At 37.7% G+C, this 52,207-nt stretch overlaps 1 protein-coding gene across 2 annotated transcripts; it reads left to right on the top strand.

Moving 5' to 3' along the window:
* The first annotated feature begins 19,022 nt into the window (after window positions 1-19,022).
* PDCD6IP (programmed cell death 6 interacting protein) lies at window positions 19,023-49,653 on the top strand. 2 transcript variants are annotated; one of them, XM_079300204.1, is made up of 18 exons: window positions 19,023-19,473; window positions 25,033-25,087; window positions 26,609-26,678; window positions 29,776-29,903; window positions 30,440-30,593; window positions 34,409-34,509; window positions 36,197-36,313; window positions 37,120-37,342; window positions 38,093-38,216; window positions 38,857-39,034; window positions 39,446-39,557; window positions 40,664-40,833; window positions 41,579-41,827; window positions 43,101-43,235; window positions 44,123-44,217; window positions 45,523-45,655; window positions 46,022-46,227; window positions 47,095-49,653. In XM_079300204.1, exons 1-18 carry the CDS (start codon window positions 19,154-19,156, stop codon window positions 47,261-47,263), a joined length of 2,739 nt encoding a protein of 912 aa, XP_079156330.1. In that variant the 5' UTR covers window positions 19,023-19,153; the 3' UTR covers window positions 47,264-49,653. The 2 variants fall into 2 exon arrangements, with proteins under 2 accessions (XP_079156330.1, XP_079156329.1); XM_079300203.1 differs by having other exon boundaries at window positions 19,138-19,473; window positions 36,182-36,313.
* The last annotated feature ends 2,554 nt before the right edge of the window (window positions 49,654-52,207 follow it).

The raw sequence follows: 52,207 nt of genomic DNA, 5'->3' as shown, positions 1-52,207 counted from the left end.
ATGTGTCAGACTTTGTTATCCATGTTGTGTAGGTATTTATTTTGCATCTTTTCTGTCATTCATTGCAAAAGAATGATGTGCATACTTTCAAGCTGAATTTATCACTGTCGTTAACTTTAAAGTATAATTTGAATTCCTCCCTCTGAGATTAACAATGTCAGAATAATTGAGCAATAAATATCTTTTGATTATAAATAAATCATTCATGAAGGAATGTTCTGATGATGGTGTTGCAATGTATGTACCAAACTAGTTGACGACTTGCCCATTTTTCTCACAAGGTCTTAGAGATTAAATCAGATGTAACTGTATTAAAAATGTACTTGGTGAACTCAGCTCCATTTGTGCTTATGTCATGAATGTTCTTAAAATTACATATTTAATAGAGACTGCTTTCATATGCTTATTTATAAAACAGTCAGGAGCTGAAACTACTAGTCTGGTATTTTACCTGTACATACAAACTTAATTTGATCACAGAAATGAGGTATGAGAGGGGGATCAGTCTGATGCCTGATTACTGGATTACTTCATGGCATTAATTTGTTCCTTATTGTAAAATATGTTTTAACATGTAGACACTGCAATTAAATAATTCGCCCTGATAAATCTTTTATGAGTCATTTGCTAATTTTCTTGATTCATATGATATAGAGAAGGAAGAACAAATTAAAACTATAGGCAATTAAAAATAGTGTCAGAATTAACGTGTGACAACTTCTCTTTCATCATGTTAGTCTACCATGCCTTATATAATTACTCAAAGCACTGGTGCATAACTTAGCATCCTTTAAGCCCTTCTTGCACAGTGACAGAGATATTTGTCTCTAGTGACAGAAGTATTTGACTGTGGTTTGTCAAGCAAAGGTTTGTTTCTGTTTTGTGCAGCAGCTTACTTGCTAGACTTTTATCAATTATGATTTTCTATCTTTAAATCTCTACAGAGGAATATAGTGTGCCAGTGTTCTATGTAAAACCTTAATTGCTGTATAATGATTTCATGTCATGTTGGAAAAAATCTGGGATGCAATAGTCCATTGATATAAAATTTTCTGAATTTTTAAACTTAATAAATTAAACTTTTAGTTAAAATACCTGTGAGAACTATTTCAAATTAGATGCAATTACCTTTGTATTATAATGCTACTCATTGTAACAACAGCATCAAAGAACTAGAAAGGATCCAAACTACTTGTGTCATCTGACCTGAAAAATAAAAGCTGGTGAGCACACAGTGTACTGCAGAGCAGTATCAAGGGACGTGTAGCTGGGTGCATTTTGCCTTGAAATGGCAAAATCTCTGTTCTTGCAAAACAAATCACGGCATTTTCATTATCTGCAGGAAGACTGCAAGACACTGAAGGATGGAATCTTTCTCATTACATAGATACAACTTTCCAAACCAGGCAGAGCAGTGATACTCATCCTAGTAACACTAGTGCAGTGCCAGACTCTGCCCCCATTTACACAAAGCAACCCACTTCTCACTGCATAGCAATGAGCAGGGGAAGAGAAAAACATGTATGATCTGATTTGTTGGCCTCTGGTTGGGCTTGCTTTTGTTTCTGTAATGCGAGTCCTTCCATAAATAGGACAGACTAAGCAGTCCTTTTACTAGTCATGGAACTCCTACATCAGCAGCATTGACACAAGGAAGGTTTTCTCAGCTAAGAAATTGCAGAGTTCTTCCTCAAATGGGAAGAACATTTTCTAAACATACATGCGGTTTAACGCATACAAACGCATTTACATACGTATAGTTTAAAACTACTTTTTTCACAAAGAATTGTACACATTTATGTGTTGGGATTAAGCTGACTGAATTTTTTTGGCTGTTGCCTGATTCTGACGTGTTTCTCCGCTGTAGTTTGCTGAAGTTGTCTGGCTGCTTGAGAGCTCCCTCTGGTGGTGAACTCTAAGGAGATTCCCGATCGAAGGCATCAGGTTGGAACTTAACCTCCCGTATCTATTACTGATAATGGTGTGCAGCAAAACAAAGAAGCCAAGCTTGCAGTTATTGCAGTTTTTTTTTTCTTGGCTGTCTGCCCTTCTCACATAGAAACCTACCAGTTTATATGGATGCCAAAAAAAAAAAAAAAAAAAATCAATTGGTATTTTAGGGGGGAATTTCTGTAAATGAGTATATATATGGAAGAAATGTAAGTATTCAACTGTGTTCTAGGGGGGAAAATTGTCATGAATTTTTTTCCTTTTTTTTTTCCCTAAAAAGAGTAACTTACTGTCCTTCTCTAGAATAGTTAAGGTCTCTTGTATCTGGTGTGCTGCTGAACCTGCTGCTTAAAGCAGTCTGTAATTACTACGGCCATCAGCAGCTTTGACCAAACACCCACTGTTATGGGTCTGTGCTGTACAACGGTATATTTTTATTAAATTTATTTGCAGTTCAGAACTGTCACCCACTCTGTGCAGAAGTACTAAGAGTTTCAGAAAGAAAGGTTCAGGCATTCTCCTCTCTCCTTCCCTTCCTGCCCTACCCCAGGTCCGGACCTCCTGTGCCTCACCCGGGAAAAGTCGCGCACCTGCAGCATGAGGGGCTAAAGCAGCAGCCACAAACCCGGCAAACCTCTCGCACACCGTGGTGGGGCCGTCGCAGCTGGCTCTTTGTGTCTCCTGTGAGAGATGCTGAGTCACGGCTTTTGGCATCTGCACCGACCGACACGGCGATGGGAGAGCTGCTTCTGAGAATACAGAGAGTGCAATGGAGAATCGTTTTCCTACGGCTGAAGTGATAGCCTGTACAAATCCCCCAAAATAGGTGGGGTTATATGTTTTAGAACGAATATTTAAATGAGATAAATAGCCGTAAACGCAGCCCTGAAAATTATAGCTCTGAAAACAGTAAGTCGAGTAAAATAGTGGGGAAAGTAAAGCAGATTAAGGGGAAGACAGGAAGATTGCTTTCGTCTATGTGGGTTCTGAATTGGACTGTTTAAATTACAAGTAGTTGAATTCAGTAGTTGATCAAGAAACAGATCGCCCTGACAAGAAAATACAGCTTTTAGTCTCATCTAAAGGTATGTAACTGGAAAACAAAGCCACATGAATCCAAGCAGCTCAAAATCATGCAATTTTGAAAACTAAGACTGGATTCAGATCCTATGACTCTGACCAGTATCAGGGATTGGGCTTGTTACTTCGGCTTTTTTTATTTATTTGCAGAAAGAGGGTGAGGTAGTGATGGGATGTATATGTGATGTGATCTCTTAAAGAAAGCTTGTGGAAATAATACTTACTTAAAGCAATATAAAATTTTATGAAAATTAAGTGTAATTGTTAAAATGTAATGTAATTGTTAGAATTTAAAAGAGAAATTGTATATAAATATATATGCACAAATTTAATAAAAAACCCACCGTATTTCAAATAACTTTTCAGAATAGCCTCCAACTTTTCTTTGGTGTTTATTCAACCTATGTAGATTTTCAGTTACTTCCAAATAAATCCTATAGTCACTAATTTTAGTAGTAAACTTGACAGTGTTGGGTTAATGATTGGACTTACTGATCTTAAAATTCTTTTCCATCCTAAATGATGCCATGATTTTAAATTACTTACTGCTAGCAGATAGCTTTCTAAACTCCCATATAAGGAGTTTGATACTCATTTGCCCTAATTCATAAAGTTGCAGTTAGAACTTCCATAAGCCAATGCTTAGGTGCCATTTTATTGATATTTTATTTAAAAATTAAGTACTTTACCATTTCTACATTCTATAAGAGAAATGGTGAATGTACAGATTGGAAACACAGACACTTTGAAGAGACAAAATTTCTTGAAGTCAGATTATGAATAGGGATTTTGTTCTCCTTATAGAGGCTCTATTTTTCCACTGAGAGAACTCAGTTATCCACACTGCAGGTGTGGGGAACTATTTCACTAAAAACGAATCAAGAAAAGATATGTCACAATATAGGAAACACTGTAACTTTTTAAAAATACAAAATCCCAAGTAATATGCAAATTTGTGGCAGAAACAGCAGAATCTTCTTAATCTGCATTTGAGTGAGTAATGATGATGTCTGAGATGTCTCAATTATGAATTCCCTTTTTTTTTTCTATATTGCATGAGTCACAGCAGACACTCTTGTATTCATTGCCAGCATTTAAAGACAATAATCAGCCTATTTAGAAGTAAATTCCTATTGAAATCAAAATTTTAGCCTACGAGTGTTTCTGCACACAAATGTACCCTGTGCTATGGATTTTCCAGAACATACACCCCATGCTTAAGTGGGCAAGCATGTCAGTGCTCTGAGTGACAGCAAAGGGAAAGCCCTATCACTCCCAGCATGGTACACACCTATCTTGCAGTGGATGTCTGAACCATTCCCTGTGTTGACTCTAATAGTCAGTGACCAATTTAGCAACTTGTGTTTTTTTAATAAACAGTGTTCTTTATTCTTGACAACATAACTTTTATTTAAGGATCAGACAAATGGATGCTCTAGTAGGTTCATGTCGAATCCTGTGAATGGCAGTGGGATCACTGCAGCAAGACTGCAGCTGGAGCAGGCTGCTTTGTAAGGGAAGAAAAGCCACCAGCTGGGCAAGCTGGAGTAGGGATCCCATTGAGCCCTGTGCTGGAGCACGGTGAGCAGAGCTGTCTCCTGGCAGTGCCAGGGTCAGCCAGCAGCTAGGGGGCTGACACAGCAGCCACAAGATAGATTCCAGGTCAATATAGGTGTCTCACCTGGACACACCATGTACCTCTGCTGAGGGCAACAGACAGAGCTTAAGCACTGTTCCCAAGTAAAGCAAGGAGGCCTCCAAGGGGGCTTCTCACAGCTCTTTCTCATCCACCAACTTTTCACAAAACTTGTACAGCTATATCACATCAGTGCTGGCTTCCAGCACAGGCAGTCAGGCCTCTGCTGGGGAAATGCACTCAAGGATCCTCATACTGTGGATTTAATGGTATTTTTGTGGTCTCTGACTTATTGCTTGCAATTAAAATAAGCTAGTTTCTTACCTCTGTATATACTCTCTTGTTTTCTGAAGTGCAAAAATACATATTTCTTTATGTGTATGAAAATGCAAGTGTTCTTTCGTCTCAAATGCTTTGAACATTTGAATGTAGAACTCCTACCCCACTTCTGTCACAACGCTACATGGCAAAAGAGGAAGAGCGGTAGAACCAGTCCATCCAAACTACGGATTTGAGATGGACCTGAATGATAACATCTAGAATTTCAACACAGAATCTGATTTTCCACCCACAGTTCACTTTTATTAATCTCCGTGACTTTGCTGCAGGACCATTGGAAGTCTAAGGAATAGTTTCAAAACTTTAGCTGCCAACTTGCATTGAGATTCAGAAATCCAGAAAATCCTGTTATGATGAGGCTTAGTGTCAATTCTTACTTAAGCACAACTTCCTTTGAGTGCAGTGAGCTGCTGAAGTATGAACTTCTGAAGTATGCCCAAAAATAGGAATGAAGAACATCTTGGCAATGGCTACAATTCCTCATATTTAGGAAAGCAATCCTGGAGAATGTTGATATTTTCAAAGCTAGCATCCAGTTATATGTATATTTGGGGAAAAAAAGACGCATACTTTAACAGAAAATGCTTTATTATCCCAACCTTATTTTTCTGAAGCATGTATGGTGAAAGTGCTTTCAAATAATCCACCTTACTTCTTCAAGAAAACACTTTAATCAATCAGATTTTGCTAACCAAAAGACTTCTGGAAAACTTCGACATTTATCACATTTTGTAGCACTACTTTCTTTTCCCTCCAATCCTGGAAGTTCCACAATGACTGTGCTCTCTGGGTTTCACAGGGATAGACTAGACTAGCAACATGCTCCTTCCTTGATGCAATGTAATCGGTATCTTGGTGCTGATTCAAGAAGTGCTAACTTAAGCCTAGAGAATGAAGCAGATACGCTGACTATGTCTATACTCCATTTGAGGTTACTCTATCCATGTTCACACTGCTGACTGCAGCATGCTTCTAGAGATGTCCATATATAGGGATATGCTATAGTTACATCAGAAAGAGAAATCAGACCTTTTGTCTTCGAAAACATTTTTGAGTGCATATTTGTGCAACTTGATGTGTTTCAAGATCCATGTTCGTGCAGACCAAAAGCTGCGTTCAAGGCAGTGTTGCAGGAAGAACAGTATTTGTGTGGTTATGTGACCATCTCCTGGCCAGGCCAGGAGCTTTATTCAAGGAGTATTATTCAACACAAAATACTTTTCCTGTTCTCATTAGCATAAGTTGTAGCCAGAGCCTGTCACAGTCATCTCCAGAGAGTCTTGCTTGGCAGTGTTTGGTGTCCCAGGGTCTGATGTTCAGCTGGCCTTGCTGGAGAAAGGTCTGCAGCTGCAGATGAAAGCCAAGGTGAAAACAGGTATAGCTGCTGTGGTTGTGTTTGTCTACTACCACCTCTGCTTTGTGCTTGTCACTGTAAGTGCAGGGCAGACTCTGGCTCCAATAGTACCAAGCACTTGGCTCTTCTGGAGCTGGAGTGTGACCTCCTCTCCTGTGCCTTTTCATGGTGTAGTCAGCCTAGCAAACAGCTGATAGCCCACCTGTGCTGCAGGGATACCCAAAGAAGCATGTGCAGGTGAAGGTGGGTGCTGATGGTGCAGGCTGTGGTGTGGCCCTACTGCTGTCCTTGCAGCAGGGCCCAGACCTCCCTCTTGCACGCATTGATGGACATGTGAGGCGAATCATCTGCTGCTTTACTGAGGTTGCCCTCTCTGCCTCAGGCTGTGCATAAATAATTGATGGTGTACACTCAGAGGTTCTGGCTACAGGAGTGTACAGTCTAGAATGGAAATACAGCTGAGACCACAAAATCTTTATTAGAAATCCTTGTTTTAAATATACTCTATCTTCCTTGCTGAGACATGGACATTACATGAAGAGCCAAGAACACAATTATCACAAAAAGTTTTCCTGATCATAACTGTGTCCACTAGTCCATATGAAAGACTAATCCAAACAATATTTTTTCACACAAAGGAATGATAGTGCAAATTATCTTTCACAGAAGTGGCAATAGCTATGTAATTATTGCTTGAGTCCAATCTTTATCAGCTTTAAAATGTGTCTGTAATGTCTCCTTATGAGCATATAGATCTCAGCAGGTGTTTTGCCTGAAGGGTTGTACAGCAGCGGCCATCTGAGAGCAATCAAGCCAAAACACATCATATGGTTTCAGTATAAAACTGTTCCAGCTATTTTAATTATTTCCAGCTATAATTAACTAAGTTCAGCTACCATTACTCACTCCTATTTAATGTACCACCACTATAGTTTAATTGCAGATTTACTTTCTTTCCATAACCACTAACTAGCTGTTGGTTCTATGAACCCTGCTTTTCTCCCACTCCGATAAACTTCCATTATATGATAAAATCTGATTTAATTTTAAAAGTGTTCTGGTCACTGTTCTTTATTTAATGTGTCAGTAATCATAAAAAGAGAGCTAATCTTGCAACAAGGAGAAAATCCAATATTAAATTACATAGTAGCTTTGTAAAGTGTAATCTTTTCACTCTGAAAGATTAATTTTATCAGCATGGCATTTGCAGCTGGTAGTAGATTCAAGAGACACACTACTCCTCTCAGGAAATAAGTCAAAACCATGGCATGAATATTATTACTGTTAACTTTATCTTGTGGCTAGGAAAAAATGAGCTCCCTATCATCTTTATCAGTATCCTCTATTTATTTAGGCAAAGCTGAGGGTAATGGTGGAAATGTGATTAACATTAATTGTTTCTAAAATTTTTTCACGGTAATTATTTTTAAAACTTTTTTCATTCCTTTCTATAAGAGATTTTTTAAGTTAGGAGTAGAAAAGTGCATTTTCCCCCTTGATGGTGACAATGTTGTGTGTTGCACAGCACTGTTTCATGCAGTTGTGTTCTTCCTCTGCAGCACACTAATACTGAGAACACTACATAACAGATGCAGAGTCAGACAGCTTAGTTCCCTTCGGGTATAGTACAGAGCAGGAAGCAAATTGAAGGAATAGGTATTTACCTCCATTCCAAAGTCACCACAGGCCAGTTTGGTTCCTGGAAAAATTCCAGCTGCCCTGGAATTGCCCTAACTTGTGTCATAATTGTTCTGTTTTCCATAGGACTTTTGAGCTCTCTGCATGACAGGTACTGAAGAACATCCTGGACACACCCCAGACTGCTCTCATGCTGGCTCACACATGGAAAGATCCTTAGCAAATATTACCTGTCCAGCAACCATTTATTTTTTTTTTTTCTGGGAAGGTCTCTTCTGGTGCAGCTGGAATGTGAAAAAAGCAAAAGAGGAAAGTCAGGGACAGCTAATGTTCACAATATGTTAATAAGATCTACTGCAAGAGAAATCCCTGGTTCTCTTTCTGGGCCTAGCATGAGAGTTCTTCTGGCAGATAACTTCTGTGCTATGTTTATGATAGGTCTATTAATATATTAATATATATTATATTAATATAATTGCTTCAATTATTGTCTAACTTACCTAAGTGTTCCTAAATCTTTGCAAAGACCCTTGCATGCATCTATGGTTATTTATTAGATATTATGGCAAGTAAAACCATGCTCCTTATGTCCCTCATCAAATACCCAAGAACCCTAAAAATTTTACATTCACCTATTTAGGACACCCTAAGCTTGCTGCTTTTACACAAGTATTGTGTCATCACCTCAGCTTCCAATAATTTCCTACAGTCCTCCATTCTTTACACTATTCCCTTTTCCATTTTCTATAGAGTCACCATTCTTAATTCCTCCATTTCCCTGCACATAATCTGGTTAATATGCCATTCTCAAATATGTTTTATTATTTCATGTGTGCAAGGGAGAACACAGGAGAGGAAATGAGCTGCAGCAACCTTTTTGTATGTTGTGATGAGTGATGAGATATGGTGTCAGAAAACTGTCACAGTCCAAGAGTGGAGATGACCGGATGCAACTATTGCACTCCTGAAAAACAAATTCTGGTGAGCCTTAAGTTTTCACCTTTAATTTTTACCTTTGCTCTTAACAAATAATACATCTCAAGTAAAATTTCTAATCTCCTACTGAGCTGTTTTTCTGGAAATTACTTTGATGTGCATATATTTTGACCTTACATATCAGTTTTATACAGAAGGAGAGAGTTACCATTGAATCACTGCATACATTTCCGAACAATAAAACATAACATTTAAATAATTAGCATATAAACACTAGGTACATTGAATGAAAAGTCATATTGAATCATCTGCATAGTAGAGAAAAAATTCTTTAGCTGCTTCATCCCTGCAAACAGGCACTGATAAAGTATTACTATGCCAAGCAGGTAATACTGGTAACAGCAAAATGGAAAAAGTGACATGCATGAGGTGGAACAAAACACACCATGGGAAAATTAATTGACCTGCTATGATGACTCATATTTAGCTAACCAATCCAAAGTACATTCTTTGAAGCCTGTGAAAAGTGGAGGAAGCAGATGCTGTAAGTATATGTAGTCACAAGGGTACAGAAAGGATAAACAAGACCTGAAAGTAGACAGGCACATGTACATCTGGTATTATCAGAGTTAACAGAAGCATGAAGGATTTTACCAGTGGAGAAGTGGTAAGCCTTTGATTTTAACTTTGTGAAATTCACTTGCTATCCTAGAGTGATTCCAAGGGCAATTTAAGGTCACTTCTGCCTAGTCATAGTTAAATTCCTGGCTAAGTAGGTTGGAGGTAATGCCAGCTGATTGCTGATAAGCCTATCAATGCTTGCAAGAGAGTGCATAGTAATTAGGTATTAATTTAAACATAATATTGGAAGTAGGAGCAACCCATCTTGTATTCCTTGAATTATCTTGTTTATGTATGCCACCACCTCTGTATCTGAAAGGAGAGGAAACAGAGTTAAGTATTTATGTCTACCAACATACTAGTTTGAAAGGAATGCAACACTGTAGTTTATACATCAGCCTGAATGGAAATTGTATGTACAAGTCAGTGGAATGCTGGATTCTACAGAAGAAAAAACTACTTAAGGAATTCATTACAAAAATTTCAGTTTGTGCATATGACACCAAGAACTTTCTGGACATGCAGAGGGGATCCATGATGTATGTATTAGGGATAAACTCATGAGCTTGTAAAATATAATTTGCACAATAAATTCCTTACTGTAAGGTTTACATAGTAGCATTAGTCAAGCCCTGTCCAGCTACTTTATGCCAGGATGAATCATATATGACAAATGGTGCACTGAAATCTGCCCTAATTTATGTAACTTTTGCAAAGGTGTTGACTGAAGTGCGGTATCATACCACAAACTGGCTCATCCAGTGTCGCTCAAACTCTCCTCTTTAATGTCTGAGTCAGACAATGGGAGGTCCTGTGAATGTCCTACAATGAGAAACAATGTAAGCCACAGTTATCTCCTCTGATGGAAAAAAAATATAGAAAAAGGCAAACATTGTAAAAATGCTCTTCATCAAGTCATTCTCTCCTTCCATTTTTTGTTCAAAAGCACACTACTAATGCTGTATTTTGTTGGCTGCTTGTACCACATGCATTTTTATACAGCCAGGAGAACAGTGAAATAGAAGACTAAACATTTTTTGCATCTTATTTTTTTGCAGATTGCACTAGCACAAGTTTTTCTATAATTTCTCCTTTGAACACTGCCAAGCAAACATCTTTAGGAGAAATCCTCTGGCAGTGTAGTCAGGAAATCATGTTGCTATATCTTTATCCTCAGATTTTTGTGGTCAAATCAAACTTTTCAAATAACTGTATTGGCTGTATTGGTATTTGTTACATTATTTAACAGAGAAACCTTGTTCCTATTCATTATATTTGGAATGTGTAATATAAAAACCTCGTATTATGGGCAGGTTTAACAGCAGGACATGAGGACCTTCACAGCTTTCAGAAGTTATTAGAGGTAGCTCTTTGAAAACCCATCAGCATGTGAGTTAGGAAGGTGTTTTAGAAAGGAAACAGTCATAAACTCCTCCCTGTATGAACCATGGAACAATATTGAGCTCAGCATCTTCCATCTTTTGTTTATCTTCCCATTTTTTGTAAGATCTCAGAGTATTTTGCGCTGGAGTGTGTGTGAGAATAAGGACCACAGCTGTGCTTCCTGGACCATGCTCCTGGGGAATGATTAACTTAATTCTCACATTAGAATGAGGAACTTTGAATTGACAGCTTTTAAATCACATTCTAGCTTTCCTCCTTACATGCTTGCCATCCCTCTTGAACCTAAAATTAGGCCTTGACCCCTGTTGTCATCTCCTAGTATCTTCCAGCAGAGTGATTCTGCTCTGTTCAGAGCAAAATGGCAAATTCCTTCTCTTGAGTGCAAGGTGCTTCCACAGAATAGACCCCGTGTGTGCAGTGACAGTGGCAACATGCAGAGATGTGGATATACGGAGGATCTGCCCAGCCGATCATGCTCAAAACTATGTCTGGCTTTCCATTCATCTTGGTTCAAAACCAGTCACACCCTTTCGTGAGTGGGAAGAGCACATTCTGTATCTGGATTAATGAGTAGGTGGCAAATAACCTGCCAGCAAATGAAAAGCTGAGCTGCCTCTTTGGCAGCCATTACTACAGGCACAGGAGTAGAGGCACACGCCTCCAGCCAAAGGACAGATGCCTCCCACCCCACGGATGAGCAACACACCTGTCTCTGTTAGGGCACAAGCATGCAGTCCACAAGGGGGACAAAATTTATTGTGCTGTCTTCTCAAAAAACCGCTGTTTTGCACAGTAAAGGAGTTCTAGATAATTGAACAGAAACTTACAGGCTCTTTCCCATCTGAAATGTTGAAAATAAAAGCTTCACTTCCAATAGAGAGGTTTACTTAGTGGTGTGAACCTCTCACTTGCTATATAAAGCATCAGTTAAATGACAGAACTGAATTTCAGCAGTGTATTTTAGGGAAATTTACCAAGTGGAGGTACTTCTGTTTGGATCTTTTTTATTTTCCTGTTCATTCCATGTAGCAAGAAGTGATGTCTCTGTACTAGCAAGCATTACTCTTCAAAACGATTGACTACCTAATTCCCTACCTCCATCCAGATGTATTGCAAACTATGCAAAATTGTTTCCATTTGAATAATTTATATGTGATTTCAGAATAGATAATACAGTTGAAGTACCTGCCACATCAAAGATGACTTAGAAAGAATCTTCCTAAATTAAACCAAATTTAATTTCTTCCATATCTTCAATGTCATATACCTAGCAGTATTCAAATTTTACAAGCAGTTTTCACCCAAGCCTTGTAATGGTACTGTAATAAACAGAAAAAGTTGTTTTTCTTGCATTGAATATACAGACAAAATTAATAAAAATTAGATATTGTAAAGTATCAGCAAAAGACAAGTAATAAATTCTGTCTCTTTGAAGGCTATTCTGTCTTTTGGTTCAAATAGTATTTGGATTGAATTGATGACATAGTTGAACAAAATTCTTTATAAAATATGAAATAGAATGCTTCAAATAAAGCAAGCAATGTTTTAAAGTGAATAAACTGAAGCTGATGTTTTAGGTATATCCTGATATGCAATAATTAAAATATTCAAAGTTACCCAAGTATCTTTAATCTATTTAGTTATTTTCCACCATTGATGTTTGCATTATTTACTAATACAGAATGTAAGTGAAAACTTTGTGACTTTGAGTACTTAAGGGTCAGCCTAATCAAAGCTTGTAAGAGCAGTTTGTAAAAGAAAAAAATTCTCTTCCAGAAATCACATAAGAATCACATAGTTAGATTCAGTTATTTATTATTTTAAAATTATAAGAAATAAAACCACAGCATAGTTAGGGGAAGGCTATACTGCAGAAGTCTTCTGTTTTAAGGTCATGAGTCCTTTGTTCTTTAAACATTTAATTGAAGATTTGATAACATTAGAACACTACCCATCTCCTATTGGTACTTCTGAAGTCATATCGCACTTCAAATAAACGTTAATAGCAGGAGTAAGTGCAGAGTAAGGGGAAAATTTAGTCCATTATCGCAAAAAACAGATGTTTGATTTATTTCATCCAGTTTTAATGCAATATGCCGTGTCCTTTGTTTTGCATTCCTAAGAGTCAAAATTGTTTAAAACTCCATAATTTATATATGTAAAGTAGAATTAATGATTTAGTAAGCAGTATTTCATTCAACATTGAATGAAATTAGAGCAAACCTTTTCTTCATTTCAAAAAACTCAGAATTATAGAATCATAGAATGGTTTGGGTTGGAAGGGACCTTAAAGATCATCTTGTTCCAACCCTCCTGCCATGGGCAAGGACACCTTTCACTGGAACTGCTTGTTCAAAGCCCCATCCAACCTGGCAGGCTCTGAACCCTTTTTTTAACAGCACACCATAAACCTTGCAATTAAATCAGTTGATTACAGATCTTTCATGCCATCATCTAAGTCAAACACTCATGCATGACTTTGTATTTTTCAGAAACTTATATGCAACGTTTGGTTCAGCAAATAGCTGTAATCAGTATAATTTGCCCAGGATTAAATTACAGTTATATTCTGTATTACATCCTCTTCTTATGCATAGTTGCTCCATTACCAATAGAGGGGAAATAGGGTGTAAACTCATATCTTCACAAACACTCTAATTCAGAGCAGAAGCAGCCATTCAGGGGCTTTCCACTCACCTGACCTGTATCAGTTAATCTATAGCACTGCACATTTGCTTTCCTTCAGACCTCTGTAATCACTGTCTCTTGTGTATCTGGAGGTAGAACATGACTGCACCCTAACATACAGTGCTATGGTAATATAGCTAATTAAAAGCAGTTTCATGCAACATGTTGTGAAAAAAACATTTCGTATTTGTATTCACAGATCTTGAACTAATTCTGATCTTCAGCTTTTGGGAAACATGTTTTAACAGCGTCTCAGCTATTTCCTACTGAACTAGAAGCTGCTGCTGTCTTCCACAAGCTCTTCCACTTTATAAATGTTCTAGAACTACAGCAATATGAATACTCTAAGCAGTAAAAATAATAACATTTTTAATAGGATATATGAAAGCACTCTAGCAATGCCATGGTGCTTTATATAAAGATCCACTACTATAAACCATAATGTGAGACAGTGAAGAGCTACCTGTTCATGTTTCTGTGGTATATAATTAACAAGCAGAGGCTCTATCATTATGTGATCAGTAATATGGCATATTTCTGAAGCCTACTGAGAGCTGAGGAAAATTCTAGGCTGTGCTGTAATAGCTACTACTCTTGTAAGCATTTATGGAAAATATTGCACTAATGCTGGTTGGATTCCCTGTTTGCTTGGCTCTGGTTCATCTACAATCATCAGGGAATCGTAGAACAATTTGGGTTGGAAGGGACATTAAAACTGATCTAGTTCTAGAAAAAAGAGTATCTGTCTGATTTGATCTGAATAATCCACATAGTTCTACTATCCATTTAGAAGAAATTGCAAAATTCTTCTGACCTATGAATGAATTTTCTCCTTAGTATCCCATAATAAAAAGTACAAAGAAAAATTCCTACCATTTCTTTAAAATTTGACACTCCTTTACATTTTGTTTCATGGGCCAGGACACGTTTCACAAGTTCAGTCTGCTCAAAGCCCTGTTCAACCTGATCCTGAACACTGCCAGGGATGGGACATCTGCAGCTTCTCTGGGCAACCTGTTCTAGCGTCTCACCACCCATGGAGTAAAAAAATTTTTCCCTAATATTTCATCTAAACCTACTCTCTATCAGTTTAAAGCCATTACTCCTTGTACTGTCACTGTATGCCCTTTGTTGCATGCGTTTCTCCATCTCTGTTGTAGTCCCCTTTTGGTAAGGGAAGTGCTCTAAGTTCTTCGTGAAGCCATTTCTTCTCTAGGATGAATAAACCAACTCTCTCAGCCTGTCTTCATAGGAGAGTGCTCCAGCCCTCCCATTATCTTTGTGGCCTCCTCTGGACTTGCTCCAACAGATCCATGACTATCTCATTTTGGGAGTCCCAGAGTTGAATACAGCACTCCAGGTGGGGTCTCACCAGAGAAGAGTAGAGGGACAGAATCCCCTCCCTTGCCCTGCTGGCCTTAAGACTGGTTTTGATGCAGCCCAAGATAAGGTTGGCTTTTTGTGCTGCAAGTGCACATTGCTAGCTCATGCTGAGCAATGCAGCAGGTAAAATTATTTACCTAGGCCAACAGTTTCTAGGTCTGGCATAATATCTTTCTATAAACATCTACAATATTCTTTTCTGAGGCACTGAGCATGTGATGCTCTTCTCTTTCTAGACCATTTGGCCAGTAGCCTCTCCCTCAAGCAAAAATCAGACATAGTCACTATCTTTAGGTTCTGGCTGAAAGGCAACTTTGTAGTAATTGCCATTATACCCTAAGTGTACCAACAGTATTGATTTAGACATGTTTTCCCACTTCTCCAGCCTCTCTCTTCTTCATTCTGACCTGTAGCACATCTGGAATGTAGACTGAAGATGTACTCATGAAGATGTGTTTTTCTTATTTAGCATTGGAACAGGGGTAGGATGACATAGTGAGCATTCTTGTGATTGCAGACAAGCATGGCCCCTGCCCAGCTGAGCTTGCTATTGATGTATCTCTTGGTGTAGGTCCGTCCTCATGTAAGAGAAATATAAAACTTTCATAAATACAAATTAAAATTGAGAAAATTAGAATTAACAATGCCTCTAAATTTTGAAACAAAATGTAAAGGAGTGTCAAACTTGAAAGAAATGGTAGGAATTTTTCCTGTGCTTTTAATTATAGGGTGCTAAGAAGAAAATTCATTCATAGGTCAGAAGAATTTTACAATTTCTTCTAAATGGATGGTAGAACTATATGGGTTATTCAGACCAAATCAGATACCCTTTTTTCTGCATTTCCTCACTTTGGTAAGTGATGATAACCACTCCTGAAACTCACGGTCAAAAGATAATGGTGATAAAATTCTTAGTCCTTACTCTGTCTCATAAAAGAATAATGTTAGGATTATCAAAATGGGATTGGACATGAGTGATAAAAAATAAAACTTCAAGCAAGAGCACCATCAGATTTAACAAAATTAACAACTGGCTGTCTTATCACTTCATTTTCTGATTTTTGATTTGTTTGCTATAGCATCTCTTTGCCAGTTAGTGCAATTGCTACAGGGCAATTCTTACACTATGCATAAAGCAGAGTGATCAAACTCTACAGATTAAAAATGATTATTCAGGAAAAAGAGGAAAGCTGGGGACATCTAATGTCCACACTAAAATCAAATGACTCAGTGATCATAGTGAGGCTTAAATGTAGCTATAATATGTTTATGCAGCATGACTTTAAACATTTTAGGGGAACCTGTCTTAAAGTGATTCCCTTTAATACTATCATAAATTTGTTGAAGAAGGAAGTATGGTCTGTTGTTTAAAGCACAGGACTCTGAGTCAGAGGATGTATATTATGCCTCCTGTACTGATAACTACAGACTGTGGCTTCCTCATCTTTAAGTTGGGAAATAGTACTTAACTAGACATAGCTAACAAGGAGATGAGTCATTACTCCTTAGAACACTGTAATTGTAATAATCAGAATAAAGCCTTCAGGAGTACTGATTTATTAAGAGATCTGTGGGAAGCAAATCATTTGTTTGAAGTTCTGGAAACTTGCTCTAAGACAAAGTGAAAAATTTGTTTGCTGTGTTGATGGACGTCCAGGAATGCAAAGTATCAGTCATTGCTTTCATTAAGCAATAGCCATCTAAAGGTTACTGGGGCTCTAAAGTAGAACCGTGATCTCATAGCTGCAGCTTTTGCCCTTCCCTGATCACACCCTTTCTGTGTTTATGAGTGTTATACTGGAAGGTATTGATGGCTTCCATCTTCCATATATTGGCAGCCACGTATCTTGTAATGATGTGTAGGCTAACTATACTCCAGAAGGTCTTGACATTGGAAACTGCTCAGACTTTAGAGTATATCTTAAGATTGATCAGGATGCGAGCTTATAAGGGAGGAGATTTTCACTGGACAGGAAAGTGTGCCCAGTCCAAGGTCAACTCAAGCTAAGAGACCAAAAGTCTTGCAAGAGTATGTAGGCAATAACGCCTTGAGGGAAAGCAAGCACTGAGGAGCTCATGCTCCCAGATACACGTATGGCCTACTTTTTGTATTCATTGTAGGATAAAAATGCCTTTTTTAATGTAAAATTAAGTTGATTACAACTCGGTTTTGATTGAGCTGGGGGTTTACTTGGCGCAGGGTTGCAGGAAAACACCCAGGAACTGTGAACATACAGCTGTATGACTATATAACAATAGACTATATAACATATAGTCATATTTTGGGACTACAGCAAAGTTTGTAGCAGAAGCAGTCTGGCAGAGCTCCAAAGGATATCCACTTGGGCCCCACTAAAGGTGACTGGATGCAGCAGAATGAGGACAACTCCATCACCCCCTTTCCTATGTGTCTGGGAAGGCCTGGCTACTGTTGCCACAGCATCTTTGGATTGCATACAGGACCGTTTAACACTGGATAAGCTGCCCCTCCCAGTGGTTAAGACTGATTTCCCATGCTCTACCCTTTTCCTTTTATGCCACACCACTTTAGACACTTCTACCTCTACAAAGCGTAGAACACTTTCAGTACAGAGTGATCTCCTGCTTTACAGAAAAACTTGTGGTCTGCTACAACATGAGAAGAAATATGTAATTTCAAAAGCACTTTTACCATTCCTTTTATGGTGTCAACACCTGGCAGCTTATGAAAATATCAGGCTTGGAGATTTAGCTGTCTGGAATAAGGGGCAGAAGAAAGTGAGAGATGAGCACAAGAGCTGAATATTCACATTTGGTCACCAGACCAGCCAGCCTGGCAGGCTGAGGGCCTGTTTCACCTCTGTGAGCCATGCTGGGCTGAGTCAGCTCAAAGCAGGCATGATGTGAACAACTGATCCATGATTACACAACACGAGAATCTATTCCTTTTGCTGCCAAGAGACATTTCAACTTCTGCTACGGAGAAGCTACGTTTCACTTTAATTTAATGCAGCAGCAGGACCATGTGAGGCATTACATGCCTGACTGCTGCACCTCCTTTTGAAAAGCTACTGCTTTCACTGTCACATCACAGCTTGTGCTCCCAGTCAGTGAGGTTTTCTCTTGCCACAGCCAAGCTCTGCAGTCATATCTCCAATGCTCAAGGTCACTGTCCTCCTGGGGACCCACTGGTTGTGCTGACCCTCTGACAGCCAGGGGTTTATCTGGGGACCACTGTGCCCTTCTCTGATACTGAACCCTGCATCTCATAGTCTTAGAGAGGGGTTGACACTGAGCCCCTCAAGATTTGAATAGGGGATTGAATTAAATTCTGTACCTTTTTTGAAACTGTTAATCAGTAGCTGTAGCTGGACAGGTATGATTAAAGTAATTGCATTGTAAGCACTATATGGTGCCAAACTCTTATTGGTGGTGCCCAGCCACAGGGTGAGGAGCAACTGCCATAAACTACAACACAAGAAGTTTTACATCACAACAGGAAGAGGAACTCCACATTCAGGGTGACAAAGCACCGGACAGGCTTCCTGCCCAGGGCGCTCATGAAGTCTCTGCTCTGGAGACGTTTCAAACCCACCTGGACGTGTTCCTATGTCACCTACTCTAGCTGACCCTGCCTTGGCAGGAGTGTCGGTCTACATGATCTCCCAACTCCAACGATCCTGTCATTCTGTCTGCTTGCACGCTTGGCTAGCCTTTTGTTTTGAGAATAAGAGAAGATAATCCCAAAACGATCTGTCTGGACAAGAGCCACCACGAGCGAGGACGGCAGAACTGAGCAGTGCCCAGACTCAAACAGAGGGAAGAACTGCGCCTGCGGATTAATTAGCACCAGAAGAGACAGATATAACTAGGAAATAGGAATTTGGGTACTAATTAATAAGAAAGTTATTCAATTTAGAACCAGTAAACGCGGATGCCTTCGTTTGTTAATACGTGTAAACAGTGTAAAGTTTTGATGACTGGTAAACTCGCCTTTCGGGGGTCACTACCCGTCCCCTCGCTCCGCACAGATCACGGCTGGGCGCTCCCATCACCGGGTGCTCCCCTCAGCGGCCGCTCCCACAGCGTCTCGATCCCGGAGGCGGTGCCGGGGATCGGCGCGGGAGGCGGGACCGGGCGCGCGCATGCGCGGCGCTCCCGGAAGCGCGGCGGCGGTGGACCGGGAAGGGGAGCCCGGGGCGGCGGCGGGGAGTGGCGGCGGTTGCGGCTTTGCCCGCCCGGTGGCGGCGGCGTCGGCCATGACGAACTTCATCTCGGTGCAGCTGAAGAAGGCTTCGGAGGTGGATCTGGCCAAGCCACTGTGCAAGTTCATTCAGCAGAGCTACCCGGGCGCCGAGGCGCAGGCCGAGCACTGCCGCGCCGCCGAGGAGCTCAGCAGGCTCCGCAAGAGTGCGCTCGGCCGCCCGCTCGACAAGCATGAGAGCGCCCTGGAGACCCTCCTCAGGTAGGAGCCCCCCTACCCCCGTCATCTTCCATTTCCTCCCTCTCCCCGAGCCCTGATTCTCCGCGGGGCCCCGGCGGCAGCTCCGAGCCCTGGGCGTAGCGGAGCCGGAGCCAGGTGCGGGCGGGCCCAGGTGTGGGCGGCCTCTCCTGCTGGAGGAAGCGGCCGAGGCTGCCGGGCCGGCTCCGGCGGCCTGTGGTTACAGGCGCCCGGGTGTCCTGCAGCATCCCTCGGTCCCCGGCCCTCTCTGCGCCGCTCGGGTGTCGTGGGGATGGCACGTAATGGCAGCGCAGGGATGGGGAGGCCTTGTCCCTATCAACATCCCCTTCACAGTGTTTGTGTCGTGTCAGTAGCTCTTAGTTGTAGGTATAAATTGTAAAACCACAGAACGTTAAGGGTTTGGAAGAGAGTTTTAGCATCACCTAGTCCCAACTAAGGACTAGTCCCTATGTTACTGGCATGATTTCTTTTTGTTTCCTATGTTTAGCAGCTTCTTAATGTGTTTGCAAAGTCATATACTTTCTTTTTTTTTTCTGCTTAACACAGCTTGCTATCAGAAAGTCTCTGTGGTGCTGGAGTTACCATGGGTTAGATGAGCAAAAAATTCATCTGTGCCTTCTGCTTGGTGAAGTGCATAAAGCCTGCATTAGGACTAGTAGTTCTATTGTCCTGTCTCTCTAAAACACTTAGGATTTGCAGTATTGAGAAGAAAGAGAAGGAGCTACGGAGAGGGTCCAGAGGAGGGCTACAAAGATGATTAGGTGTCTGGAGTATTTCTATTTCGAGGAGCTGTGCCTGTTTAACCTGAAGGAGACTGGAAAAGGTTGTGTTAGTGCAGATAAATGTCTCAAAGGCATGTTTTAAGAAGACGGTGCTGGTCCCATCTCAATGGTGCCCCATGACAGGATGAGGAGAAATGGCCATTTAAAAAAACACAAGAAGTTGTACCTCAGCATGAGTAAGAAGTTGTTTATGTTGAAGGTGATGGAGCATGGGAACAGGTTGTCCGGGGAGAACATGGAGTCTCCATCTCTGGAGATGTTGAAAACCCACCTAACAAAGAAGGGAAGTTACTGATGATTATCAACTCGTCACTGGGTATTTTGGCTGTAAAAGCTCTGACTCTATTGATTGTGTTTTACAGTAGCTTTGTAGTTCCCTGTTCTAGTTGTGTTTATGACTGTGTATGCTTTTGAAGGTAATTGTGTTTATGCCTTTGAAGTTAGGGGAAATTGTGAGCATCTGTGAACTGAAAGAGGGACTTGGGTAGCCAAATGGAAAAGCATACTATTATGTTCCCTTGCACGCTGTATTTGAGCTTCCTTTTTTGAAGGTGCCAGTCAGATTTGTTGTTAATTTCTGTCTGAAATCCCTGTTTGGCCCAGCCACATCGTGTGACTTATCCCTAGGAGTTGCTCTGCAGCACCAAAAGAAGGCAGCCCACTTTTCAGTTCTTACACCTTTTCTGGAAGGCAGGATATATGCATGGTATTTTGAGCAACTTGAATGAGTTCAGTAAAGGGTCAGATGAACATCAGAGATGGTGGAAAAATAAATAAAAGTAGTGCTGTGGAAAGCCAAGAGGCTGAGCAGAACCTTTCTGTTTCAGAGCCAGCAGATTATTAAATTAATTTATCCACAGTATGCATCTTCATCTCAGGTTTTCCCTCTGAATAATCAAGGGAAACCACTTACAACTGCATAACTACCAGCTTTGAGTCAATTTCATATGCAGTGATCTGTTGTCTCTGCTGGTGATTGGCCCAGATGCTGTTGCAGTAGACTGGAGATCTTGAATGTGGCTCTGAACATGAAGTGATATCCCGCCCATGGAGAAGTTCCTATTTTAAAACATCTGCATTTTTAATTGCATTGCTTGAGAATACTTGTTCCTTTTATAGTACAAGTGAGATAAGATGAAGGTCTGAATTAATTGTAAGTTAGAGAATATAAAACAATCAGATGTATGTCTTCCCTTATTTCTGACAAGTTATGAATGTTTGATCCATGGCTGACCATTTATATTCATTACAGTTGCTGGAAAATAAGTTTGCTCTTACTCCGTAAGAATAGTCTGATGTATATTTTCTTAATTATTCTGTAAGGCACAGTTACTTGAAACTGTCTGCATATCCCGAAGTATGAAGTATCCAGCTGAGATACACAACTGCCTAAATGCCTTGTGTTTCCTCTGAAAATCTCCTTGCCTCTCCAACTTCCAGTGTTTTACTTTTGGTATTTAAGAACAATACTCAGTCTTAATGTTTAATTTCATTGAAGTTGGAGTTTAAAACTTTCTTGGTGAAGTAAGGTTAGAAGAATTAGAACATGGCTACTGCTTGCATAGTTTTACTTCCTTGTGGCTTTTTATAGACCATAATACCTACTAGAGCATTGTAGACCATTTAACTGTTAAGAAATGAGGGCTTAGTATTCTGCCAACTAATCTAGGATTTGCCCATGGTTTTGTAATTTCTAGAAGCCTTGTTTGCTGCGTAGTCACTACAGATTTTTTTTTTTTTTTTTTTTTTAATGGAAGAAATGAACTCCGTTGCAGCCACATTTCCTAGACAAGCATTGACCAATAAAGCTTGAAAGTGTGTGCTGTGCTGTTCAACTGCTGAATGCAAATGCTTCTCTTGGAGAAGCATTTGAGATTGACTGCGCCCCTTTTCACTGGGTGACTTTTTTTTGTTCTGTAAGAATCTGAGTGCTCTGAAGGTGATGTAGGTGAGTTGGTACAGATGTTTCTCCTTAAATTCTGTCATAGCAGATTTGATTTAGGATTGGTTTTTTTAGAATTTATTTCTGAATATAGTTTCAAGGGATTCCTTGCTTCTTCCAATATTAAAGATAGCCTGAACTTCATTTCCTTTTTCTGGAGACATGGAATATTGGTGCAAGTTTAATAGTTTTAATTTTGCTACCAATTCCTGCAGTTGTTTTAAAAAAATAAAATCGGGAAAAAGAAGGAGGGTGGGGAAGTGAGTGGTTTTATTTTGAACGCTTGAATTCTCCTAGGGCTGAAAGTTGCGGTTATGGTTTCCAGCTGTGAATTCAGGACTCTGGTTCTTATCTTGAATAGCAAAGACAGATCTTTGGTCTTTTTGATGTTCTTTTGAAGAAGATTTTTCTTTATGATTCTTTGGAGGAGGCACAGTATTTGAGTTTAATGCAATACATATATTTTAGTTAAATTCCAGTTTAAACCTTGACTTTCTACACATTTGATGGCTGCTTTTTTACTAGTGTTTAGGAGGGTATAATGCTGGTCTTGATGAGAGATTGCTGTATTTTGAGCACTAGATCTGTGTTGCTGACACGTGTCCCCCCCCTTTTCAGTGCTGCACTTGTAGTTCCTCACTGGTGCAACCAAACACAGCACTCCTCTGTGTTGTGCCTTGTGTTCTCTGTATCTTGATAGTTTAAATTACTAAAAATTTAGTTTTAAATCCCACCTTTGTATTTACTGTCATCTTTTGTGTGTAACTGACTTGTGCATCCTTTGTGGCTTTTCCTTCTGTATTACTGTCTGCTTTTCTACTTAGAGTTTTGTGTTGTTCTGTTAACATCTTCATTTACCATTTTTACATGTTTAGTTTTATGCCTACTGTTATATTTATATCATTTATATTTATAAAACTAAAAAATTAGATATGGTTGTGTTCTGGTTTTTTTGTCTGCAGAGTTTTAAAGAGCTCTTATATCTTGAGTAGAATTTCAAGTTCTCTAATAAGAAGAAATAGCACCATGTGCTTAAAATAGTAAAGAAGACAGTAAATAAATTCTGAACTTGTTTAAAACTAACCAAACAAAAAGCCCTATTTAGAGCAGTGTACACCTCTCTGGCTTATTTTGTCTGTAGTTATGTTGACACATAATCTGTTTGCAGGGAGACAAGGCTTGGGCACACCCAGCTTCACAAGGACATTTGACAAGCTTTGCTCCTTTGCTCCATCCTCTTGGCAGATGAGGACAGCATATTCGTGGAATGTGGGAAGACGGCTTAGCTTTAGAGGCGGCTTTTGGTTAACAAATTAAATCGAGTCAAGAGGAGACAGCATGCAAAGTCTCCTTTTCTTTGTGATACTATGTGAAAACAAGTGTGTTGAGACCAGAAGAAGGCAATGGAGGAAGTATATTTAAATATATAGGTTGCAGTGATCTTCAGGGCTAGTTATTATTTTTAACCTTACCTTTCACAAAGTTGGTATGTTGTTTAATCTTGATTAAATTCCCATCACAGTAAATATTTGCAGATTTCCGTTTTTAACCTTATAATCAATTTCTTTGAATTCAGTTACTGGTGGAAGTCCTGTTGCTGTTGCAGGTTATTGTAGTTTTTGATATGGCTTGGTATATTGAATCTTAAATTGCAGTGGCTCAGTTGAAGTCAGAAACCTGTAGTCTGCTATACATTGGCAGATAAAATTCACTGAAAAATACACTAACACTATATTTACTGTATATGGGTTTTGAAAATTCTTACTGAATTTTTAAATGAACATTTATTGTCCGTACGACACAGGTCTTGTACATGCATCTCATACCTGTATCTGTTGTGATAAGTATTTAATAGTGTAAGGAGCTGGAAACAATTTTTGCCCTGTTTCACAGACTGTGAAAGCCATTACTGCAAGGTGTTTTGTATATTGGGAATATAAATTATTTATAAAACAATTTGGCCTATATAATGTTGAGCATATACCTATGTGGCCAGTGTTCAGGAAGAGTATAGGAAACGTGCTACATATGTTACATGTTCTTAGCAGTGTAAAGGTTTCATGTTCTGCATCCAGCCTGTTGTGTTTAACAAATGATGCCAATGTAGGGCACCACACGGGAAAACTTTGAGTTCCTTACTCTTGACTGGATAGATTGTGAGAGGTCTTATGCTATACTCAGTATGTTATCTTTCTGGTATCCTTTCCTGAAGATCTTCCACTAGACAAAATATTGGCACAGAGAAATTGTGGGTTTAATTAATTGTGACTACTAGAGTATATTCCAATGAAAATTGAGTTTACAATTGAAGAATTTTATCAGTGATTAGTCTCTCCAGTAGATACTGTGCAAGGCAAATGGAATCTATTTCAAAGACATTGAAATTGGATTATAATGTTCAGATCAAGAAAGTATAGTGTAGCATGTTAATATAATGTTTAATGCTGTACTTAATTTACTTTTGCAGCATGACTTAATGTTCTCATTGTCTGCCTGTATGTATACAGGGACTCCTTTGCATGATACTCTTTTCTAATCTACCATCCATCAGGTAGTGATATCTGGATCAACTTTGTCTATGATACTGTTTTACTTCTGACTGAGACAGGGCTCCTATATTATCTGTGAAAAGCTGCCTCTGCTGAACTTATTCCTCTACTGAAAAAAATCTCTTTAGACAGAAATTGTCCATCCTGCAAATCCTCCTTTACTACAACTGAGCTGAACTTGTGTGTAGGGCTTTTGTACCCTACTACCTACCATATATGCCAGTTTGATAAATCAAAACTATTAATTTCATTTATCTAATAGCTGTGTGTTCCTTTTCTTTTTTTGTAGATATTATGATCAGCTGTGTTCAATTGAACCAAAGTTTCCATTCTCTGAAAATCAGGTAAGAAGACTGCCAAGCCAGTTACTGAATTGTGGCGCCTATGATGTGCGACTTCCAAGCCTGTACCTAATCTTCTAACGAGTACTGTTATTGAACAAGACATCTAATCTCTCTGAGCCTTATTTTCGTAATCTCTGTTTAGAAGAAGTCTATTTCATACTATGTTCTAAATGATTTTAAATTTGTAATTTCTATGGGAAAACCTGTAGAAATGGATGGAATATGATCTTTGTTTTTTGAATCAGGACAGATGTTTCCTTTACAACTGTTAACAGAATAATCCATTTAAGAGCTTATCACTTTATTCCTGCCTCTGCATGACATAGTTTTTATATAGATATAGTGTTCATTATGGTTTGGCATTTTTTCCCTATGTATTTCTTTAGTATCATGCCTTTAGAGAGAAATTCAGCTTAACTTCTCCCTATTGAAGGCTTCTTCAGGTGGAGGCTGCAATAGGACTGTGGGTTCCTGGTTTTTTTTGGAAAAAGGTGTGGGTTTTCTTTCAATGTGTTTACAAATAAGACAATTTATATTTCTTTATCAAATCAACAAATCATACTTAAGTGGTAATATTATGATTAAAAGGAAAAATTTCTTTCAGTCTTACAGGTTATAAGTGATTTGAATCTTTCTTCTACGTGAGTTTTACATGTAGCTGCATTGGTAATCTACAAACCCTGAGACAAGGAAAACTTAGACAGCAAGATCTGCATGTCTGTAAACTCTTCCACCTAAGGGGAGAAATAGTCAGTGGAAGCAGCAATGCAGCTGGGGCCTAGAACATCCTGCACTAGCACTGCTGCTAGATGAAAGTACACTATCAAACAGTGCTGTTGTTCTTCCTAAAGTAATTTTCCCAAGCAGTTTAAACTGAGGAAGTTTGCCATCTTTTCTGGTTTGATACCAGTTGCCTACAATTACTTGATCAGGTGAATAAGGAATCAAATTGTGGAACTTGAAAACAGATTCTACTAAGTATTTGCATTGCCTCTGAAGTATGTACCGGAAGTATAAATAAAACACACTGTTTCTGCCTGCATTCTCTTTCCTGAGGATGTCTCCTGATAATGCTGCTGTTGAATTCACTGATAATAACGAGTGGATTTTGGTATTGCACAACAGATCCAAATATGCAGGTAATTTGGCACACTGGAAACTACCTGGTTGGGTGGTTTCCTTAAACTGTGATTATACCAACCCATCAGACTTACTTGGAGAGGAGTATCTTGTTCAGAAACAAATTTATCTGTTCCTCAGAATATGAATAGAGCTGAAAAATAATTCTGAGAATTTCTGTCTTGTCTACTTGAAATGTTTTGAGCAAACTAACAGGGAGGAAGAAATGTAGCATATTTTTGTTTTGAGTACTTCTTGATGATTTCCTGAAACTTCCAGAACAATTACAATGCTCCAAGAAGTGAATGAAAGGTTTCATACCATTAGAATATAAGAGTTAAATGCATAAATTTGGGGTATTTTAAGATTATATTAAAGATCTTTTTTTTTCATAACTTTTAGGTCTGTGTAACATTTACATGGAAAGATGCTTTTGATAAAGGATCACTTTTTGGAGGATCTGCCAAATTGGGTATGTGAATGTACCAAAAAATCAAGTATTAATGATACCAAACTTAGAGAATATTTTTATGTAGTAGAATTAATAGTCTTTCTATCATTCTCAACATATCTTTCAAATGAATCCAATTATATTGGTAACAAATTAATCACTTCAGCATTGATAATGAACAAAGAAGCACCACGCAAAGAATTTTTACAAAATTTAGATTTTTATATTAGATTTCCAAAGGTACAAATAGATGTGCAGTCTGAGAGCAGCTGTACTGTCTGCTTCTCAGATGTTTTCTGGGAACAACTCTAATTGATACTAGTAAAAATTGTTCATGTTAACATTAAGGTTCAGTAGATTTTGGATAATGCAGCTCTTCCTGTTCTAAATGAGTAAGATCATTATGAAGTGTGCTTATGTGTGAATGAGTCTGTTCCAGAAGGAGAGTGATGGTAGCTGGCTTCAGTAATCTAGTCTTGATACCACATTTTGTTCAAGAGAATAAAATTATTTACCTGTGCTCCAAAATTACTCTTCTATCACTTCTTTCTGAAATACGTTATACAGATGTGAACACTTGGAAAGAAAACATGTATTTTTTTCCCCATAAACATAATGAGTTTGAGTCAGATTTGTTTTAATCATAGAGGGACAATTCTGCACTACATCTTCAGGGTCATGAAATGGATTTGGGACACTTGCCAATATAGAAGTAAGACTCCTTTTTAGTAAGTGAGGAACAGTTCAGTTGTGTCATCATTCTTTAGTATTTCTGTTTATACCTAAGTGTTCATCATGATTGACATTGCAAGATGACCATTTTGAAGTTTCTGACGAAGCCTTTGAACTTTACTCTGGTTTTATTTTTATTAAGGTTTTTACCTACTTTATGCAGCTCTCCATTAGCAACTACTGGAAGTCTTTGCAGTTTTCTATGTTCTGAATATATATGCTAACAGTTGTACACGTGTGAATTGTATCTGTAACAATACACCACATACCTATGCATACATACTCAGGTGATCCTTGCTTTCTGTTCCAACTATTCTAAGAAGTCCTGGATAATTGGAAACCTTCCTGAAGATGCTTTGTTTGGTTTTTTTTTCCTCAGAATTTGGTTTGTTCTTTCTCCTTTGGGCCTAACATTTAGTGAGGATTGAATCTGTCTCATTGTAAATTTCGGAATATTTAGCTATGATGTAAACATAGTCTGTGAATCACCAGATATCTGTCATAATTCTGAGAAGAAAAATCACTAGCCATAACAATGATGATTACTGTAAGAATTTGAATAAATGTGATATTATTGCAGCTTGAGGAAGCTTGCTTGTCTGTAGGTTAATTATATACTAGTCTAAATAATCTGTGAGGTGGATGGTCAGAGATTTATGCAGCAGTCTGTGTCAAATATCAAAGAAGTTTTTAACTTGGATGTGGGTAATGTTCAGTTAACAAGCAATGGGATAAGGGTCATTTTGAAACTTAAATGCACATCTTGGTGGAAAGAAATTAACAAAAGGAGATCAGAGTTGGTGTTAAGGTTTCTAAGTGTCACCAATGCTATCTAATCAAGGAAACAAAATTTCTCTTGACTTCTGAGAGGAGTTTCTAGATAGAAATTCAGTGTAAAACTCCTGAAAATTCTGTGGCAACAAGATGCAAGGATGTGACTTAAAGAGTTCTGGCTCTTGCTGTGGTGCTGAACTGTTTGCTTCCCACCTTCCCTGGATCCAAAGTCTGTGTTACAGTGGTAGCGGATAGATACTGTGACTGCTTGAAAAGAGGCCAAGTTGACAGCATGGCATGTAATCTGAATTACATTGACTAAGTTAATAGGTGGTGCTGTAAACAGGTGAGTCTGTGGAAAATCTGTATTGCTATAGTAAATCACACTTGAGGTGCAGTCCAGAGTACAAAGTAATTCTGCACTTCAGAAACTTTCAAGCCTTATTTTCTTTCCTGTCTTGTATTTTAGTCTTTTCAAAATCTAAACAACTTTTGTCTGAGTTCAAGACGTTATTCTTAAAAATATTCTGGAAAATAAATTTGCAGAAGGGAGATTATCTTGGTAAACTAGGCATAATGACTATGTAACTTTCTTGGAAACAAATGGGAAAAATAGCATGTCAGATTTAGGCTTGCTTGCTAAAAACTTAGTGCAGGTTAGTGAGCACTAACATAGAAGCTTCAGAGAGGTGTTAGATAAATGCGTGGCTGTTTAAGAAGGCTGGATATCAGTGAAATGAAACAAATGTACATTTTTAGTACCTTCATGTTTTAAGGATAACTGAATCTGGATTTGTGAAATTGAAAATTCATTAGTTGTCACATTTTGGAGGACTAAGAGAACTCTCTGGACACTTCTTGACACTAGTAGGAGACTAATATCTATAGTATTTGTTATTGTCAAGCACTTGTGTGGGGCGACTAACATTTTGAAAGCAATTAATAATCAAAATGGTTCCTGTTCAGGTATTTCTAGTTCTAGAAGTGTGGGCTCCATCCTCTGGACTTACCAAGTACTGCAGGAGTCACTTCTGGACAGTCTACACCACTGTTGAGTGTGATCAAGTTTTAATTAATTAAAGTAAATCCTTAACTGTTTCAGTACATGTATAAAGAAAGTATTTGTTAGCATTTTCAGCCTGAAACAGTAGCTTTAAAAGTGAAAATTTCCCTATATTTCAGTAGATAGAAAACAGAATATGTAAAAGTCTTTGTAATTGGTCAGTTATTGCAAAGTGACTAGTGTGTGCAAGTTCATATTTCCAGATGATTGCTTGGTAATGCTTCAAGAGCCAAAAAGCTGCACTCTAGTTAGAAAGACTTCAAAATTATTTTGTAAACATTTTCATGCTATTGCTTTTATGCTTTGTGTCACTTCCTGTGGTTGCTCACGTGGAAACATTTTGTGGTAGTACTAAATTAGACTTTGTAAAGCCTTCAGAATGAGGATGTCTTCAACTTAAAAGTTCAGTAAGATTGGGGTTTTGTTTGTTTTTACTTGAAACTGTTGATACCTTTACTGATAATAGTAGTGTTGGCCACATCTGTAGGATGCTAGATAACTGACTTTTATTTTCTTAAAAGTCTGGCTAACTGTCTGTCTTGCCTGCAGCTCTGGCAAGTTTGGGATATGAGAAGACCTGTGTTTTGTTCAACTGTGGCGCACTGGCAAGCCAGATTGCAGCAGAACAGAATCTGGATAATGATGAAGGACTAAAAGCTGCAGCTAAACACTATCAGGTACAGAGGATCCCTGCTTCTGTTTATAAATTCAGAATTCATATTCTTAAAACATCAAACAAGTATCTCTCAATTTTAAAACTATTTACACATATATTAAAATATATATGTACATATTTTCCTGCTCTTAATTGCAAAGATGGATTGACTGTGTACCTGGTCTTGTGAACATACTCCCTACCTCAAGCCAGTTGGTGACTAGACCTTTGCCTTAAAATTTAATAATTTTACCTAGTATAAATTTTAGTTTTATGAAGTATTACAGTAATAATCTTACATCTTTCTGGAATGCATTAAAATCTTAGGCTGTTAAGTGTGACCAATATATCATTATTTAGAGTTTGTCATGATAATTATCTCATTGTAAGTGGCTACAAGAACAGGAGGTCACAAGAAGTTGTTTTTGGTGGCTAAACAATACATGGGAGACCATATGCCAAAAAGCCTTTTTTAAAATATTTTTATATATAAAATATTTCTTAGAGAGAAAATGTGTATGTAAAAAATGGATGATAATGTTGTTTTGCTTTACTTAGTTTGCTAGTGGTGCTTTTCAACACATTAAAGATACAGTTTTGTCAGCCTTGAATCGAGAACCTACAGTGGACATCTCTCCAGATACAGTTGGGACTCTCAGTCTTATTATGCTGGCTCAAGCCCAAGAAGTCTTTTTTTTGAAAGCGACAAGAGGTATGTTTTAGTTCTTGGCTTGTATATTTAAGTGCATGTTACAAGTTTCCAAAAAATTGGAAGAGTTTTAAGTTACTAAGAGCCTACACGAAGGACACTAAGAATACTAAGGGTGTTTCAGAAGTTTTTGTTTGCCTTTTCTGATTCTGCCCGTGCCATTAAACACAAAATACTAATGTCCCTTAAGAATATGTCTAAGGTTCACCTGACAGTGCTTTTTTACGTCCAAAACCATTAGTCTTCATCTTTACGAATTATATTACTGGATTATATTTTTTCCCTTCCCCCCTTGAAAACAAAAGACATTCTCTGAAAGAACTGAGAGTATTAAAAATGGTGCATAAGGGGTTTTGCAAGTACTCCTCTTTTGTCTAGTGAGTTTTTTCATGAGAATTTAGCAAGAAATTACTGTACTAGAAACAAAGGGGATTCTCTAAAAGTTGAAGGGAAACAAATTCTATTTGCCTGCTCCTGCTTTTAAAGAGGAGCTCTTTGATCAAATCTTTTAGAATGACCAGTTCAACTCAGAGAAATTCTGCAGGTAGAACAAAAAAGTCATTTCCGTAGGTATTAAGGGTTGATTGTGAAATACACATTCACAGCCTAGCTATCTTAATACAACTGTTAGAGAACTTATGCTTCAAGGAATTTTTCAGTGGAACTGTCACTGATACAAAATTTCTTACTCTTCTGCTCTTCTCTCTTTGTTTAGAAAAAATTGTTTATCTAGAAGTTAGAGATACTTAAAAGTAGAACTAAGGACATAGATGTCAAATGTGTTTGCCCACAAAATGGCTCTCTCCTGACATAATTTAGAATACTTCAGAGGAAGATGTGGGTTATCTTAACTCCAGTGTTTCTTGTCTTCACAGGAAAAATCCCTGAAAATTCTTGTAGCCTTTCTTCCTTTAAGCGAATCTCAACAAGAACCTGTCATCCTTCAGCCAGCTGATAAATTCTGTTTGTACTTTATCATGCTGGTAGTGGTATTTAGTCTCTGGCTGACTGGACAGTGCTTTGAAATAAATTTGTACAACAAATGCCTGAAATGTTTCCTTCGGGAGCAGAGCAGGTGCTTCCCTCATTTTGTGTGACAAATTGATTGTCACCATCTTGATTTCTTCTTGTCAAAAACATCAAAAAGACAAAACACATCTAATCCAAACCCCAGATATGCCCAGTGAACTGAAGATTTTTGTGGTTACTCCTAAGACCACAAGACTGACAGTGTTTGAAGGACAGTAAGGTTAATAATCATCTGATTATGAAAGCTGTAGATTATGCTGGATTTCGGTTCTTTTCTCTGAGGGGAAAGGCATTTTGTGAAGAATCATGTTTGATGTCATGATTAATTTCAAAAACATGTTTTTCAAACGCAAATCTTTCGAAGTTAGATCTCAGAACAGAAATCAGTCTTCTCGCTGCATTGGCTATTTACGTGTCCTGGTTTGAAGGACAGGTGTCTGCCAATAAAGGCAGAAACTTCTCTTAGAAATGAGCAATGTAAACCCCTTCTTCTAAATCATTACCATAATTTTGAAATTAAGAGGCTCCCAGGCAAAGATATGAGAATTAGGAATAACAGTTTTTGACTAGGAAAATTAAAAATAGAAATACAGTATTACAAAGAACAGTTCCAACCCTGACAGAGTCAGAATGCAACCTGACACCCTGTCAGTCAGGGTGTTGGTAGCAGCCCGATTAAATGGTGGCTACAGTCCTGCAGTGGCAGGTGTGATTCAGTTGAAACAGTGCTCCTGTAGAAGGGTGCAGTTCTCCTCTGAAGGTCCTGGGATGATGTGGAAAGGTCCTAGAGTCCAGTGGAAAGAAGGTATCTTGGTGTCCAAAATCTCAGTTTTTATCTAGATAGGAAAGGGTTGACTCTTCTCCCTGGCTGGAGCATCTCTCAATGGGATGATGTAATTTTATTAGTTATAGAGTGGGACTTAATTGCCCAGCAGCAGATGATGTCTTCCTGGAGAGAGGGTGGGTTGTGGAAAAGATAAAGATGATTGCCTCACCTTGACTTAAAGATGGCCCATTACCAGATAATATGTGCCACTGAGATAAGGATCACTGCCCCACCCACCCTCAACAGATGGTGATATACGCATTTCTGGCCACATCTATATTGCAACCCAAGACATTATGTTTCTTGGAATTTTCTGGTTTTTCTCTCATATGAGATAGTTTTATCAGAAATACCATTGTAGCTGATAATCTGATAAATGTACAGAGTTTATTTAGAAGTTGAAAGAAAACAGATGTGTTTGGCAAAAGCCAAATTTGTTACAAACTACATAACTACAGGCCATTTATTTTAATTTCTGAGCTTTTTCTAATGTTTTCTTTAGTCTGAACAATTTTTTGCTCCTCTGAATTAAGGCTTACATTGTAGCTGCAATATTTAAAGATACCTGAGTAGAAACTAAAGCCTCTGATGATGAAAGATATGTTCTGAGTTCGCTGAATGGATAAATGAGTCTAGCATTTTCTTTGTTAGTGGAAATGTAGTTAATATGCCAGTGTTTTTTCCTTTCTTAATGGTCCAGCTATAGGAAGGAAGATGCAAATACTGCACAATTGGTGGGGCTGGAAAGAAAAGTTATTTAGGTTTCTGTTGTGGTTTGGTTTTATTAAATATGGACTGCACCAGACAGGAACATTCTAGCAAAGAAGAAAGGCGATATATTTCGTAAGCTGTTTTCTCATAGTTTGTCCTCTAAATTCTGTTCCGCAGTGAAGAGATCTTTCTGGCATACCTTAAAGATGTTTACCTCACAGAAGTTAAATATATTGTATAACAGTTCATGTCTGGAATATTGTATATAGATGTGTGAATATGCTGGTGTGAGCAGACCACCTAGGAATTGTTTTGGTTGAATTTTGGCAGAAAAGCATACTCTGCAGAATTCCTAATCTCCCCATGCTTATCAGTATGTCAGTACCTAAGTCAGGGAGTGCTTGTTTCTAAGGGCAGCTCTTTAGAGTGGACAGCCAGTGTTTGCATTGATTGCCTGCCTTCTCTTGGAAGACTGAATTGCTAGTGCAGGCCAGAGGTTATCTCCTTTATAAAGGAGATAACCTCTGGCCTGCACTACCAATAGTGCAGATCTCCTTTATAAAAGGAGGCAGAGTTGCAGAATGTTGCTATTCTAGCAGTTTGGCTTCAGGAAAGGCTAAGGATGTGAGGCAGGGGGATACCACTGCAGATAGGCACATGTGCTTATAGGAATGGTGTATATGACTTTGAGGAGCTGTGGTTATTTATGTCTGGGAATGGTGTTTCTATATTTGCTGTAAGCTAACAGTGTGGACTTTGCAACATTGCAGGTGTAGACTGTAATGGAGAGGACCAGTCCCTTCTCTGTTGCAGTTTTGCAGAGTCCTGACATGGAACTGGGTCCTGCTGGAAATAAAACCTATTTTGCTAACTAGATTTTGGCTAAATTCTTTGACTATGGCTACACAATTGCTTGTGCTGGCACAAGAAGGGGCTGGGAGCGAGTTTGTGGCTTTTTTTGGCAGCTTGCCATTGGTTTGAGGTAAAGCATCGCTCTTAATCTTGCATAAATGCTTGCAGCTGCCAGAAGATTTCTAGTTCAACTGACTGAATCTTTGGTGTCATGATTGAAGTAGAAATTCTGGAAGCTGCTGCTGGATTTCAAGAGGGAAGAATGGGATCCCACCTTTGAGTTATAATGTAAAGCTGTACACTTAAAATGCAGTTATTGATGTTTGAAGATTAAATAATCACCTCTTCAGTTGTAAAAACTGATGATGATCTTAACTTTCTTTTCTCCTTCTCCCCACAGATAAAATGAAAGATGGTATCATAGCTAAATTAGCAAATCAAGCTGCAGATTACTATGGTGATGCTTACAAACAGTGTCAATATAAAGATACTTTGCCCAAGGTTAGTAAATCATGGAAATAATGAGGGGTGTATTGTTATTGTTTACGCTGTTATTATTTACCATGGGCTTAATGGAAGACTTAAAATATATATTCTCAAGCTGACATATTGCTGTGTTTAAGGGAAATTAACCTGTAATTTGAAAAACAGTGATGAATTGAAGGGGGCAAAAGAGTGTGGGGTTTCTTTTTAATAAGATCTTATTACATGAAGTGCATTTATTTGTAATGCATTTCATTAAAGTTAACTTGAAATGGTTATGGTGTTATTTAGGGATATATTTTTAGAACTTAATGCCTTGCTAAATCTGTTTTCAAACTAACACTTTCTATCTGGGTTTAATTGGCTTCTTAGTCTCAGTGTTTCCATGTGAAATTTGCTCTCATATTGAGTACAGCATGAATACAGAGGTACTGTATTCATTCATTCACCTGTTAGCAAAAAACATGACTGGAAGTCAGTGTGTGTTTTCTGTCCTTCTGCTTGCACTACCCCAAAACAATATTGATGCTTGTAAAATATCCCAATTTAATCTTGACTGTTAATTTGAATGCTGTTGGTTTTGGAAGAGGTAGAAAAATCTTTCTTATGTTCTTGAAGGTTTCTCACATATATGTTACATTGTTCATGATGATTTTTGGCAGGCAGTGAGATATAATCTAGCCATTACTTTATCTTTCATTGTTGTGTGCCTTTCTAAGCTGTAGATCTGCTCCTCGTTCCAGTTGCAAAGTAATCTCTCAAGTGATTATTTGAAAGAACATAAGGTTTGCTGGTTAACACCAGCTCTGAGAACAGTTACATGTTTAGGAGTGTGACATCAAGGTTGATTTGGTCCATTGGACTCCAGTTGCAAGGCCTTTCAGACAGCTTTGTCATCTAAATTTACCCTTTTTCTTTAATGTTATTTTTCCATCTCTGGGGGAGCAGCAAGTTTGCACAAATGTGAAGAAGCAGGTCTTTGTATACTGAGGTCTTTAAAGCATGACTCTGGTTTTCCAGTGCTCCTTGATTTAAGAAATAAAACAGTAAGGCCAAATCCTTGACCTAAGACCATGTCTGTGTGCTGCAGCGTAATGTTTTCTTCATGTCTTGGTTGGTACTCCTGCAAAGATAAGTGCATTTATATAAAGTGTAAAATGACTTTTTAAGTTGCTTTCCATGTCAGTGGTTACTAGTCTTCTTTATTTGTTCTTTCCTTTCATAATTGTAGTTGCTTTCTTGATAGGCCTGCTGCTGTTTTAAGTGCAATTACTTTGTTTAATTAAAAAACAGTCAAACCAAAAAGCCCCTAGAAGACCTATCTTTCCACCCACCTCTATTTCTTAAGAACACTGTCTTGGCTTTGTCTGGGGATATTTGGGAGTGTTCTTACAACTGTCCTTTCTACTACATGCATGCATTTCTTATCTTTAAAGTAAATGTTGTGACTTCATGGCTTGAATTTAAATCATGGCTCATCTAAAATAGTGGACACCAGGAATTTTGCAACAGCAGTTTAAAAAAATATTCAATCCATGCAAAGCCACATGATCTCTGACATTTACCTCTAATGTTTTAACCTATCTAAACCATTGATTGGGTGATTCTAATTTCCTTTTCTTCTTCCTTTTTCTTCCTGCATCCCATGTTGTCTGTGGTGGTTTATGTGGTTGGACTTTCCCCTGGTCAGTATTTTTATTTCCAGGAGGTGTTTCCTGTCCTGGCTGCAAAGCACTGCATTATGCAGGCCAATGCAGAATATCATCAATCTATCCTGGCAAAACAACAGAAGAAATTTGGTGAAGAAATTGGGAGGTTACAGGTGAGTAACTTTCTTCTTTGAAAAATATGAAAAAAATTTTAATCCTGAAAAGCTGGTTGGAGTTCTGAAATCCAAATAGCTAAGAATGAAACTTATTCAGAAACTGTTGAGCATGTTTATCTCATGAATTGAATTATTACCAGCTGCAAAGATGAAAGGAATCTCTCTAACTTTTGTAAAGATGATTTTTTGGCAATTTGATACTGCTTGATATGTTAAATCTCTGTTTACCTAGGCTTCATATCTCAGTACTGCTAATATGACAGATTTGTTGATGAATTTTCCTACGTAATGTTAGTGAAAATCCCCCAAAGGTTGAAGTTTAGCTGATCTATACCTAGTTTTTTTGCTGATATCCTGCTTTAAAGCTGAGTACTTTTTAAAAATTGTATGAACAGTTCTCTTTTTAGTCTTTATAGCTTTTCACCCCCTAAAGCTGGTTTCCAGAGGGACTTAGAGATGTTGAAATTAATAAGGTGGTTTCATATTTTAAGTGCAGTAGCGAAAAAAAAATGGCTAAAATGAACTGCTTCCTTCAAGTCCTCAGATCTTTTGGAAAATAAATATGTGAAATGCTGCTTAAAGTGGTTGTGAAGATCCATGTGCCGTGTATCTACTGATACACAGCACATTTGAGAGACTTATATAAGATGATCATGTTGGCATCTTGAAAGTTACTAGTTATGCATTTATCGACTGTGCAGGATGGAGCTTGAAACCTCTTTTTGTATGCTTATCTGTTTCCTTAAGAATATATGAAGGAGAGAGAAAATTTATTATTTTAATTGTATGTTAATTTTTTTTAGCATGCAGCAGATTTGGTGAAAACGGTAGCATCTCGCTATGATGAATATATAAATGTTAAAGATCTGGTTGACAAAATCAACCGTGCACTTGCAGCTGCCAAAAAAGACAACGACTTCATTTACCATGACCGGGTTCCTGACCTGAAGGATTTGGAGTCCATTGGAAAAGCCAGTCTTGTGAAGTCTACTCCAGTTGTTGTTCCACTCAGTCAGAAATTCACTGGTAAGCAAAGTGTGTACTGTGGATAGCATAATTGTTACCTTGTTGAAACACATGGTCAGCCAAGTTCATTTGTACCATGAAAAAACAAACATTTACTTCTTGCATTCTATTAAGTGTACAGCTTAATAGCTGTTTTTTTTCTTCTACACTTTGTTGTTGTTGATAAGTGATGTTGTTGATAAGTATAATAAAGTACAGGTTGAAAATTCTTAACATGAAGTGTTCAGTTCCCTTAAACATCTTTCTATGATTTTCTCATCAATTCTGTATCTAAAATTTCTATATTAAACCAGTCCTTTTAAATTCAAAAGGAAAAGGTCTGTAGGGGACAGTACCAAGTAATACAGTATTAACTAACGTTGTTGCTGGTCTCCCATAAAGTTGAAAAATTTCAGTTGTTGGCTCTACAGATGAGTTGTGAAAACATTTTCTTTTAACTTTCTCATATTTTTCCTTTAATGAAACAAAATTAGAAATGAAACCTTAAGGCAAATCTGATTTGTAACCCTACAATTGGTGTAAAGATACTGTCTTTAAATTATTTTGAACTCAATTCAGCCTGAAAAACTGAAATCTAAAGGCCTTTAAAAATAGATTATGGTTTACAAGATATCTTGGAGAGTAGAAGGAGAGTATCTTAAACTATTTAAGTCAGTCTCTGTAGTACAACCTGTACAAAAAAACTGTCAAGATGTTTGTGCCTCTACTTTCATAATGCAGCTTGTGTAATATATACTACTTTAATTGCAGACCTGTTTGAGAAGATGGTTCCATTGCAAGTGCAGCAATCTGTGAGTGTTTATAACCAAAGGAAGGCAGATCTGGTGAACAGGTCAATAGCCCAGATGAGAGAAGCCACAAATCTGGCAAATGGGTAAATATGGCTTCTTCTTAGGTTACTCAAGTGGGACTGTGCATGGCCTGTAAGGCTTATGTGCCTTGCAGCCTGTGGATATCCAGATTATAGTAGCAGTGTTTTTTCATTACTGTATGGTAGGCTGGCAAACTTAAACCATAACAGGGGGATTTAGAACTACTTCTCTGTAGGTGATAAGTCTGAAAGTTAATTAAAAACAAGTAGGATTTATTTTTCTTCCATTTTTCCTCATTTTTAGGAGTCCAACACTTGCTCAGAAAAAATTCCAGTACCATTAATCTAGGAGGATTTTCAAAACCCAGGGCATCATTTCAATGGCCGTTAAAAAAAAAGTTATTTAAAATAAATATAAAAAATTGTACCAAGCTGAGAGATAGCAATATAATTTAAGGCAGTTGTTTCTTTTGTCTACCAGTCACTACCTAAAATGTTTGCCATGTTTTGTAAGTGCTGAAAGACTAGGATTTCTTTAGCTTTTAAAGAGCTTTGAAATGTATTTTTAGTGAGGTGTATGTTTGAAATTTCAGCCTAGACATACATTACACTCCATTTCCATTATAAATGACTGTGTGATTGTTTGTTTAGATAGCAGTGTTGCTTTCAGGATTAAAGTTGTTTAACATGTTGACTTTTTCAGTGTGTTGGCTTCCCTCAATCTTCCTGCTGCTATTGAAGATGTGTCTGGTGATACTGTTCCTCAGTCTATTTTGAACAAGTCTAAGTCTGTGATTGAGCAGGGGGGAATTGAGACTGTTGATCAGCTGATCAAAGATCTGCCTGAACTGTTGCAAAGAAATAAAGAAATTCTAGATGAAGTAAGCCCAAAACCCTAAACTGTTCTAACATCCATCTCCACTGAATGCTTTTCTTTAAATGACAATGAAAAAAGTGCACAATTATTCAAATGTTTGCAACTTTAATAACTTTGCTTGTAACTTTCAAAATATGTTATTAAAGTGTTCAGCCCATACAAAAATTGTGCTGTCACATGTGGATGTTTCCTTACAAATACTTTCTTTTTAAAAAAGTTGGTGGAGAGGGTGAAGCATTGGGAAGACATTTTAAAGAAATTTGAGTGATGTGTCCCTTTCATGCCTGTTTTTATTTGTCAAATTACATTTTACAAGAATGTATAGGCAGTTTTTGTTTTCTACACTAGCGGCATGTTTTGAAGCTGTTTTGTGTTTAAAACAGCTCATAATGCATGTAACATTTTATTCTTGCAGTCTCTGAGATTATTAGATGAAGAAGAAGCTACAGACAATGACCTGCGAACAAAATTCAAAGAACGCTGGCAGAGAACACCCTCCAATGAACTTTATAAGCCTCTGAGATCAGGTAAAGTCCATGTTTCTTGCTTTGGGTTCTAAAGATGTCCACAGTGTCAATTAAAGTAGTTTTCAGTTCTCTGGTATTATCTATAAATACACAAATTTCAGTTTGAGGCAGGTTATGCTGAAATATCCTGATTGCAGTCTGCACTGTTATTTGGAGCTGAAAGAGTATGTGACAGCAGGGAATTTGCTGCTGCTTTTGTACCCTTGGTATGTATGTGCAAGTTGCATATAGGTAAAGCGTTATAAAATAAGGGCCTTGTTACCCTTGTGAAATCATGGCTCAGGCATTCTACTGAGGCTAAGTAGAAAGGAACTGTGGGAGAGTCACTCAGCTGCAATAGGGGTAGAGAGATGTGCTGTGTGACTGCCACATTTCCACATCGGTGGTGCATGGTGGTTGCTTAATTTGGGCTTGTTGTGCCTTAAAACTATGTAAACTGATAACAGGCTAACTGCTTAAAAAAGGCCTGGTTTTTGCAATAAAACAGCTCCTGTTTGCACTTGCCTGGGGACTCTGTGTCACTTTGCTTCATACATGTGCATGCTGAGTTTTCAGAAAGCAAATGAAATGAAGAATGACTGCCCTCCTAAGGATCTCAAAATAAGAATTTCAATTGCCTCTTAAATACTTCCGTGTATTTTTCCTTCTTAACATTTCTTTTCCATCTGTTTGTTGTCTCTTTAATTTGGTGTTTTGTTTTTAATTTGGTGTTTTGTTTTTTTTTTTCTCAGCATTAGGTCAAACTTCTTAAGACTATAACTATAGCGAGTTTTCTGTGTTCCTAACGTGTTGTTTTCTGAAGCTAACAAGGGACTGATACCACTGACTTGGTCTTGCAAAGTTACAGAGGTTTAAATCTGCAGAGTAACTCAAACCAGTGTTCATTCATATACCTTTGTGTACTTCACTGGAGAATTAATAGAGGTGCCTTGTTTATGCACTTCTTACAACATAATTTGAAAGCTTAAGTTTTAAATAAAAGCCTTACATATTGTGCAGGCTTATAAAAATATATGATGACTTGCTGAAAAACAAACTGCTCAGGTACAAGATGGGATGAAACAGATTTTGTAATTATGTAAACTTTTTTTTCCTCTTGCCCCCAGAGGGAGCCAATTACCATAATATTTTGAACAAAGCTATGCAAGCAGATGGGCAAGTGAAGGAGCGCTATCAGACTCACCGGGATACGATTGCACTTCTGTGTAAGCCAGAGGCGGAACTCAATGCAGCCATTCCTTCTGCCAACCCAGCAAAAACACTGCAGGGAAATGAGGTAAAACAGTGAAATTTGTCTGTGTTTTGTATAGATGTGTTGTTTGTCTAGCAGAGTAAACTTGCATGAATTGGCAAGAAAGCTGATCCCTAGCTGCTCTTGTTTCTGTCTCAGTTGATACATGACGTAACTAACATTTGGAAAAAAAGTTGTCTTCATTTTTAAAATCTTCTTGAGAACAGTTTGTTGCATTTAATGTGAACAAAGTCAATCACCATGGACAGCAAGACTTGTTGACTATTATAAAAGGAGCAATGAATAATTTTGTTACATAGGGAAGTGGGATGTAGTGCTTGGATTCTTGGGACAAAATAAGACATAGCTCAGTATTTTAAACTATTAGGCAATTAAACCAATTTGCTTTCCAAGAAGTTAATGGATCATCTACAACAATATTATTTTTCTGATAGTAATGATTTGAAATCAGTGGTTTTGACTGCCATCTAGAATATCCTATTGGAATGTATCTGATCAACTGAAAAAAACCCCAAGCGTTTTGCAGTAATTCAGTCTTATTAGCAAAAGCAAACCTGTAGAAGAGGGTGTAGATTGAGAAATGCTTGAAAATCTTTTTTTGGTTGCGTTTTTCCTGGTTGTTCACTTTAAACACATTAATAAACAAATACTTGTGCAGAAATATTGCCAGCATCTGTGAGGAGTGCAAGATGGAAACAATTTATTAATAGGTTATACTTCCCTAATAGTTCCTTTAAACTTGTTGATTTAGGACCTTTATATTGCCTAGGTTGTTAATGTCTTAAGAACTTTGCTGGCCGTTCTGGATGAAGTGAAGAAGGAGAGAGAACAACTGGAAAATGACCTGAAATCTGTTAACTTTGACATGACAAGCAAATTCCTGACTGCACTTGCGCAGGATGGTGCTATAAATGAGGAGGCTATCTCTGTGACTGAGTTGGACAGAATTTATGGAAGTTACACACAGAAAGTGCAGGAATCCATAAAAAAGCAGGAAGAACTTCTCAAAAACATTCAGGTACAACACTTTGTATGTTTTCCTTTCTCCTAAACTAAGAACAATGATGTTTCTACCTGTCTAGTACTTTAGAAGTCTCACTTTACTTTCTAGTCTGTTTTGCTTTTTATTCTGTCATGTCAGTTGATACTCCTTTATGCCTCAATCACTGAAAAATGCAGAGACGTCTTTGTTCAGTAGAGAAAAATGGGAATGTTTACCAGGGCCTCCCTGCAGCTCCAGTGTAAATCCTCCTGGACCTTTTCTTGGTACAGTTCTGCAGATGATTTTGTCCTTGAAAGAAGCTTAAGTGGTGTGTTTAAGTTTTTGGGGTTGTTTTTTTTTTTCCCTCCATTTTAATTCTGTCTGGGATAACAGGAGACTTGTCCTTAGTGTCTACTAGAAGACCTTTTGGATCTCTGAAGTACAGCTTGGTTTATTCCTAATTAGTCTTTACAATATATGCTTGACTTCCAATATATGCAGAGCTTATTGAAGTAAAACTTAATAACATTTCCCAAAGTTTATTTATAAATTCAATCTTAATTTATCAGAGGCAAGTACCTGAAGCATGTGGCAAAAGAGGAGGTCTTAGTGCTTGGAGTAAAGACTTGAGTAATAATGGAGACTTATTTCCAATAGGGAAAAAAAATTCTTAAATGGCCATATACATCATGTTTAGCAAGGATTTTATATTTAGATATTTTTAGCATGACATACTTGATGGGTATTACTTTAATGTTTGAATGTCTTGGAGTTCATGTTGGCTTCTGGCAACTGAAACGGTCTTTTTAAGTTTGCTTGTTTATTTTCCTGAAAGAAATGAGATGTAAATAGGTGATCCTTCTGTAAGTTTTCCTCTTCCCTGTCCTTTTAATAGCTTGCCAATATCAACTAAATTCGAAGTAATGCTTCTTAAAAATACTGACTTTCAGTATGATTTTATGAATATCAATGGAAGTTAGTACAGGAGAGAACCTAATTAGTATAGCCCTGGAAAGACAGTCTGCAGGATGAGCCTTGAGAGTTATTAAAGGCAATCCACAGCACAACAGGTAATTAAATGGTGATATCTGCTGCCAGTGAGTTAACATATGGTTCTGAAATATACTTTGTAATAGTCACTGCGCTTTGCAGATAGTGAGTATGGAAGTCCAGTGTGGATGGGAGATGAGGAGAAGCAGGTATTGGGGAAAACAAAAGCAATGAGTAAGGGGAAAAAGAAAACAAAACACACAGAATCTTACATGGAACTAGCTTGCATTATTTGCACTATTTGTTTTTTTCTTTCAAGAACGCGCATCAGGATTTTTCAAAGATGAAACAATCAAACAACGAATCTAATTTAAGAGAAGAAGTCTTGAAGAACTTAGCTGTAGCAAATGACAACTTTGTAGAACTTGTAGCCAATTTAAAAGAAGGCACAAAGGTATGTTAATGCTTAAGGGATTGAAATGACTTTTTTATGTGTACAATGAGATGTGAATCAAAAATCATTATAAACTTTAGATACATTGGACATCATTACAAAAATCATTATAAACTTTGGACAGGTGCGTTTTTGAGGATTTTACTGCTGAAGTGAGGGCAATGACTCACTTGAATTTTGGTTGTTTCAAGAGCTGTGAAATGCTTATTTTTTCCTATCTGAAAAGTAAACTTTTTTGAGCAATAAGATAAGCTGTTAATTGCAGCTGAGTAAATGATGCTGAAGTACCCAGATGAGCCATTTTATCTGAGAAGTTCTTTCATATGTTCTCCCATGGTATTTAATCACTTTATAAAATTGGTGTTTTAAATGTTGTTGCTGCATACATGGGAAATAATAAGGAGAGCTGGTTTTAGCTTGGTTTTTTTGATCTGGGTTTCTGGAAGGTGTCCTACAGCTTCTGTACTAAGTATTTTTTAGTGGTTTATTGATAACTCATTAGGTGGAAATAAATCTCTGAGACATCTCTACAAATGAAATGCATGGAACTGAGAGCAATAATATTAAAAATAAATAACTCATCACTAGAAGTGATGTAGTTTTTCTCTGGTTTTAATACATTCTTTTAGTTATCCTGAAATATGTTTATATTTACACACACACAACCCCCCACAAAATTCTCTAATATTACCGGGATGGGGAGCAACAGCTGATTAATTTTGCTTTTGAAAAGTGTGATAGAATGTACTAGTAAATTTTATTGGAATGGCAGGTTCTGGGCACTGTAATAGTATGACGCCTGTAACTAGTTCAGTATGTAGAAGTATGCAAGCATGGAGTCTGAAAGTATTGATTGAGCATATTGTATTTTTACTTTTCTTTACTAGTTTTACAATGAGCTGACAGAAATCCTGCTGAAATTCCAGAACAAGTGCAGTGACATTATCTTTGCTCGCAAGACTGAAAGAGATGAACTGCTCAAGTAAGATTTCAATGTTTTGTTTAATCATTGCAGAAACTTTAAATTATTTATCAGAAATTTATCTCTGGGGACATGTTTATTATGGCACTTGATGAAATGCGAAAGGAAGAATAGGTGTGCTAAACCTATTATTTCTGTACTTTAAACCTAGTCCTGCTCTCCTAGGAAAGTGATAGGAGAAATAAATGGAAGAATCTACTTTGAAGTTGACTCTACTGTTCCTGTGTGCAGTTCAGCATGAATCTGTTTCATGTTATGATTTCACTCTCTATTCTTTTTGGCATGCATTTGTTAGCAATTTTATTTTATTCTTTCCTTTGAGGAACTTATGGTTTCTACACCCTGCTCCTGCTGTCAATTTAGTTTGAGAAATTAAATGCCTTCTTCCATATGTTCAGTATGATGGGGGAAAAGCATCAGTATTCTACTTCTGCTCTGTAGTCTGCTCTAGTCTCATACTTTATCATTGCTTAGATATGAGGATTGCCCCCAGTGTTGGGGAAAGAAGCAGATGTCGTCCTTCATGTGAGGAAGTGTTTGATGTTGTCATTATTCCCTACATGAGATCAAACCCAGTATAGTATGTCTGAGATGTGATTTTTAGGCTCCTCTCTTAAGAGGAAAGCATAACTGAAATTTAATTTAATCAGTGTTCTTTAGCAAAGTACATAGCCTTTTATAAGAAAGGACTTCTTGTTACTGGAATTTTTTTGATGAAACTGCAGTTATTCTGTGTACTTGCCATCTTAGAAATGGGTTGCTCAATCCTCAATTTTTACCTTTTCTAACTTAATCCTGTGTAGCGTTGTTCTTTTTATCTGGGCTCTGTGCTTGTAAACAAAGTCTGAGTTGCAACTCCTTCTGCCTTTATTTGGCTTCCTACATTCATGTAGTTTGGAAGCTGTATGGCTACGTAAGCAATGCAGAGGTCTGAATATCTCGCATCTCTACCATCTCTACTATCTTTATGTTCAGTGTTAAGGCTGTAGGGTTAGTGTTGATAGAACATTTTTCTGAGTCTTACTATGCTCTTTTACTATTTTGGCTAATGTTGTGTTCTATACCCAGTACCGAGTTAAAACATAAAGACATTATTAGAAAATAAATGTAACAGTTAATCAGAGAGTTGTCTAGAAGATAGTTTCCATGGAAGTGATTTGGACTCCAAATTTAGTTTGAGCTAGCTCAGTGATTCTGCTTTAAATATTAGACTTAGTCTACTGCATCTTTTTGGCTTAACTTGCTGCAGTGTATAACAAAATATTCTTAAACTAAGCTGCATGTTTGCTCTTTTGTTTTTAATAGAGATTTGCAGCAAAGCATTGCTAGGGAGCCCAGTGCTCCCTCCATTCTGCTGCCTACGTATCAGACCACTCCAGCAGCAGGAAGTAAGCCAGCGGTGTCAGCAACTCCCACTCCGGCCCCAAGAACCATGGTGGTAAATACCTGCTGCAGAATTAGTGGGTTAAAAACACTGGGGCTGTACTTGGGAACTCTAAACTTCTCTGTAATTCGTGTGTATTGCTCCTTAATATACTGGTGTAGTTGGAAATGTGTTGAAGTGAAATAGAGAGCAAAATCTTAAGGCTTTGCAGAGAGGTGTATTATGTGCTATTCATGTTCATCATTTTTAGATTTGAAATTAAAAGCTTACTGCCTTTTAGATGCTTTGCATTATCTGTATAGATGAAATATAGAATGTCTGTTTGAAGTGAAAATTAAAATCAATTAATCATATAACCATAGCTTTTGATTCTAAGACTTCAGTAAAGAAGCTCCAGCTTAATTCACTTTCTTTTGCTAGGGGACTAAACCACAGCCACCAGCACGGCCACCACCACCAGTGATTTCTGCAGCAAGCAGTTCCTCTTCTGCATTAGCACCCTCTGGGGCAGCTGCAGCTCCTGCTGCTGCTCCAGCTTCTGCTCCAGGAGCCAGTGCACCTGCAGCAAGCTCTGCACCTTCACAGGCGCAGGGACCACCTTACCCAACTTATCCTGGTTACCCAGGGTAAGTTAGAGAAGCACTTAAACTGATTTTTGTTATCCTGTTACTTAAAAGCACTTTTTCTTGTGTGTGACATTTTAACACTGCTTATTGTTATTTATAATTATTGTTAAAGTTGAAGATGTGTTTGCTCTTTGAGGCAATTGGTTTTATTGTTTGTTAGCTTTTTGTTTGCTTGGGGGTTTTTTGTTTGGGTTGGTTTTTTTTTTTTTTTTTTTTTAGTTTTATATATGTAACTCTTGTAGGAATCATTGCTTGTTCCTTTTGTGGGAAGGTTCATTTTGAGTGTTTACAGTTTATCTTCTTTAAAGGAGAAGGAAAATAGGACTGCATTTCCTTAACAATAGTTTGTTTATTATTGCCAACACTTGCATTATCATTTGGTGGTGTTTACCTCAAAACTGTTGGCATATCTCATTTTTCAAATCTTTAGTATGATACTGAGAAAATGAAAAATACAAATAAAATTTCAGTTGAGTAGTGTGCTTGCTTCTGATGTTTTTTGCTGTCTTCATGGTGTCATCACAAGAAATTGAAGGCAGCTATGGTCTCCTTGGGTAGCAGGCTCAACAAATGTTGAAATATGCATGGTGTTATTAAACATTCGAGAATCAATTTAGATCAGTTTTAGTTCCAGCAATTTGCCTTTACTCCGCCTTCTCTCTGCATTTCTGTTCCACATACTGTAATAGTTTTCATGTTTGCTCCTTGAAAAGTTACCACATTTCCTGCTACACTTGAAAGAAGATGAAAGGAAAGCATTTGTGGAGATGGAGCGTGTGTGTTTGTATCTATTAATGAGTTGTTTTTTCAGATTACCATCTTTGGTGTCTTTCAACTCAGGTATTCTCTTTTTTTGCCCCCACACAGGTATTGCCAGATGCCAATGCCAATGGGCTATAATCCTTACATGTATGGTCAGTATAATCTGCCATATACTCCCTCACCTGTGTATCAAACTCCGGGACAGCCACCATATCCGCCACCTCAACAGCCTGGATACCCTTTTCCTCAACAGCCTTATTACCATCAGCAATAATGTCTCTGCAAAGAAGCCCTGCTTGTTAAAATTTGGGAAGTTTGGCAATAAATGTACTAAAACTTCTAGCTTTTTTTAGTGTATACCATACTGACCTGTATGCAGCTGTAACTCCTGTCTCTTGTTAACTGCTCCACAAATGTCTAGATCAGTTTTTATGACACTAAATTCTTTGAAAGATTTACTGCAGTGGTTTAGACCATAGAGTAATGCCAGAATTTAAGCCTAATTCAGTGGTCTGAAATAGTACATTACATTTTGGTTAGACCAAAATATTTGTGTGCAAGAATCCTGTAAGTAACAAATAAGTTCAGATGAGAAAAAGAAGTGTGTGCACTGGGTGTGATATATTCTACAGAACCATATGGCATTTCCTTCTATACTCTATTGGTTTGTATTTTTTTGAGTTTAGTTAAAATATGCTATTTTGTCTAATAATCAAGGCCTTGTAAATCATCAGTAAAAAGAAATAAATTACTTAAAAATGGTTTAAACACTTGGCATTCTCATTATCAAAAAAATGTGTTTTGTGTGTCTGTAGATTGTTTCATTTGTCCCTTGACTTTCATAACATAAAGAAGTTCTCAAGGGTTTAGCCTTACAAGTGAATTTCCTTGTCTTTTCATTGATTCTGTATTTTTGTGACAGAATCTATAATAACCGTTTAAGTGTTGGTAGATGAAGTCTTACAGCTAGAGTTTTCCTGTAACTTTGAAGTATATTGACTGAAATACATTTATCACAATTTTTAAAAAGTGGTTACTGTCATGTGCAGGATGCTATGTAAAAGGAGGGAGGTCTTACAGGACCAGTGAGTAGTTGTTCTAACTTTGTTTTGCAAAGAAGTGGTGGTGGGAAATGTGTTACCGCTCAAAATAGGGCAACTACTGATTGCTGGAGCTTGGCAGTTTATTTGTTAAATGATTGCTTTTTTTCCCTTGAAAAATTTTATGTATTCCCTCAGGGAGCTTGTTATCAGTGGAAAAACTTTCTTTTGGGTAGGGGAGGAAAAAAAATCTTGTAAATTAAAGCACATTGAATGTTTACTTTTGGATCCATCATCTCAAGGGATAAATAACCTTGCACTGCATTTTACATAAGGTAGTAAAGAATCTAAGTTTGGGGTTAATGGCTTCTACCAAATATTTACTAACCATTTTTCAGCCTTTTCTTTTTCTAACAGGTTTGTCTTATGAGGGACTCTAATTTAGCCCTTGAAAAGAGTTTGTTCTATGGGACAGTTAATCTTCTGAATGCTTCATACAAGATGTTCTGGCCTTACAGAATTACTATCACAGTACCTGTGTTGCAAAAAGTTACTTCTTTTTCTTTTTTTTCTATTAAAGTGCCTGATTAAGATATTGAGGTATATTTTAGTGTAGATGTTTAGGGGTGCCAATTATTGTAGCATCTGGTTGGAAATCTCACTGGATCATGAATATTCTTCCTCATAAAGAAAGCAGCATTTGTATTTGTATGAGCTCTTTTCTTTGTCTCAAGTTCCTCTTGCTGTGTGATCATCTCAATTACTTTGTGGAGACTCCTTGTCTTTAATACTAATCGCTAACCCCCACAGAAAATGTGGAACGAAAGGTAGAAATAAGCACCCTTGATAGAACTTATTGAGTACATAATTCTAAACAAATTTATTAATCTGTAGAAGCTCAGTGATGTGGGGAACATGATGGAGTAAGGGAATACAGCACCATAGATAAAACCGCTGCACAAAGACAGGTGCTTTGCATTTCTTTGTAAACAGTGCTGAATTAGGTGGCACAGAAACCTCTCCATTTTTTTCCCTGATGGGAAGACATGAGGCAAGCAAGGACAATGAGAAAAAGCTAGGAAGATAACTGGAAACAGCAATCAGAACCTGATTTTATTCTAACTGGAAAACCAGTAGTTTTTCCACTAATTTCACTGTGTCAATGTGAGCAAGTGCAAGTCTAATGCAACATTTTAAATTCTGAATTTTTAGTATGCCATGGGCTGTAGGTTTTTCAGTTCACATATTAGATGCATTTGAACTGTTGTATAAGTTTGTTTCTAGTGCCTCAATTGATAGAACTTATTTTCATTTAAAAAAAAGTTATTTGTTCCAGCATAAAGATTCTTAGAACTGAAATTTCCTTTTTTAAATTTCATAGATCTGGAGTTACTGTTAAAACATTTTTCCAGTTGTGTTTTTGCTTGCTTTAGTCTATTATTTGAATATGTGTAGAAATCTATGCATTATGTTCAGTTTTTCTCCTTTTTTTTTTTCTAAAGAGAACAGAAAAATCCAGAGACACATTATGTATCTGCTTTTAAGCATGCAGTTGTCATGACTTTGATTGAAATGTTACCTTGTTCTTCTATAGTTTATTAAAAAAATCAGTTAGAAAACCTGATTTCATGGTGTTTCTCTTGAGTCCTTCGGATTCAGATAAGTGTTATTTTGGAAAGGATGGAAACAAGTAATGGGCTCCCAAGATGTTTGTGCTGTGGTGATGGCATATCACCTACAGCTGCTCTGTAATAACAGCTACATTCAGATCCTGGTAGTTGTGTTATTTCCAAAGCTGGTGGAGTGTATTTCCCTCTGTTTATATGAGGAATGATTAAGGTTCATTTAATGGTTCTGTGCCTTCAGAAACTTGTATTCCAAGTTGGTTTTTTTTTTGTTTTTTTTTTTTTTTTTTTTGTGAACTCGTCCAGGCTGGGTTACATGAGACTCTCAGACTCCCAGCATCATGAGTATTAAAGTATAGGTAGCAAGAAAGGGGGTTAAAAGGGCAGCTAATAACAGCAGATAAGCTGTCCCCTTGGGCACTCTAAGAAGTAAATTTCTTTGTAATTTTTTAAAAAAGGCTTTATAATGCCATGCTTGTTTCAATTGCTGTGTGGAGGAAAAAGTTTACAACCATGTCCTTTCAGACACTTTGAAGTCAAGCATTTATTTTATCTTGCATGAAAGCTTTCAATGCAATTAGTGAGAAAAGCAAGTTTTAGGAAGCAAGCTAATAGCAGGTCATCAGTGAAATGCCAAACTATTGCAGGGCTAATGGGTCACTTCTCAATTTTTTTTTTTTTCTTTATTAACATGGTTTCAGCCTATATGGAAAATGTGTCTTCTTTCCTGACCACTAATGTGACACTACCAGCTAGTGATGATTTTTTTTGCTAGCGTCCCATTGTTTTGAGTGCTTTTAGAGCTGATTTGTGAGATTTAGTTTGAATTAGACTGAATGAAGTCCTTTGCTATTTCAGAGTGCCTTGAGGTAATATTTGAACCTTGACATAATATTTGAACCTTGACAACCTCACCCATTGTCAGGTAGGTGAAAATCACAAGGAAATCCAGTTGGAAAACTTTTTTTTTCTCTGCATTACAGGAGAGGTCTGCTTACTTGTTACCAAAATGTGTTCGGTTCTGAAATGACTTGCATCTCAGAAGCAGTTTTCTGGTATGCATTTTTCCTGGCACACCATTAAAATACAGTAAGCTGAGCAATTGTGGATTTTAAGTTTTTTTAATGGGTTTTTTTTTTCTTGTTTGTTGGTTAGGGGTTTTTTTGTTTGTTTTGTTTTTTTATTTGGTGTTTCTAAATCTGTGTGAGAGGCAGGCCACCAATTTTTATTAACCGGGTTGTGAAGGAAAACTCTTTACTTTTAAGCATGAAAGGCAAGAGGCTACTGCTTTTGCAAAATCATCACCAAGCTTCACCACAAGTTGCTGCTTTTGGTCCCTTCAATCTTTTCACCTTTAATCCATGTAGCAATTCTGCATGGCAATGCCTGTCTGCATTTGCACTTCCAAGTTAAAGCACACCTGGGTGCTGGAGCACTGTTCTCAGTGCTGGTAAGCTGCTAGAGTATTTGCTGGTGTGAAGGTAGCGTGTTCCTAACAGCACATTTTCCAGCAAAGCGTGGTGTGTTGTGGGGAAAGCAGAGCAGTGGAAGGGCCATTCCCAGTGGGCAGCTTGCCTGCAGTCCCTTTGCTTGGAGGCTGAGGTGGTGAGTAAGCACATGGGTATGGGCCTGGCAAGACCAGCTGGTCTTGGATCATGTTCCTGGGACACGTGCTCATGACATCTGACAACATCTAGGTGACAAAAACGTGCTGAGGCTTGGCTATGGCATAATTATGGTGCGATTTATACCAAAACCAAATTTGACCTCAAGTGACCTTTCACCTAGAGAAAACTGTTGGGAGACCTGAAGTAACCTGGAGTAACTTTTGTCATGTGATTGTGAGGAACCCTTGCCATTGAGGAGCATTTGTCCTTGGACCTTAAGTAACCTTTGATCTTGAGGATCTTCTGTCTTGAATCCTCAAGTTAACACTTGGCCTTGAGAAACGTGTCACCTCAATTAACCTTTGACTGAAAGTAAGCTTTGACCTCATGTAAATTCTGGCTCCTGGCCTTGAGTAACATTTGAAATAAATTAGCCTTGGCCCTGTGACCTTGCAGAACCTTGTACCTTGAGTAATCTTTGTCCTGAAAGTGTTATAAATGGATATTTGGATATGTTCAATTGTGTCCAATTAATCAAACAAATTTAGTGGCAATTTATTAATAACAGCAGTTGTATATAAATGAATATAATCAAAGTATATTAGTTACATAAATTTAGGTAAATGCAAAATTTGGCAGTAATTTAGTATAATTGAGGTTCAAGGTTCAAATAAAGTATAAGCAAAACTGACCGGGGATATGGGTAGGGCCCTTCGTCTCACACCGTATCAAATCAGTCTAGCTGAAAGTCTCACTTATATACTGTTTAATAATACATATTAATATAAAATCTTCTAGAAAACTCCTCCTAGTTTCTATTCCTAAAATCTACATCACTATGTTGTGTTGTGCATGCTTCACCAGTGGTCCGGGCCTCTCAGCCTTTTGGGAGTCTTGTTTTCCAATGAAGGCTCTGGGTCTTCCTCAGTGTTCACTGTTTGACCTT

The sequence above is a fragment of the Erithacus rubecula genome (genome assembly GCF_903797595.1).
Source record: "Erithacus rubecula genome assembly, chromosome: 3".
Taxonomy (NCBI): Eukaryota; Metazoa; Chordata; class Aves; order Passeriformes; family Muscicapidae; genus Erithacus; species Erithacus rubecula.
The sequence above is the reverse complement of the archived record's forward strand: the minus strand, read 5'-3'. Positions and strand labels throughout refer to the sequence as shown.

Excerpts from the sequence above, each read along its gene's own strand:
- PDCD6IP (XM_079300203.1), top strand. The coding sequence starts at position 19,154 with ATGCGCGGCGCTCCCGGAAGCGCGGCGGCGGTGGACCGGGAAGGGGAG. Across the intron at positions 37,343-38,092 it reads ACTCAGTCAGAAATTCACTG|ACCTGTTTGAGAAGATGGTT; the intron begins GTAAGCAAAGTG and ends CTTTAATTGCAG. Across the intron at positions 41,828-43,100 it reads AACTTCTCAAAAACATTCAG|AACGCGCATCAGGATTTTTC; the intron begins GTACAACACTTT and ends TTTTCTTTCAAG.